Source organism: Amblyomma mixtum, chromosome 10 (genome assembly GCF_055824585.1).
Source record: "Amblyomma mixtum isolate Tamu chromosome 10, ASM5582458v1, whole genome shotgun sequence".
In the NCBI taxonomy this organism is placed as follows: domain Eukaryota; kingdom Metazoa; phylum Arthropoda; class Arachnida; order Ixodida; family Ixodidae; genus Amblyomma; species Amblyomma mixtum.
The window spans coordinates 109,608,335-109,680,423 of NC_143021.1; the positions used below are offsets into that span (position 1 = coordinate 109,608,335).

The 72,089-nt window shown below is 46.2% G+C and overlaps 2 protein-coding genes and 1 long non-coding RNA gene across 3 annotated transcripts in view; 2 read left to right on the forward strand and 1 right to left on the reverse strand.

Moving 5' to 3' along the window:
- Window positions 1-11,380: 11,380 nt before the first annotated feature.
- On the reverse strand, window positions 11,381-35,869 carry LOC149326650 (uncharacterized). Its single transcript, XM_089564641.1, has 2 exons — window positions 33,824-35,869; window positions 11,381-11,425 (listed from the first exon to the last, which is right to left on the reverse strand). Exons 1-2 carry the CDS (start codon window positions 35,723-35,725, stop codon window positions 11,381-11,383), a joined length of 1,947 nt encoding a protein of 648 aa, XP_089420767.1. The 5' UTR covers window positions 35,726-35,869.
- An 18,088-nt stretch (window positions 35,870-53,957) lies between these two features.
- LOC149326651 (uncharacterized) lies at window positions 53,958-57,159 on the forward strand. The gene is made up of 3 exons (XM_089565115.1): window positions 53,958-54,777; window positions 55,530-55,646; window positions 56,264-57,159. The coding sequence occupies exons 2-3, from the start codon at window positions 55,629-55,631 to the stop codon at window positions 56,717-56,719; spliced, it is 474 nt and encodes a 157-aa protein (XP_089421241.1). The 5' UTR covers window positions 53,958-54,777; window positions 55,530-55,628; the 3' UTR covers window positions 56,720-57,159.
- A 5,820-nt stretch (window positions 57,160-62,979) lies between these two features.
- Window positions 62,980-72,089, forward strand: part of LOC149326652 (uncharacterized) — an 11,089-nt gene continuing 1,979 nt past the window's right edge. Inside the window, exons 1-3 of the long non-coding RNA XR_016286604.1 lie at window positions 62,980-63,239; window positions 66,804-66,956; window positions 71,107-71,229. This is a non-coding gene — a long non-coding RNA (uncharacterized LOC149326652). The remainder of the gene's footprint in view (window positions 63,240-66,803; window positions 66,957-71,106; window positions 71,230-72,089) is intronic.

Here is a 72,089-nt window from a genome sequence, read left to right on the forward strand (position 1 = left end):
CCTCATGTAATACCCCAACTGGGGCATTTGAGGTATAATAAATAAATAAATAAATTGTAAGGCTTCACCACTGTTTTGGTACCAAGTTTCAGTCACCATTATTACGTTAAAATGGAAGTTAAGTGCAGAAAGAAAATATTCGAACTCGGCACCTTTGTTGCGCAGGGACTGTGCGTTCACGTGAAAAAGGACATGCTGCTCCTCTTCTGAGCAGGCGCAGTGTTTAGAACAGATGGCAGGAAGAACTGAGGTTTTGTTCGGAGTGCTTTTGAGTGTGAGAAGCCTCGTACAGACTCAAAAGAATTTGTTACGTTTGCGATTGCCAACACATTCACATCGGATACCGAAATTAAATTCGCAGTTCAAATTTCTGTATTACATTCTCGCTGGGAGATTTGTGAGGCAGGATCAATTCTTAAAATTATCGTCATCTGCGTCACACTAGCCGCCATCTGCTAAAGGGCACAAGTGAAAGAATCCTTCCTGAAAGAAGCAGTTCTTCTATATGCTGACGTTATGGGCTGTAGCTAGAGAAGTTACCAATCGGTGACTCAAAGGGACGGGCGTCGGGACATCGAGGCACCGTCGCCGAGTTCCATGTGGCAACAACTACTGCCGTCTGCAATCGAAACGTAATCGCATGTGGAAAAATGGCGTCACGCCCTGGACTAGAAGGCGCACCCCTTCACGGCCGAGCGGGCGCGAGGCATCCCCGGTTGCGAACTGGAGGCTTCTTCCGAGCCGCGTGGGTTCAGCGGCAGCCGCTGTTTACGATTCGATTCGGACGACTCCCGGCGGCCGGGAGGCGCGTGGCGCTCTAATGAATAGCGTCGGCCGCTGCTGGCTGGGTGGCGTCGGTGCGCGAAGAACGACCCTCCTGGCAGGAGAGCGAAAAAGGAAGAAGATCGCCCGAGTGAGAGGTGGAGTGGCCACAGCCAGTGTTCGCATTTTGCACACGAGGAAAAAGTCGTCAATACCCGTGCGAGTAGAGCTTGCGAGCTTCGACCACCGCCCGAACGCGTGTTCGTTTTGTGCCGTACTGAACAAGCATGTTGTACTGTGACAGACGAGGGCTCATGCACCGGCCAGTCTTCACTCGACTTGCATGAAGTGATTTATACAGCGCCTTGCTGCTTCTTAAGCGCCTGCATTCCTTTGCATCTTTTCATTTTTCCGGCAGAAGCGCCACACCAACACTTATGCCTGGCAAAGGTTTCTGTACGTCATACAAGACATGAACACCTTAATACTCAACTTCAGTTCGACTCAAAACGTTCGTTGTTCATCAGATATTGCAGAAGGCTCCGGCAGAAAAAGGTATTAAAAATGTAGCTTCAGGCACAGAGATCTGTACATCGGAACATACAGAATCTGGCACGCATGAATAAAAAAAAATAATAATCATAAAAAGTAAAGAGCGTAAAGCGACTAACAGTTGTAGATTACCGAAGAGGCAAATGCAGATGAGGTTAGCAAATAAAACAAATGTTCGTATGAAACAATAAATAAAGGTAAATGAAGTTCGCTGTTTAAAGGTGCGATGTGTTGAGGACGATACAAAGTATAAGAAACAGGATATTCAAGAGGAATAACTCGCGTGATCCATCATGTGTCACAGATTATTCCGCACAAGACATTCTTTTTAGCGCGAGTATTTTCACCCCACCATTCATTTGAATTTCGTATAATAAAAATAAAGAATATCATCATTCATCTTACTAAGTCACTCAGGACATGAACTGCAAAGCATGATCAATGAATTAGACAGGCAGAGCAAAACGGTGCGGCTAAAAATTAACATGCAGAAAAACAAAGTAATGTTTTTAAATTTTATTTATAGAATACTGCAGACCATAAGATGGGTCCAAGTAGGAGGGGCAAAAATACATTAAAAGAAGCGCGGCAAGTTACATAGCAGAAAATTAACATGAGTAATAGGACATAGTAAAGAACAAGAAAAAACAACTCAGCAATTATCAATGAGCAATTTTGTCAACGGCATCGATGCTGTTTACAACCTCAGGCGGGAGTTTATTCTATTCATTTATTGTGTGAGGAAAAAATGAGTATTTAAAAACACTGATTCTAGCGCTGTACGGTGTTAGGGATTGCGTGTGATGATGTCGTGTTAGTCGCGTTGTGATCGGTTTAAGAAATAAATCAGGGCTCATGGAGAGTTTATTTTTTAGTAGGAAAAACTTCAGTCTGAATTTTTCTTCGTGTTTGCAATGTCTGTGTGTTGTTTTGTGCCGTAAGAGTTGTCGGAGAGTAAGTAGAACGATATTTATCAAAGATGAACAGATTTTCGCTTAATCATTTCCAGTTCCTCGATGTTATGTTTTGTGTAAGGGTCCCAGACGGTGCATGCGTACTCACGTTTCGCTCTGATGATGGATGTGTAGGCTAAAAGCTTTGCACTAGAAGGGTCACCTTTTAATCTATGCCTAAAAAAGCAAAGTTTCCGAAAGGATGACGTACATATGCTGGTTATATGCGTTAAGAGGGTTTCAAATTACGCTAGTTGGTAGTTAACATGGTCACACATAATTGCGCCTTTGAAAAAGACTTCGAACAACACAGGGACGACGCAAACTCTGGTACGGAAACTGTCAACTGAAGTATTTATTGCGATGAGCACACATATATAAGCTTCACATATCATAACAAAATCACCAAAAAACGCAGTTCAGCAGCAATTTGGCAATCATGTCAACAAGCGTCAAAATTTTTTTTTTCACAGCTGATAGGTTAACAATTGTTAATACTGATCCATGAGTTGCATTTCCTGTTTGTAAAGCAAAACTGAGGGGTCACTTACACAAATTCTTTTTTCGGATTCCGCGCAGTAAGCTTCCCACAGCTCCCCGATTGCCTTATCTCTGGATTTCAGCAGAACTGTGGTCTGTTGGAAGTGGGGTTTGCAGCTATCGCACCTGGCGCATACAAGATACCGCTATCTTGCGGCCGAGCATATATGGGCCAGACAGGCAGATGACGGGCAGCGCTGTGTTTGTCCCTACCTTAGTCCTGTCTTTCGTGCGCTGTGCCTTCAGTTTTAACAATGTACCGACTAGCCCAAACAAATACCTTAGTCTAAATAAAAGACTTAGAGAGCATAACCGCAAATGTCTCCAGATTAACTCACCTGAAAATCTGGCGGCACATTACTCCAGGTGCGATAGCTGCAGACCCCGCCTTCAACAGGCCACAGTTCTGCTGATATTCAGAGATAATGCAATCAAGGAGCTGTGGGAAGTTTACTGCATGGAATCGGGAAAAGTAACTTGTGTAGTGACCCCTCAGTTTTGCTTTCCAGACAAGAAATGCAACTCTTGGATCAGTATTAACAAAAGTTATCCAATCAGCTGTGACAAAATATTTTTTTGCCGCTTGTTGCCATAATTGCGAAATAGCCGATTATTTACGTCTTTTGGTGATTTCTGTTATGACATGTGAAGCTTATATATGTGTGCTCATCGCAATAAAAACCTAAGTTGACAGTTTCCGCACCAGAGTTTGTGTCGTCCCTGTGTTGTTCGAAGTCTTTTTCAAAAGCACAAGTATGAGTGACCAGGTTATATGCTTATTCTAGCTAAGATTATTGGCTATAGTAGCACAAATGTATTTGTATTCGTCAACTTCCTCAAGCGGATGATTTGGAAGGGCTTAGGGAAATGAAAGGCTACTTTAATTATTGGTCACTGTCATAAAGACTGTTTCGTCAATGTTAAGCTTCATCATCCATCGACTGCACCATGAGTGAATGTTGTGAAGGTTAGAATTAAGGATGACTTGGTCTTCGTAGGATCTGATTTCATGAAACAAAACAGAATCATCGGGAAAAAGCCTGATTTGCACTGGTTCACTAAATACATCACAATGTCATTCATCATGCAAAATTTTAACGCGAAAAACACGGACAGAAAGAGTAGACGATACGAGCGCTGTCTAACAACTGGAAGTTTATTCGAAAACACGTAGAAATATAAAGCAAGAAGGTGCGATAAAATTTATGGGGAAAAAAAGAAAACTAAACACAACAATCACCGTCAGCCCCTGCTATCAAGGCGCAAAACACTTGTCCAGATATGCTACCTCCTTCTCCCGTATAGCAACAGACGGTTTGGCCACACACGTGTTTTGAGTCTTGGTGATACTGTATGACTCATAAATTTCCCTGCACAACACGTTGTCATGATTGCACACAATCGTAGTGTTGTCAAGGTCCGGCGAGGACATGCAGGTCCCGAGTTCCTTGCACCCACGGCAGTGCAAAACAAGGTTCGAAGAAACCAGTTTCCTACAGTCCAGTGAGTTCTTGTGCTCCTGCCGCCGCACGTTAATGCATCTGCCCGTCTGGCCGTAATCAACCTTCCCGCAGACCAAAGGCACCTTCTACACAACCCCCTTTTTGCAGGCGGTGAATTCGCTTGCATGACTGACAGTGCACTTCCGCGGATCCTGTCGAGGCAGGGGCTTGTCTAGCCTGTTTCGAACTTCCGCGCACACTCTCCCGACCTTGTGATCAGCTGCAAACACCAGCTGCACGTCATGCTTAGCGGCGATCTTCCGTATTCGATGAGGCACCCCGTGTATGTATGGCATACAAGCAACCTTCTGGCGTGGCCGGTCCGCTGGTGCCTGAACCGAGCGGGAAGCTATAGCATGAGTCGCACTCTAAGCAGAGCAAGATGCTTTTGAGGGTATCCAGCTTCCTGCAGTCTGGCTGCTTGCCTCAAAAAATCCTCCTCAAGTCAGTGGGGACACGACTGCCTCTGGGCTGTGGACATACCGGACATGGCTATGCCGTCCTTGACAAGTCTTGAATGCTGGGAGTCGAAATTTAGAATGGGTTTACCCGCCTTTGGAGTATGTACCCAGCAAACATGCTGATTGGTTAGCTTCAGCTCCAGGTCCAAAAACCGGATACATACCTCTCTTAACACTTCAAATGTGAAGTTGAGGCCCTGACCTCTTTCCTTGAAGATCCTGAGAATATCAAGCGTCGTTCGGATATTGTTGGCCCCATTGATAAAAACAAGCTAGTCGTCTACATACCTGAAAATCCGTCTTGTGACGTCCTTAAAATCAGCTTCCAGATTCCTGTCCACCTTCGATAGAAAAATATCGCTGAGAATTGGAGCGACCCGAGAGCCGATGCACACTCCCGAACGTTGAACGTACACTTTGTTTTCCCACATGATGAAGGTCGATTCTAGGTATGCTGAAAGTAGCTCGAGGAAACTCTCCACTGTCATGCTGCAGGCGTTTCTGAAGGCGATTTCATCATTGTCTTTCGATGAAATCTTGGACGCACTTCATGAAGATAACATGGGGAGAAACAACCTCGAAAGCCATATCTGTCTAGTTTTATTGTGATGTAAACATATATTGATTGTATTGATTGTAACATGTATTTATTGTAAGCATATATTAGGTTTCTTGGAAGAGCACAAAGTACTTACCGATTTTCAGCATAGTTTCAGACGTGGGTTTTCAACAAGCACACAGCTAGTTGAAACTGTGCATGACATTGCTCAGTCGATTAACCAGGGGCTCGGCAGCAGTGGGCTCGGCAGCACAACTGCGATGCGGTCGTCTTACAACGGCAATCTTCTCACCTTTGAGGTGCTTTTTCTGGCCCTATCGCCAGCACCGAGCGATACCGGCGGTTTGGGTGTTGCTGCTTCTGCGCCATGGACTGATCGGTGCGCTGCCCGTACGGAAGTCCCTGCCTCGTCATGCAGTCCGTCATTCGAACCATCCAGCGGACAGAGTTCCTTGCACCGCTGCCCCGTGTAGCTCTTGGACACATCGACACCGAGCTTGTCGCCATCCACCTGTCACAACCCGGCCTCCGCATCGAGAGCGACATCACCCAGACCCTTTAAAAACGCCCCCCATTCCATCGCACCCTTCAGTGGGCTCGGCAGCACAACTGCGTTGCGGTCGTCTTACACCGGCAATCTTCTCACCTTTCAGGTAATTAACCAGCACTCTCTGTACGCACGGCGTACCCGCTATTCTGCTTTGTTAGTGCTGCCGAGCCCCTGTTGTTGCATTGATATTGTTCGCGACTGTGCACATGTATTGTTCGAATTGCTAGCACTAGCTGGCGACGTAGAACTGAATCCCGGCCCTAACATACGTACATCCTCAAATGAAGCGTCTGATGACATAATGGCGGCACTCAATCAAATCCGAGAAGGCCAAACCTCTATACTAAACGAAATGAAATCGATGAAAACTAAACTCTCCCGGAACGATGAAGTACTTGACGAAATCAGGCAGAGGCTATCCAAAATTGAAAGCGAGTTTCCTTCAATACCAGCACTAAAATCTCAAGTCGAAAACATCCGGGCGCTCGTTGAGGAGAACGCGCATGAAATATCATCCATAACAAGCAGGCTTGACGATCAGGAGGACAGGACACGTCGTTGTATTCTTTTGTTCTTTGGACTAACCGGTGAAGAACAAGAAACGTGGGCGGAGTCTGAGGACTCAGTCGTAAATTTCTGTAGTACTAAACTGAACATTGAAATTACACCTACGGACATCGAACGGGCGTACCGGCTGGGAAAATTTGATTCTAACAAAACTAGGCCTATTTTAGTAAAATTCGCACGCTTCAAGACTAAAGAACAGATGCTTTCTAACGCAAACAAGCTGAAGAACACGGACTACCGCATAAGCCAGGACTACTCACTGAAAACCCGTTCCGCACGGAAACATCTCGTCGAATATGGAAAGGCACAACCGAAAACATTTAAGCTGCGTCATAACAAACTCATTATCAACAACAAAGCGTACATATTTAACCATACTATGCAGAAAGTCGTCCCATCGTCCCAATAACCCCGTAGCTAGACCGCAACACCAGCACGATTCATAATACGAATGCCGTATCATTTCTGTACACTAACATAAGAAGTTTACTACCCAAGCTTTACACACTTCGTAGCCTAATCGGCACGACGGAAAGCAAGCTTATCATATTAACTGAAACATGGTTAAGCTCAACCATCCACGACACAGAAATTCTTTCATTTCTTCCTGAATTCAATATCTCCCGGCGTGATCGCGAAAATAGGCGCGGCGGTGGTGTACTCATAGCTACCCACCACTCCCTCCCCTGCACTCTAATTAACATCACTTCTTCTTTAGAAGCCGTGTTTGTAATATGCAACATCTCATACCCACCCATTATTATCGGAACCTTCTATCGAGCCCCAGACGCAGATCCCTCGTTTTCTGAACACTTCTACAACGCCGTTCACTTTTTAACATCGTCATACCGCCAAGCCTAAATTTCCTGTTTGGTGATTTTAACTTTCCTGCCATCACATGGTCTGACGTCACATTAACAACAGCTAAAAATAACGCCGAAAGCGATTTCGTCAATGCATGCCTTACATTCGGGTTATCCCAGCTTGTTTCCATCCCTACTAGAGAAGATAACCATTCCGCGAACATACCAGACTTAGTGCTCACTTCCCACCCCGACAACATATCTTCCCTTACGTATCTACGTGGCATTAGTGATCACAAAATAATACAAGCCTCGATCTACTGCCAGCTACCTCATACCAAAAAAGCTAAGAAGAAACTAACACTTTATCATCAAGGGGATTACGCAAAATTAAATGATAAGTTATCTGAGTTTAGCACGTCGTATCTAGCAGATTTCACCACTCGTTTCATTGAAACCAACTGGTCGCTTTTCAAGCGCAAAATGCACGAACTCATCGATGCACATGTTCCCACTATAACCGTAACCGAAAGATCAATGTCCCCCTGGTTCAACACTACATTAAAGCGCCTAAGCAACAAAAAGAAAAGACAATATCGAACAGCTAAACGCTTAAACACCCCTTCCGCTGGGGAAAAATACTACACCACTGACAAAACGCTTCAATCACTAATCACTAGAACTAAGCGCGCCTTCTATTCAAATACATTGCCTAATATGCTACTCACAAATCCTAGACAATTATGGAAAATTATTAACTCAACCCAATCCAATCCCTTATCTCTTCTCGACGAACACAAAAATCCTATTCCTGATCCGGCAGTGCCTCAAGCTCTAAATTCCGTATTTTCATCCGTAGTTACTATTGAGCCTGATGACAACCTCCCAGATTTCCCGCAATACAATCACCCAGTCATGCTTGCCGTTACCTTTGACACTATTGGCATCGAGAACTTAATAGACAACCTTAAGGTCTCATCCTCAGCCGGTGTCGACGGGATCAACTCCAAACTACTCAAGAACACAAAAAATATTACAAGCCTAATACTCTCGTACATATTTCAGCAGTCATTATCATCTGGAGTGGTGCCACAGGACTGGAAGGTAGGCAAGGTGATTCCAGTACCAAAAAAAGGTTTGCCACCTTCATGCAAGAGCTATCGTCCCATATCCCTCACAAGCATTTGTTCGAAGTTAATGGAACATGTAATTTACTCTCACATCGTCAATTTCCTTATATCAGTAAATTTCTTTCATCCGTGTCAGCACGGTATCCGAAAAGGTATGTCACGTGACACTCAACTAGCTCTCTTCATTAATGACGTTAGTACTAACCTAGACCTTAACATACCAGTGGATGCATTATTTTTGGATTTTGAGAAAGCTTTCGACAGTTCCCCATAGACGGCTTTTTCTTAAACTTTCACGACTGAACCTTAACCCTCTCATTCTTGATTAGATACGAAGCTTCCTCACTAACCGTCAATAGTTCGTACATGCTAATGGACACTCCTCCCCCTTGCACCCCGTTGTTTCTGGTGTGCCACAAGGCACAGTACTCGGCCCTTTGCTTTTCTTAATCTACATTAATGACTTGCCTACTCGTATCACTTCTAACATGCGATTGTTTGCCGATGACTGCGTAATCTACCGGCCTATCACTAAGAGCAGCGATCCCGAAATATTGCAAGCAGACCTGGACTACATCGAATATTGGTGCAGCAAATGGCTCATGTCTTTAAACACTAATAAAACATCGTTAATTACATTTCATCGCAGGCAGTCCTTTGCTTCACCAAATTACTATATCTCTGGCTCGGTAATTTCCGCTGTTGAATCTTGTAAATACCTTGGTGTCACCATTTCTAATTCCCTGAACTGGGCGTCCCACATTTATAACATTACTGCCCCGCCGCGGTGGCTCAGTGGCTACGGCGCTCGGCTGCTGGCCCGAAAGACGTGGGTTCGATCCCGGCCGCGGCGGCTGAATTTCTTGAAGGCGAAATTCTAGAGGCCCGTGTGCTGTGCGATGTCAGTGCACGTTAAAGAACCCCAGGTGGTCGAAATTTCCGGAGCCCTCCACTACGGCGTCTCTCATAGCCTCAGCCGCTTTGGGACGTTAAACCCCAATAAACCAAACCATTTCTAACATTACTAAAGACGCCAACCGCGGGCTCGGTTTTTTACGTCGTAACCTGCGTCTAGCACCTCCGTCTATAAAACAGCTTTACCTACATCACACTCGTCCGTCCCAAATTGGAGTACGCATGTGCAGTTTGGGACCCTCATCAGTCAAATCTTTCTCTCGCCCTCGAATCCATTCAAAATCGTGCAGCAAGATTAATTCATTCGAACTACTCCTATCATTCGAGTGTCACTAATATGAAGTTGCAATCTAATCTTCCATCCCTCGATTCGCGACGCAAAATAGCCAAACTATGCCTTTTTCACAAGTTTTACGACTCATCACTTGGAAGCACTGTCATCGTCCCTGCGCATCGAGCCTCTCACCGCCTTAACCACGGCAAAGCAGTCTACCCGCCATCAGCACATACCACTGCGCATCTGAACGCTTTTTTCGTTCATACAGCAAAGGACTAGAATCACCTTCCTGCCGAAGCAGTTCGCCACATTCATTCAGACCGCTTCAAGTTATTCATCGAAAGAATAACATAACGCCTGTAATAAGCCCACCCCTCATGTAGTACCCCAACTGGGGCACTTGAGGTATAATAAATAAATAAATAAAATGAAAGCAAACAGACGCAATATTCATGGATTTCCGCAAAGCATTTGATAAGGTGTCAGATAACAAACTGATTCATAAATTAAGTTATTAAATAAAAACGACAGGATACTGGCATGGATTACAGCTTACCTCTCGAACAGGTGTCAATTCGTCACTCTAGACAATATTTATTCTAACAGCGTCCGGGTTATGTCTGGCGTGCCCCAGTGATCTGTTTTGGGACCGCTCTTATTTCTTTTATTTATTGATGACATTGTGGCAGATCTTTCAGTCTGCGTGAAGCTGTACGCGGATGACTGTATCCTGTATCAAGTTGTGTCTTCAGTTGACGACCAGGTGCGTCTAAATAATGGCCTAGCGAATGTGGTTGCGTGGTGCAACAAATGGCAGATGTGCATTAATTTTGAAAAAACCGCCTTCATGAAAATTACACACAAGAAAATGCCTCCTCATTTTATGCACGGTACTAACAGCACATCATTATTAGAGGTGACTGAGTATAAATATTTAGGCCTATGAATTACTAACAGCCTTTCGTGGTCAAAACACATAGACGCTGTAGTAGCAAACTCAATGCGGAGACTCTTTTTTCTGAGGCGCTCACTAAAGGCATCCCCACCTAGTGTTCGTCTATTGGCGTACAATTCCCTCATCCGTCCGTTACTAGAATATGCCGTAATCATTTGGGACCCTTTCACGTTAACAAACATTCAGAAATTAGAGCGAATGGAGCATAAAGTAGCTACATTTGTTTTTAACTCATATGGCCGTGCATCTGTAAGTGAGCTCGTGAGGCGAAGTGGGTTACCCCCCGTCGTTGGGCGCAGTCGTGTTTGTCGATTAAAGTTTTTCTTCCAGCTTATAAAAGGACATTATAAAGTTGATGAGGATTGCTGGTCACTGGCCAAAGTCAATTGACTTTGGCCAGTGACCAGCAATCCTCATCACCATGATTCCTGACCAGACGGTATGCCGTCAAACCCTCGACTACACATTATAAAGTTGATCCTTGTAATTATTTTTCTTACCCCTCAGGTTAGAACACAAGACAAAGGCATGCACTAACAATAACCCCTTTGAACGCGCGAAATAACTGCTTTCAATATTCTTTTTTTTCTGAGGACAATTACTGATTGGAATAAACTTAATAGCGAGATTGTTAATAAAAATTCTTTACTGCTGTTTGAAAAGTGCCTGTAAATGTTATGAATTTTTGTGTGTTTATATGCTTGTATTTTGTTTTGTCCCACCCTGCTATGATCTGTACAAGATCGCAGTATCTATAAATGAATAAATAAATAAATTATGTCATGATGTACAGGAACGGGGCAACAGGGCGTCGCTGATGAGGACGAAGGCGCCGAGCATGCATCAATCTTTGGTCAATCTTGATGCGATGGCGTTCCGGCAAAGCCAACTACAAAAACCTGCATGAAGCACAGGAAGCGCGTGTTAGGTCAAATGCTTGTTCTTGCCCCGCCATACGTGCTACAACAGTCTAGCAGTTCGCAACTGGTGGCGAGATGCTGCAAGTAGTAAGATAATATGTTTATTAAGTACAGGTAATGACAGCTGATCGAGATCATGAGAGGGAAATAACTAGAAGAATAAGAATGGGGTGGAGCGCATATGGCAGGTTATCTCAGATCATGAATGGCAGTTTACGAATATCCCTCTAGAGAAAAGTACGAAACAGCTGTATTTAAGCGGCAGAAACGTTGAGGTTAATACAGAGGGTTAAGCTTAAGTTAAGGACAACGCAGCGAGCTATGGAAAGAAGAATGATAGGTGTAACGTTAAGAGATCGGAAGAGGGCGGAGTGGGTGAGAGAACAAACGCGCGTTAATGACAACCTATAGTTTAAATCAAGAGGAAGAAGTGGGCTTGGACAGGGCATGTAATGTGACGGCAAGATAACCGCTGGTCCTTAAGGGTAGCGGCGTGGATTCCAAGATAAGGCAAGCGTAGCAGGGGGCGGCAGAAAGTTAGGTGGGCGGATGAGATTAAGAAATTTGCGGGAATACGGTGGCCGGAACTGGCGAAGGACAGGGTTAATTGGAGAGATATGGCAGAGCTCTTTGCCCTGCAGTGGGCATAGTCGGGCTGATGATGATGATGATTGGTTTATGGTTTATGGGGTTTAACGTCTCAAAGCGACTGAGGCTATGAGAGACGCCGTAGTGAAGGGCTCCGGAAATTTCGACCACCTGGGGTTCTTTAACGTGCACTGACATCGCACAGTACACGGGCCTCTAGAATTTCTCCTCCAAAGAAATTCCAGCCGCCGCGGCCGGGATCGAACCCGCGTCTTTTGGGACAGCAGCCGAGCCATTCATCTTCCATAACTGAGCCATTCATCTTCCATAAATGATACCAGGCTGAGTCACTGTCTTTTTTTTCACATGTTTATTTAGATTAGTACTAGTGGGTGGGTACCACATATGCAATAACGCGGCTGTTGAAAGACGAAGCTCAGTGCAGAAAACTTGACCTCAAAGTAACGCAAAGGCTGCACGAAACGGAAGTTGGTTATTGGTACCGCATCGCTCAGAAGAGGTGGCCATACGAGAGAAATTTTAAACAATAACGCACACGGATAATTCACAGCAAAGAAAGTAGAGTACAAAGAAACAATGTGAGAAATAAAACGTAGTTGCATCTAGGAATTTAGCCAGCGGGGAAGCACAACAGGGAAGCACAAAGTGAGCTCTGGCGCATCAATTCATTTTAAAGGCGTTAGCTCTTACTCATGACGTTTGGAGATTTTGTGGGGTCTACTACCACCCTGAGATCACAGCGCCATCTGTGGCAGCAACTAGAAAACAGCACATCTCGCATTGAGACTTGTAGCGCCATCTACAATAGCACTGTAGAGACAATCACCTGCAGCGTGCCGATGATGCCGTCACGGATTATTATGGTGGATAGAGTTGGAACTATGTGAGTATGACGTCAGGGAAAATAAACCAACCAATTTGTATTTCCATTGCTGTACCTCCCTTTAATCTCATTCATATCAATTCTAGTAAACCAAACAGCTAACGCTTGTTAAACAGCTAACAACGTCCTCGTGACGGTGGCGGCCTTTTTTTTCAGTTGGTTCTACTGGAATTAATAAATCGCACTATATCAAAAGTAGGTTGACGCTGTTTTAAAATTAAACAGCTGTGGTAGCTCAGTGGTTATGGTGCTCGGCTGCTGACCTTACATACACAGGTCTGAATGATTGATTGACTGGTTTTTATTTTCAAACACTCATTACAGACACATGATTGCAGTAACATCTGGATCCGTAGCTAAAAAGCTAGTTCAGTTCAGTTCAGTTCAGTGCATTTATTTCAGTCATGTACAATGACTGAGGAGAAAGGAAAAAAAAGCCGCGCACGCGGCTTGACAAAGCTCCCATCTCCCGTAGCGGCTTGGCACGGCGATGACAGACAGCAGTAAAACAATAACAAGAGAATGCATGAAATAACAAATATGTACAATATCTTCATAACAGATCACCAGAATAGTCTCGGTACTGTTACACACACGCAAATGATAGTTTAATCACAGCACATGGACACTTTGTTTATTTTACAGTTGGATATGATTCATTCTTTTGTAAGAACATATTTCTGACAGCGTTATATGAAACGGAAAGAATGGATTGATTAGTGAAAGCGTTACTATTAAGGAAAGATGGCAACACATACCTGAGAGTTTGAAAACCGTAATTTGTGCGTGGACAAGGCACATACCAATATTCGTGGTGTCTTGTGTTGTGAACAGCGGTATTTTCCCGTAGATTCGCAAGGTCAGCAAAAAATGTGGTGTCACTATGTACCTGAGATTTGTACTGCTGAATTACACGGTACTGATGAATAACCCTTGCATCCATAATGCGGTATTTTGCAAATAGAGCACTCGTATGTGCTAAGTATGTGGCACCCGCAATTGCTCTGACTGCATTTTTTTGTAACGTCAAAATCTTCTGAATATTAGTTTGCGTCGTTGTACCCCAGACCAAGTGGCAATATTTAACATGAGGGTCAAAGAGGGCATGGTAAATAACAAGTTTTGTCCTAGTAGGTATCATGCACTTTAACCTTCTGAGTATGCCGACAACGCGAGCTAGCTTAATCTCCATTTGCTCGATGTGGTAGTCCCATAGCATAAATTCATTGAAGTGAACGCCAAGTGTTTTTACAACATTAGTTATTTCTATCATATTACCACCCAATACTAAATCTGTATGTACAGCCCATTTGACATTTTTAGCTCTAAAAAATATCGCCTTTGTTTTCCGTGTGTTTATTAGTAGGGAATTTTTTTCAGACCATGAGTTAAGTTTGCCCAACACCATGTAAAATATTTTCCTTTAATATTCAACTGCAGGCCTTAACAAACATTAATTACATACATATCGAAGCAAGAGGCTATGGAATACAACACAAAATTCAAAACTTTTTTCAGTGAGGCTTCTATGTACGCAGTACATATGCACTTAAATATGCACGTACATATGCACGTAGCGCTCGTCCTGTCTTCTTCTCGTTCGTAAGTCTCGTCCAAGTTCGCGGTTATTCCTCCTCTTCATTATTGCGCTTAAAAGCAACCAACAAGTACCACAAAAACAAATCATTCAGAACACAACTGTCTCAACACAGAAAAGAAAACGCACTCTCATCACTCTGGTTTGTGGTGTTTTTTCAACAATACACGAAAAGTATTGCTCTGCTTTATCGCGTTCGGAAGGTCAGTCCACAGCTTCATTTCCACATGACCCCTGGTCCTTTCTCCGCAGACTTTTCTGACCTCCGGAAGAGTGAAATTTCCATATTCACTTTTACGAGTGTTACTTGACGGCAGCGTGAATCCCGGCCGCGACAGTCACGTTTCGATAGAGGCGAGATGCTTGAGGCCGGGGAACTGTTGGAGGTCAGTGATCGTAAAAGACGGCCAGGTGCTCGAAATTATTCTCAGCCACTACTTGCAGCGTTGTCATAGCCTGAGTCATTTTGGGACGATAAATCACCTAAAACGAAAACCACACTTTTTGAAAACAACCTCACTAAACAACTGAATACACTAATATCAATAATCTCATTAAATTGTAAGCGCTTGACCTACAGCATCGTACATTAAGTTGTAAAAACAAGCCCATTTTGAAGGAAGCATTAAAAGAAAACGCGTTAAACGCGTGGGGCAAATGGTCCAAACAATCTGATAAACAACATCAAACTTGTCTATATTTCAGGATAATTTTTTAACATGGCCTGTAATCTATGATTTCAAATAACCGTACCACTTATTTTAAGTGATAAACGCAGGTAGTTACGCCAATACAGCCATTACTGATAGAGATTAGGTTACATTTCCGCATAGCAGTGGGCACGCAGAGAACATTGATGACACTTTCCTCCTTTATCTACCAATAAAGACGTCAAAGCTGCTCGCAAGAAGACATTTCTTGTGTTTAAATTTTGCAGTAATCATTACCGAAACTAACACTTTATATTTTCTAAACATCTTTATGACTTCTAGAAGTTTATAAAGTATGGCTTCAATAACATGGTACTTTAGAAACACAATAATTCGTAACCTTCTCATAGTCGGCAGTAATTTTTCTTTCAGAATCAAGAGAAAGCTACACAGCAGGAGTGTCTGTAACTCACTCACCCCGCCAACAGTTCAGCCGAATAACGGCCGTCTGGCACGTTGCTCATTCCGGATTTTTTGCGCTGCGTCGCTGATGTAACTGGCGCCATGTGCGGAAGCTTCTTGTAGCCGCATTTTCCTAACCGATTCGTTGTACAGGCACTAGTTTTCGCGTGACTCTCTAACGTTTGGAATGTGCCGTCGTATTGGAAGTACACCATACATAACAAGTATTACCAATGCACTTTAAGGCATTGCGATTTACTATTACCTTTTAAAGGCACTGTGGAATGATATAGATTGTCATAATTTTGTTACGGGGTTGTTACGATGAAGTCTGTATTGACGGCTGCGCTGCGATGGCCAGCACTTAGCTCAGACTCCAAGGGCCCAGCTTCACACTCTCAGCGTCGTCGTCGTCCAGCGCAACGCCACTTCGTCGTTCACGAATCATGCACGAGTCGAGTCCACTGATACCTTAAGTAGTTCACTGGTAACACTATCCCCCTCGGCTGAAGGCAACGTCTCGGTGTTTGTTAGGCGTGCGATGTCGAGGGTGGGTGATAGGACTTGAGGCGAGCCACGTGAACTACTTCGGATGTCAGTGGAGCGGACGGGGACTTTGGGTGGAGCGGCGTGATCTCATAGGTTACATCGGTCACTGCCCGTAATACACGATAAGGACCTGTGCAGCGCGGAAGAAGTTTTTCACATAACCCCACCGACGGGATGGGAGCCAGAGCAAGTCGAGAGATCCGGCAGGGTAGCGCACATCACGGTGCAGACCATTGCCGCGGTGTTTTCGAGCCTCTTGAGAGGCGGAGAGCTTGTGACGAGCAACCTGGCGGGCGGCGTCTGCTCGGGCGATAGCGTCACGCGCATAGGTAGTGACAGGGCCGGCTGTGGGCAGCAAAGTGTCGAACGGCCGTAAGGGGTCTCGTCCAAAGAGAAGGTAGAAGGGAGAACAACCAGTGGTATCATGGCGCGAAGAGTTATACGCGAAGGTGACAAAAGGAAAGCTGATGTCCCAGTTCCGGTGGTCGTCGGATACATACATGGCGAGCATGTCTGTCAACGTGCGGTTGAGACGCTCCGTAAAGGAGTTCGTCTGAGGGTGATAGCCGTGGTGAACTTGTGACGAACGGAGCACGAACGAAGGATTTCGTCAACAACTCGGGAGAGGAAGCAGCAGCCACGGTCGGTAAGGAGTTGACGGGTAGCGCCATGGTGTAATATGACGTCGTGCTGAAGGAAGTCAGCGACGTCAGTGGCGCAGCTGGTTGAAATGGCGCGAGTTATCACGTACCGCGTGGCATAATCAGTGGCGACGGCAATCCACTTGTTGCCTGAGGAGGGCTCCAGGAAGGGCCCAAGTAAATCAAGCCCGACACGAGAAAACGGGTGGGTCGGGATGGGAATCGGCTGCAGGTGCCCAGAAAGCAGAACGGGGGGCTTCTTTCGGCGCTGACAGAGGTCGCAAGCGGCCACGTAGCGTTGGACGGAGCGGTACAGACCAGGCGAGAAGAAACGCCGGCGCACGCGGTCGTACGTACGGGAGACACCAAGATGACCAGCCGTAGGTTCGCCATGCAGTTGTTTGAGGGTAGTGGAGCGTAGGTGTTGGGGAACGACTTGCAAGTTCTCAGAGCGATCAGGTCACATGTTGCGGTGGTAAAGCGTATTCCCGTCCAGCAAGAACCTGGCCAGAGAAGTGTCACGCCGATTACATTCCCTGCACACTGCTTGCTTGTTGGAGGTGATCTTTGTAGCACCGGTAGACAGTAGCGCAAGGTTCCTTCAATGTAGGCTTTTTCATGTAGAACCACTTATCGGCAGTTGCTGCCCCACCATGTTCCCGCCGTGAACCTGAAAACTTGCAATGCTGCACTGATCGTCTCTCGAATTTTTTTTGATCTGAGGTGACGACGAGAGATCACTGCCTATCACCACACCTAGGAATAGCTAAGTTCGTACATAAGGTAGTGACCGTCCTCCTAGGAGGAGCGGATATCGAGTCATCGTTTTTCTTGTGAAAGCTATGGCAACACTATTTTCTGGGAACAGACGAGGGCCTTGGGGAGCTAGGTACAGTCTGTCAGAAGTTTAGAGCCCAGGGGGTTTGCTTCTAAGCCTCGCAGTAGGACTCATATAACATTCGTGGTAATCTTACCAATTGGAGGAGGCAGGACCAGAAATTTTCTTACCTTCAGCAAATTTGGAGCGCTGGAGATGCATTACGAACCAGACAGTGTGCTTCAGAAGCAAACCCCCTGGGCTCCAAACTTTTGACAAAGACTGTACATCGAGATGTGGAGTAATGTTTTCTTAAGACGTTGCTGGGTAGTATAGCGTGAACGTTACGCGCTCCAGATGCCGATATCATCTGCATAAATCGTTATGTGTATTCCTCGCGGAAGGTTTTTTGTTATGTGTATAAGGGCAATATTGAAAAGGAGAGGGCTGAGCACCGCTCCCTGAGGGACGCCCCACTCTATTGCCTGAAAGTTTGTTGGACAAATAAATGGCAGCGCAAGGCGACGAGGACTAGACGAGACAACAAGGACGGCGCTGAACTTCCAGCTTTTATTGCTAAGGAATCGCGCGAACATATATTGGCTCTGAACAATCCGGAGTCATCGTCAGTGCATGCGCAAATATGTCAGCTCTTTATCAGAGAGAGTGATAGAAGCGGAGCTAACACATGCTTCTCCCCGATTATACATCAACTCCGATTCAATGATTTCGCGCGTTACACATTGATTATTCTTTTTTTCTAATGATGGTGCTAGTAAGATCGGGGGAACATTCTTCACACGTAAGGCAGTGGGCGGTCAGAAGGCCTTCAAAATTGGAGTGCTTTGGAGTGCTCATAAAAATTGGTCGTTCGTTTAAATAGTGTGCAATCCATTTGTACAGCTTTTCTCCGAGGCCTAGACTAGCCAAGGTTTCGAGAATTGCATGGTGGAAAACTGAGTCAAAAGCGGACTTGATATAAAGGAAAATGGCTGTTGGCATGCATCCACCATGACAGTACTCTTCGAGTGATGAGACGAAGACTATAACATTATCAGTAGCACGCCTATTTTGGCTGAACACCGCTTATTTCTTGGGGATATTCACTGCACCTTTCTAGGAACCAAATGATCGCTTGCAGATCATTCGATCTATAAGCTTACCTACGCAGCTCAGTTGGGCGATGGCCCAGAATGAAGTGTAGAATGTTGGCTGCTTCCAAGGTTTCAAAACAGGCACAATTTTTGCGAGCTTCCATTCTGCGGGGACCTCACCAGTCATTCAGGAAGAATTGTAATATTCGAGGAGTCGAAGACGTTATTTGTGGGTAAGCTTTCAGATGGCGCCATAGGTGACTTCATAGTGACCAGGAGACGTGCGTCTATTTGATTCCGCAATAACTGTGGATAGCTTTTCCACTGTGAAAGGCAGGTCCAACGCTGGCACTGCCGCCTGTGGGATGCCTGATTGACCATCTGCGGAGAGTGTTGAAGGCCCTGTCCCCACTGACAGCTGTTTGCAGTATTCTTCTGGGGCTTCTTTTAGTAAGGCATGTTGACGGGCTGGTTGGTTTTGCGTCTTGAAACTTGGAAATAACCACCTCGGCGAAAATAATTTTACAAGGACAAAAAGAGACAAGGAGACAATGGACAGGTGCCATGTCTCCTCGTCTCTTTTTGTCCTTGTGAAATTATTTGCGCCTAGGTGGTTTTTTCCATGCTTAAAGACTTCTTTTAGGAATTTTCATTCATGCAGAGAGAAGGCAAGTAAGGGGTGAAGCTGTTGCAGTGGAGTGCGCATACCTCTAACGATCCGCCAAATTTTGTTTACTGTTTGTCGCATATCCGGCGTAAAAAAAATTCACGTAATCTTTGCCGACTTAGTTTACACAGTTAGCGCCGAATATGGCGTTGTGCTCGTCGGCAGACATGCAGGTATTCAAGGTTTTTTGTCCGCAGAGCTTTTCTTTCAGCTTGCCTGCGAATAGCGCACATCTTTGGAAATTCCTCATTATTTTAAGGCTGCCTATCATTATTAGTTGTAATTCGTGTACTTTCTCTCAGGCAATGAGCCGTTGTTGGTACTAATTCCTCATTTGGGGTCACGGCAGTGATTCCTCTGCTCGAAGCGTTCTTGTATGCGTCAGGTCAGAAGATTTTATATAGATTTTCTTTGGAGCCGTCTGCGCACGGACAGCTGATATGAGGACTGGGTAGTGATCACGTCATACCAGGGTGACAGATGGGCTACCAAGTCGAGTCGTCGCGCAGCGGTGGCCGGTAGCCCCGCGTGACATTTAGAATGACCTATCACATCATGCCATACCTAGTGACGTCATAGCGTGTCGTCATACCAGGATGAGAAATGGGCTACCAAGTCGAGTCGTCGCGCTACGGCAGCCAGTAGCCACGCGTGACCTGTAGACGCGGCACACTGCGTTCCTTCTTTAGACGCGGCGCGCCACGTTCCTTCCGTTAGAGGCGCTGCGCTTGCTTTCGCAACCTGCCAGACTTAACCAAAGACAAGCCCCCGCCAATTTTTAAGCATGAAATGCTTTTAGCCCCCGTTGTCGGCAGTGTGGTGACGTCACGCCGAGACCTAGAGCCATCATCCGGGCACTGAAATCCACTCATCCGGGCACTGAAATCCACTCATCCGGGCACTGAATTCCCGTCATCCGGACACTGAATTCCCGTCATCCGGGCACTGAAATCCACTCATCCGGGCACTGAAATCCACTCATCCGGGCACTGAAATCCACTCATCCGGGCACTGAATTCCAGTCATCCGGGCTCTGAGACGAGAACATCCGGGCACCGTACGAGACTTAACGAGATTTAACGAGACTCTCTAAGCCCTCCTACGCGACCGGCATGCAAGCACCGGTTGGTCTCCAAACGAGACAAAAAATAACTGCTGCCAGTGCCTTCTCAATGTTTATCAAGATATCAGTGGAGCTGTGGGTTTGATAATGCACGGAATTATAATTTCCGATTTCTAATAAGCGTGCAAAAAGCACATAAATGCCACGTTACACTTCGTTGTCATACGTGATCCGGGGGAGAAGCGCTGCGTTCAAAGGGCAAGGCATCGCGCCGAACGGGTGGTGGCGTTCCTCCCTTCCTTTACGGTGCGGTTCGGGTGTCCACCGAGATGGCAGAGAATTACTGCGCCATTTCCTTTCCTCAAAAAACTTTGCGTTCAAATGGCAAGGCATCGCGCTGAACGGGTGGTGGCGTTCCTCCCTTCCTGTACGGTGCGGTTCGGGTGTCCACCGAGATGACATTAGGCCCGTAAACATTTCATGCTTACTCTACTCTCGTTTACGGGAGAGGCAGAGATTTTTTTTCAAAAGAACAGGTGGCCACGGCTTTTGGGGTCAGGCACGTTTTAGGTGGAGTGACTGCTTAGGGTAAAGAGGTGCCTGGCGCGGCACATCTCTTCGCGTTTACCGGCGCGTTTGGCGGCTGCGTCTGCCTCCGTCGTCGTGGTGGAACTCGCTGCATGTACTGTGCTGCGTTTTTGCGTCCTGCTTTTAAAAGGGCCAGTCGGATTGAATTCTCTCAGTGTGCATCATAACACGCAGCACGTTTGGTCGTGCGGGGACCCTGGGGCGTGCCCCGAATTCCTCTTTAAATAAAGTTTTTTTTTCTCTCTCTCTCTCTCTTTGGTTGTCAGACTGCATACGTCAGCACTGGCACCGATGCCTTCATCTCGGCCTCCTTTTAAGGCGAAAGCCTTTAATGCCTCATCGTTGGCGACAGAAGGTCGTGAGAAGAAGTGTCACGCTTTTCTAGTCAGACCAAAAAAAAAGACTTGTGCAATTGGATTCGAACCACCATCCTTCCGCACCGCAGCCGAGCGTGCCAGTGGCTACGTATACTTCCTTATGCAAAAAACAGCGCGAACGAACGGGGACGAAATGAAGAATACATAGGAACAAGCGCTTGTTCCTGTGTATTCTTCTTTTCGTCCCCGTTTGTCCACGCTGTTTTTTGCATAATGCATCACCAACTCGCCCGCTTAGCTATCGTGTTGTATACTTCCTGCCAACGCATATGTAGTTCTTCACGCCTAGGACGCTGGAGAGTGTTTGCAGAAAGGCGTCGTACCAGACGGGTGCCTCCCAAACGCCCTCCCGCGTCACCAGCATTTAAGATTCACAAACAATTGTGTACTTAATTAGCATCTTAACCACACATCAGTTACACAAGAGCAACACTGCGCAAAAGATTTTCACCTCACCGCACTTCAGGTCAACAAAGTGCCCCCTGAATGTTTTTTTTTTTCAGACTGCGTTTTCACACCCGGCCCTGCATACAAAACTGGACAGCTTGAGAATAACGTCATCCTTCAGTGCAACATCTCTCACTATCTGTTGATTTTGAATAATTTAGAGGCAAGGGCTGGCGAGGGGAATATATTATTGCACCCTTTGGACTACTGCACTATAGGCGCGATCACAGAAGAAGGTGGCAGCTGTCCGGGGTTCCCGCCAATTATGGCGCCTTCTCGTTTTCGAAGAAAAGTGGATTGAAGGGCGATTGACGCATCGACCTCTTTGCTACCTCCCTTTTGTATGGAGAGCAAGCGGTTCGAAGCTCAGCTTGGGAGCGAGAGTATTTGTAGGAAAAACTGGTTCTGTAAGTCTGCATTCCAGCAATTCCAGGTTGTAACGTCACGTTCTACCGATGACATCTGAGAGAAGAGGCACCCCGACAGCGTTTTATTGCTTCATTTTTTATTTTTTTCCGAGGGTATGGGGCGGCTACCTAAGCTGTGCACATTTTCGAGATCTCTCTCTCTCTTTTTTCTGTCACGCGCTCGGGCAGGCACAGTCGGGAAGTTGTGGTCGCTGCTCAGAGTTGGGCAAGGTAAGCCAGGTCCGTAGTTTGGACGCGGCATCCCTTGTCTCCACGCTAAAAAGCCGCCGCGGTTAGTTGCGTCCACATTCTTTTGTAAGTCGGTGTGCAAATTGTTTTCCTTAAGAGAGAGTTGTTGCCTCGCTAGATGGTCAGACTGTTGTCAGGGTGGAACCAGCGGAACACAGACGCAGGACAAGAAAAAGGAGGTACACACACCACACCGCTGGACTTGCAACTGATTTATTTCGAAGCAAACCACCACATTTAAATGCTTCCCTGCGCAAGCGCACACTCTGGACGATGGGATCGAGTGTATTAAGATAAAATAAAGTTATATTCCTTATCCGTGATAAAAATCGCTGACACACATTTGCTTGTTTTTCGTGATTAAGAACGCTTCCAGAATTTCACGCTCGCGTCTTGGTCTCCCCCGACCGATAATTCTAGTGTGGTGAAGCAAAGGAGAACATCCTTTGCATACCTTAACATGCAAGGCTAAATTGCTTCCAGTGCCTGAATTGAACGTTGTTCAGTGCTGCGTCAGGCGTTCATTGATGCACACTCCGGTTTGCCCGATGTAGGTTTTCCCGCAGGACAATGGGATGCAGTACACCACCCCTACTTCACACGAAGTGAACCTCGTCTGGTGCTTGGTTTTACAGGTGCTCTTTTTCTGCGGACCACCAGAAATATTGGCGCACAAACCAGACAGTTTCGGGGGGCAGTAAAAACTATAGTGACACCGAATTTTTGTGGCACTTTTTGCAGACCATGCGATTTCTTGTGTCAGTAAGGAAGCACTTCAATCTTCTTCCTGTTCTCTTGCGATCTACTTGCAGACTTAGCCGACAGTTTCTTCATCTTATTCCCCAGTGATTCACCCACCGCAAGCAAAACCGACGGGGGAAACCCAGAATCCGACAACCGCGCAACCCGCTCGGCCAGACTTTGTTGCATGACATGTGGGCAGCATTTCTTGAGAGCGTTCGAAAAACACAAATTTGCGATGCTGCGTTTCACCAGCTTTGAATGAGCTGATTCATATGGCAATAGCGACTTTTTAGTCCTGGGCGCATATTTCCAACACGCGTGCCCGTCGAGTAAAGAAGTCAATTCTAAATCAAGGGACCTTGTCAGAAGGTCTTGTCAGAAGGAATCTCTTTGGTAGAAGCCAAGTTCTTACAGCATGCGCTAAAAACATTTAAAAGCTGGTCTGCCACAAGAGTGAGCTGGTCAGTTTCATTTAATTTTAAAATGACTAGAAAATCGTCCACATATCTGAAAACCCTAATAACACGCGTGTCTTGAATGGAATCCTATAGAATCGAGTCAATTTTCGCTAAAAAAATGTCACAGAGAACAGGCGCTACACACGAGCCAATGCAGATACCTCGGTTTTGCACCACGTACTTGCTGTCATATTCAACAATTGTCGAATTTAAATACACCTTAAACAGCTCAAGGAAAGATTCCAGAGAGATGCCACACTTATTCTGGAAGGAAACTGTCCCGGTTCTTTCAATTAATTCGCGTACAGCACAAAAGAGTTCATCATGCGGAACAGAGTAAAACAAGTCCACAATGTCCAAAGAGAAGGCTGCATTGGCACCGGGAAAACCGGAACAGAGGCACTCCACCAGGCTCATTGAGCTCTTCACCCTAAAGGGATCCGTCGGCACCAGACCCTCGAAGGAAACCTTGAGGTAGGTGGAGACCACTTTTTGCCAAGAGCCTTCTTCTGTGACGACTGCCCTAAACGGATAACCAGAGTCTTAGCGGTGAAGAACACCCGCAGGACGTCTTGATCACTTTTCCGAACTTCTTCTTCCGGGCGACGCAAATTCGGCCGATTTAACAGCCCCAATGCCAGTGCTTTAGCCTTTCGTGGTTTTAAGTCTGAATTCCTGAAGTTCTTCTCGATAGCCTCGGTGGCTTTTGTCTTAAAAAGGGAAGAAGGCAAAACCACGAACCAGCCTTCCTTATCTGCTTGCAGAAGGCTGAGGCCCTTCTGCTGGAAATGATTGACCAAGGGGCGAAGATCCTTGCTTCTTTTATGTCGGCTAGGCCAGGTCCGTACAAGACAACCGACTCCCTCCGAGACGCAGTGACTCTTCTCCTCAGGTGGTGCCTTTCCAGCAATACTGTGCACAGCTGCCAGAAATTCATGCTTTGGAACCTGTGGCTCCAGGGCGTACATAGGGCCAAGCTTCAGTAGGTTGTCGAACTCCGACGGAAGGGAGGCTCCTTATAGGTACGTCACAGCTGTCCTTGTTTTAGTCTGTCTCTTTTTCTTGGGCAAATGTCGCCGAAGGTCGTTCCAGTAGGTCTCCGTAAGTAGGGATGCCAGGCAAAGATGTTCACGAAGCCTGCCAGAAGCCGCCCAGGGATTCGCGATCTCAAGGCAGGCATGCCGCAGCCAATCCCGCAGGTGTCTTACCTGCCGATATAGCTCCGACTTGAGTATTGTGCAGACACGCTTCCACTGGCCTGAAGAAGGTGGCAGAGGGCCGAAAACCTGGCACACTTCCAATGGCGGAGCCGCCGCTGTGGCTCAGTGGTTATGGTGCTCGGCTGCTGACCCAAAAGACGTGGGTTCGATCCCGGCCGCTGTGGCTGCAATTTCTTTGGAGGAGAAATTCTAGAGGCCCGTGTACTGTGCGATGTCAGTGCACGTTAAAGAACCCCTGGTGGTCGAAATTTCCGGAGCCCTCCACTACGGCTTCTCTCATAGCCTTAGTTGCTTTGGGACGTTCAACCCCATAAACCAACCATACACCAAACCATCCAATGGCGGAAATCCGCTTTTTAGACAATGCGACAACACACGGGCACGTGTGTTGGAAATATGCGCCCAGGACTAAAAAGTAGCTTCTGCCATATGAATCCACTCATTCAAAGCTGGTGAAACGACGCACCGCAAATTTGTGTTTTTCGAACGCTGTCAAGAAAAGTTGCCCACATGTCATGCAGCAAAGTCTGGCCGAGCAGGTTGCGCGGTTGTCGGATTCTGGGTTTCCTCCGTCGGTTTTGCTTGCGGTGGGTGAATCACTGGGGAATAAGATGAAGAAACTGTCGGCTAAGTCTGCAAGTCTATCGCAAGATAACAGGAAGAAGATTGAAGTGCTTCCTTACTGCCACAAGACATCGCGTGGTCTGAAAAAAGTGGCACAAAAATTCGGTGTCACTATGGTTTTTTCTGCTCCCCGGGCACGAAAATCTGGTTTGTGCGCCGATATTTCTGGTGGTCCGTAGAAAAAGGGGACCTGTAAAACCAAGCACCAGACGAGGTTCACTTCGTGTGAGGTAGAGGTGGTGTACTGCATCCCATTGTTCTGCGGGAAAACCTACATCGGGCAAACCGGAGGGTGCATCAATGAACGTCTGAGGCAGCACCGAACAACGTTCAATTCAGGCACTGGAAGCAATTTAGCCTTGCATGTTAAGGTATGCAAAGGATGTTCTCCTTTGCTTCACCGCACGAGCATTATCGGTCGGGGGAGAACAAGACCGGAACGTGAAATTCTGGAAGCGTTTTTAATCACGAAAAACAAGCAGATGTGTGTCAGCGATTTTTATCACGGATAAGGAATATAACTTTATTTTATCTTAATACACTCGATCCCATCGTCCAGAGTGTGCGCTTGCGCAGGAAAGCATTTAAATGTGGTGGTTTGCTTCGAAATAAATCAGTTGCAAGTCCAGCGGTGTGGTGTGTGTACCTCCTTTTTCTTGTCCTGCGTCTGTGTTCCGCTGGTTCCGCCCTGACAACATTATGAACCAACTAGCCCAGAAATTTACGCTCATGGTCAGACTGTTCATTCGCCGTTAGTTTTTCGCACAATACGACGACACGTAGACAAGACGATAGCACCAGCGCAAAAGTATTTGTCGTCACAACACTATACAGTGTCGAGGTCCTGTTTAGAGCCAGCGCATCAAGCAATTGACAGCCACCGACTGTCACGATTTTGCTCGGATGTTGCAAGAAAGCCCCAGGAAGAGTCAGCGATGGGCGACCGGGCTGTGCCCTCTCAAAGCGGCGCCGCGCGTGTCCTCATGAATGGAGATCGCGGAGGGAGCCGGCGCCTTTGTCACGCAACAGCGGGCTTGTGCGCTCCGTCCGGCTCCAGTTCGGGCGCAACTGGGGACGCCCCGCTTCAGGCAGGCTGCCCTTTACCCCGCCACCCACACAAACGGGCCAGAAAAGGGAAAAAGAGAAAAACGTATGCTGCCCTATAGAGAGACTGTACGGAAGAGGGTCCTGAAAGATTCCATCTTCGTTCAACTTCTCAAAGCAACAGGTCAACGTCAACAGTGCGCTCGGTGTCACGAGTAAGAATACAGCCAATACAGTTTAGCGCTCGTCGTTGTGGTTCTTCGGCTGTTCGTTGGTTTTGCGCTCTATTTTCTACCATGCAAACTGGATGGGTTCGCAGTTGTACTCTCACGCTTGGAAAGGAAATATAACGTGCATATAGCAGATGCTGGGAGCAGAAAGAGGTAGGAGCACCTAAAAACGAAAAATGGGATTTCTCTTATGTGGTCTCCTTTCGGGAGGGTAGTTATACCGGGTGTCCCAGCTAAATGTAACCAAACTTTTAAAAAAGGCGAAGTGTCCTAGTCCAGTGAAACCAATTCAGGGTTGTTCATAGTCGCGTGGCCTAGTCTTGAGTATTTTTTTTCGCTCTTCAAAGTTAATTAATTCGTTAAGTTTAATTAGCTAACTTTTTAACTACTAACTTCAGGAAGAAAGTGTCAATGCCAAAGTTTTAGATCACCTCGAAAAACCGCTAGTAGTACTGTTTCCGTGAAGTTATGATTTACGTAGCTTCATTTATTGGCCTTAAAAGAAACTTGTCACGTGACCAGCTGATCGCTCACTTCTCTGCCCCAATGTGCACCCAAAGTCTCATCGAGGAGAGGACTTCAGAAAAAATGGATTTTATTCTTTAAGGCGCGTCTTGGGACGTTGAGGTGGCGCAGTTGTCATGTCGAAGCTTTTTCTTATTGTGCAGGTTATGGTTAAAGGCCGGTAAAAAAACTACTTTACGTAAATATTGTCACGAATATTACACAGCACACAGAGACACAAGAACTGCTCCAGTCTGCCGAGCGGTCACCAGCAAGAAGACGAACCACTTCTTCTTCCTCGTCACAAGCGAGATGGCGAAGCCACTCCTTTCCTCCTTTCTCGAGCAGCTACTCCTTTCTCGAGCAGCAGGGGTACGTGGCTATCAGCGACACCTTCGTAGTCGTGGAATAAATCATTCCTCACGAGAACTAGCACACTGGACCGGGGTAGCACCATTACGTCGTCGTCAACAAGTCGCAGAGCAGTGAAGCGTGAATCGTCTGTGTCAGTGCGTGCCACGGCCCGTTTCGTCGAGAACGTGACCCGTGATTCGTGGAGGTCAATGACAGCACCGTTCGTGTGGAGAAAGTCAAGACCGAGGATAAAGTCCCTCGAACACTCACGGAGGACTACAAACTCGCCGACGTACACAAAACCACGGATATCGACACGGGCTGTGCACCTGCCGGCAGGGATAATCAGGTGACCCCCAGCAGTGCGAATGCTAGGCCCCGACCACCCCGTCAATACTTTCTTCAGTTGTACGGCAAGGGCCAAGCACATGACAGAATAGTCGGCACCAGTATCCAGCAAAGCGGTCACGTCGATTCCGTCAATTTTGACGCACAAATCGGAGGTAGCGCGTCGGATGCTGTCGCTACTCGCTCCCGGAGAAACATCGTCGCGTGGTAGTGGCGCAGGAGGATCTTCACAAGTCCCGGCATCAGCGGCCTTGCCTCCAGAGGCCGCTGGAATCAGTTTTCCCGGCGTGGACTGGGAGAACGGCGTCCGGAGTAGCCTGCGGCTTGACGGGGGCTTGGAGAACGGTAGCGTCGCGGCGACGGTGATCGAGCCTCCTGGTGGCCTGACGTGGTGTGGTTCTGGCGCGACGACAGATGGAATGCTATCTCCTGCGGTCGTTCCCCGTTCTGAGGGCACGGGTCGTCCGGCGCGAAACCACGCAGGCCCACGCGGCGGTATGGGCACGCCCTGTAGAGGTGACCCGCCTCGCCACAGTGATAGCAGAGGGGCCGACGATCCGGGGCACGCCACACTTCACTCTTTCGCGGCCGCTGATAGGCTGGCGGAGCGTCACCACGAGGGGAGCTCGACGAGAGCACTGCTGGAGTCGCGGCAGTGACGTCGTACCCAGGGGCCTGGCGCAGGACGGACGCATACGTGGGCCTTGCATCAGGCTGGCGAGGAACCTCGGAAATCTGGTGCTGTTGTGCTGCCAGGCGCACCTCGTCCCGGATGACTTCGCTCAGTGGCGTGAAAGATGGCGTCTCGGACGGCGTACGGAAGGCCTGCAGTTCCTCTCTGACGACGGATCGGACCAGCTCGCGTAGAAAGGCCGCGTCGATACCGGGAGGCATGGAGATGGGATCAGGCCCGAAGGTGTTGACGTCGCGATTGTACTGGCGGGCTCGCTGTTCCAGCGTCTTCTCCATAGTTGCCGCCTCGGTGAGGAACTCTGCCACAGTGCTTGGTGGGCTGCGCACGAGTCCTGCGAAGAGCTCTTGCTTGACACCCCGCATGAGGTGGCGAAGCTTCTTGTCTTCTGTCATGTTGGGATCCGCGCGCTTAAAAAGGCGAGTCATGTCCTCATAGTACATGCGTACACTCTCGTTGTGGCGCTGGTTGCGCGAGTGTAACGCAGCTTCTGCTCGCTCTCGACGGTCTGCATTTGGAAAAGTGGCTTTAAGATTGCGGCAGAAAGCTTCCCAGGACGTAAACGAAGCTTCATGATTTTCGAACCATGTCCGAGCCGACTCTTCAAGTGCAAAATAGACATTGTGGAGCTTACGGTTGTCACTCCAGCCGTTGTAACGGGCAACCCGTTCGAATATCTCGAGCCAATCCTCGGCGTCCTCGAACACGTCGCCATGAAACGACGGGGGTGTTCGTGGCTGATGACAGAGGATGTGCGCCGGGAGCGTGGTCTCAGTTGCCATGGCAGCTGGTGCCTCCGAAGGCCGGGGTTGCGTCGCCCTGGTTGCAGCCGGAAGGAGTCCAAATTCAGGGGACGCTCCACGGAGGCGGCGGCCGCGGCGCTGGTGAACTGGGGTGAACATTATGTACAGCGCGAAAAACTAAGACAGGGGAAGAAACACGCAAACAAACAAGTGCGTGTTTCTTCCCCTGTCTTAGTTTTTCGCGCTGTACATAATGTTGAACCTTCACCAACTCGCCCAGTTTTCTGTTCTACTTAAACTGGGGTGAGATCCGTATTGGTCGGTAGCCTACGCGGGTCTGGAAGCCTACCCCGCACCTCCACCAGATTTGTCACGAATATTACACAGCACACAGAGACACAAGAACTGCTCCAGTCTGCCGAGTGGTCACCAGCAAGAAGACGAACCACTTCTTCCTCGTCACAAGCGAGATGGCGAAGCACTTCTTCTTCGTCCACTTCTGAGCTGTATCAATATTACTTTGCTGCAAATGTCCCAGTAAGCTGTTTCTCAAAGCGGTCTACAACTTTTCCATTGACACTTTGTTCCTCAAGTCAATAATTAAAAAGTTAGTTAATTAAGCTTAACTAATTAGTCAACCTTCAAGATCGAAAAAAATACTGGAGACTAGGACACGCGACTCTAAACTACCCTCATGTGGTTTTAGACGGCTAGAACACCCCGTGTTTTTTAAAAGCTTGGTTACATTTAGCTGGGACACCCTGTATATTTTCTTCTAGCTTTCACTAACTCTACCGACAGCGCTGTCCTAACTGGGAGACCTGCGTTGTGCTTCTAAGGAAACGGCGTTGCGTTGATGGAGTTGCGGATTGTGCAGCGCGAATGTCTCTATAGCTTGCGCTTCGTTTACTCTGAGTGGGGCCCAGGCACCACTTCCTTTGCCGCGGTGTGTCGTGCTCACGGGCGAAACAGCTTCGATCGCCTCAAGACGGAATCCACGAACCATGACACCAGCACCGCATGGGATGAGAGCCACCTCATTCCCCTCCTTCGCTCTGTGTGCTTGGAGGTGCGTGTGGTGCTCCAAGTGCCTCATGTGCCATTCTTATCCATAAGGATTGGACATATGAAAGCCGTGTTTATTGCTCACCATCCCCGAATGAATTAATTTCTCCCTTCAGTGCGTCGTGCACAGAGCACTTGCTGCTGGGATAGTTGGTTTTGGTTCATAATTGAATAGTTTTAAGGCGCAAAAAGCAGACAAGACACATAGGTAGGTGACAGGACGAAGCGCTTCGTCCTGTCACCTACCTATGTGTCTTGCCTGTTTTTGCGCCTTAAAACTAATTTAATTATGAGTCATGTACAGAGTCGTGTACATAGCTGCTACTATTTCTGCCCTGGAAATACTACTAGGTATTGACCACATCGGCGGATCTAATTCCACTTCTGTCTGAATGCACTCCGAATAGAGCGATCATCCGGACACTGCTAATAGCAAGCACCTGATACAATTAATCGGGAAGAAAAGAAATGTTTTTAGTTCATAAAAAGGCACTTGGGACGTCAAGTGGTCGTTGCTGAAAAATGTGTTCAAAGGTAGTTCAAAATTTACGTCTGTCAAAACCCCATCACCCGGCACAATTGAGAGTTTCAGACCGTTGAAATATTTCCGATAGGCTCCCCAGTGCGAACCATGATTACGTTAAATATTTCAAGTAGCGGAGAAGAAAAGACAACTATCGCCGCAGCGCTAGATCTGTCGTTTCTGTTGTAATGTGATATAACCGGCTGAGGTCGTGGCCGGGCGACTGCTTCAGCATATGTCAGCGGTGCAGTGACCAGAGGGGGTGGATTGGCAGGCGGCAGGACCTCAGCTACCTGCTCCTGGATAACACGCTGAATAGAAGGCGACAACGATGGCGTTGGAGCGGGTTGACAGGTAACCAGCGATAATTGACGAGCCACCTCCTCCCGCACAAACTGCTTGATGTGCTGAAGAAGTGTCGGCTGATCGTGGGCAGGACTGCCTGCTGCCAAGCTCGAAATGGTGTCGTCCGAGCAAGTGGTACGGCGGGTGACATGTCGCTGTTTGCGGAGCTCGTCGTAGCTCTGACACAAAGACACCACGTCGGAGACGGTTTGGGGATCTTTAGACAAGAACATTTGAAACGCATCGTCCTCAATCCCTTTCAGAATGTGTCGGATTTTGTCAGCCTCGCTCATAGATGGATTTAGCCGCTTGCACAAATCAACGACGTCCTCGATATAGCTCGTGAAGTTCTCGCCGTTCTGCTGGGCACGACTGCGCAACCGTTGTTCAGCACGAAGTTTTCGGACAGCGGGGCGGCCGAAGACGTCAGACAGGCTGGTTTTTAGAGTCGCCCAGGTAGTAAAATCCGCTTCGTGTTTGCGGAACCACAAATTGGCGACTGTGGTGTTGCATGAACACCCCGGCAAGGCCCGCAACGGGCCGCTGAAGGACACGACTCGGTTCCGAGCGGAACAAAAGCGGGCTTGCGCCCGTTCCCCACGGTTTTATTCACACAGCAAACAAAGTCATTGTTGTTAGACCAGATTTACAAATCAGCTAAGTGAATTGTGTGTCGACCCAAGAGGGCGCCACACAACATCGTCTCCCCCTAGGAAATAATGTTAAGCTATTGCGAAAAATACTGCTCTCTTAACATGTGCCACGAGACAGCAAACATTATACAATGGTCATCAAACAGAAACTATCCGATTTTATGGCTGTGCTATTTCTGTTATGACGTGTTCAAGGCACAAAAATGTCTCATTTCAGCAGTCATTACACATGGCAAAAGAAAGCACACACATTATACAGTGACTATGGGCACGACATACGATCAATCTCACCCAGAAACAACACTAGATTTGTACATCCACCGTAACAGAGAACACACAAGGAGATTCATCATTATACACAACCTATCACAACATCATTGTGCGCTGAATGCGAAAACATGAGGAACTAGTGTTGTTTCTGGGTGAGATTGATCGTATGTCGTGCCCATAGTCACTGTATAATGTGTGTGCTTTCTTTTGCCATGTGTAATGACTGCTGAAATGAGACATTTTTGTGCCTTGAACACGTCATAACAGAAATAGCACAGCCATAAAATCGGATAGTTTCTGTTTGATGACCATTGTATAATGTTTGCTGTCTCGTGGCACATGTTCAGAGAGCAGTATTTTTCGCAATAGCTTAACATTATTTCCTAGGGGGAGACGATGTTGTGTGGCGCCCTCAACTGACAGAGCCTTCTTGTGCAACCAGCCCTTGCTGAGCTGACTGATGACCTTTTGCAGGGTAACGTCAGAAGCTGTTGCATTTTGTACAGTTGCCTTGTCGACTACTGGTGTTACCAGAGAAACGATTTCTTCCTCCTGATTGTCAGAATTTTCTGCGACGGGCAGCCTGGACAAGGCGTCTGCCACATAATTTTGTGTGCCCTTGCAGTACTCTATTTGGAAATTGTAATTCAGCAACCGAGCTGTCCAACGAGAGATGCGTAGTGGTCGGCGACCCGAATCGCCGGCTGAAAGCAAAGCAACCAATGCCTGATGATCGGTTCTGAGTGTAAAACGTCTACCCCACAGATATACATGCCACTTTTCGCAAGCAAACAAACAGGCTAGTGCCTCACGTTCACCAACTGAGTATTTTCTCTCAGCCGGCGACAGAGCGCGTGACGCAAAAGCAATTGTATGAAGGTGCGACCCTTCTTTCTGCTGTAGTACAGCTCCCAAGCCAACGTCTGAGGCGTCAGTGGTGACTACGACAGGTAATTCCGGGTTGAACATTTGCACAACAGGTTTGCATGCCAAACGTGCCTTAACTTGATCAAAACTATTCTGAGCTTCCACCGTCCATTCAAATGATTGACCTTGTCGGAGCATTTTCCGCAACGGTTTCACTAAATCTGCATAATGATGCAGGAACTTGGCGTAGTAGCCAGCTAGACCTAGGAATGATTGCAGCGACTTGACGTTCGTAGGGGAAGGTGCATTAACTATAGCTTTGATTTTCGATTCCATGGGAGAAATACCCTGGGCCGACAGGTTGTGCCCCAAGAATGTCAGTTCCCTTACTGCAAAAACACATTTCTGATTCAATTTCATTCCTGTTGTGGAAATGCGAGACAGCACTTCCTTCAAGTTGCGATCGTGCTCCGCCTTGGTCCGTCCCCACACCAAAATGTCATCCAAATAGCACACTACGCCCGTACAGCCTTTCAACACGTGTGACATAAGCTTTTGAAATGTAGCCGGAGCAGAAGCTAAACCAAAACAGACTCTTTTAAACCTAAATACTCCTTCATGGGATATGAACGTTGTCAACTCACGACTTGTTTCCGTGAGTCCCACTTGATGGTATGCTGAAGCCAAGTCCAGCTTTGAGAACCACGTAGCTCCTGCGAGCAACTGCAAGAGTTCCTCCGTGTGCGGAAGTGGGTAGCCGTCGACGACAATAGCTTTGTTGGGCTCCCGCAAGTCCACACACAGGCGAAGGGAGCCATCCTTCTTTTTCATGACGACCAGCGGAGACACCCACTCCGATGCGTCGACGCGTTCGATGATGTCCTCGCGCTCCAGGCGCGCGAGCTCGTCGGAGACTTGATGTCGCAGTGCTAGCGGAAGGCGTCTCAGCTTCGCACTGACGGGAGGAACATCTGGTCGGCGGTTGATTTGATGGACGTAGTCCTTGACAAAACCGAGCTCACTCGAAAACAAGGCTTCAAATCCTGGCGGTGTGTTCTCCGGAACCTCGAACGAATGACAAGTGGCTTGGAGACAAGTGAGGGTTGACCCCATCACGTTGATGTGCAGTTTCTGAATGGCGTCAAGGCCCAGCAACGAAGATCCTTGTCGAGTGACATGAAAAGTTACCGATGCTTGGGTATCGTTGTACTGTATGTCAGCTTCGAAGGTGCCCAGTGTGGGAATCAACTTGCCGGAGTAGTCCCGGAGAGCCAGGGTTGACGACGACAGAGTGTAGAAGCGTGCAAAATATTTCCGAAATTTAGCATTGTTGACAAGAGAAACGGCAGCCCCAGTGTCGACAAGTATAGGAACTGGGTTTCCTTTAAACGTTACGGTAGCTATTATCTCTTTCTTATTTTGTGGCAATTCTATGCCCAGAATATTCGGAGAATTCAGGATGTGTACTTCCTCCACGGTAGAGGCCGGCGCCTGCGACGCGCGAAGTGTCGCGGACTGATGCTGTGAGCGACAGACTAGAGCGAAGTGTCCAATTTTCCTACAATTGTTGCAACGACGATTGCGGGCTGGACAGTTTCTTGCGTTTGCATTATGTTTCGGAGAGCCACAACGATAGCAATACGGTTGACGATCCCCTTCCTGGCTTTCTCGCTCGAACTCCGGGCGCCTTCTTCCATCTTGGCTGCTTCTACCTCCTTCGTCGGTTCCGGGGACGCCACGGTGGAAACCCGACGCTGTGTAACTGCGCCATCCGCCTTCTTGCTCACGAGCACGAGCGGGCGTTCGAAAACCTGAAGTTGCTTGACGAATGCATCCCTGTTCGATCGTCGGATTTTCCGTTACAGGTTCGTCGACGCGATAAACCGGCGTTCCCTCATAAGCTGCATTTGCTTGCTGTACGGCTTCTAAAGCTTTGCCAATTTCTTCTGCCTTGGCCAGCGTAAGCGTTCGGCCAGCGTTCAGAAAACGTTCGCGCAACGCTGGGTTTGAGACGCCTTCGATGATCTGATCTCGGACGCGCTCGTCGAACGCCGAGCCAAATTCGCACGTCAACGCAAGTTGTTTAACTGCCGCTACATACTGGGTAAATGGCTCACCGGGCAGTTGAAGTCTCTGGAAAAAACGGTGTCTCTCAACGATGAAATTCGTTGTGTCTGCGAACAGAAGGTCCAAGCTCCCGACTAACTGTGTGTATTCGTCTGTGGTCGTGGCAGGCTCAAGCGGCGTCTGCGGAAGTGCTTCAGACGTTATGCCGGCGACTGCGGACGCTTGCCTAGTTTCTTCATTGTTGAAATGCTGGCGCTGTCCCTCTGCTCCGAGCAGCGTGAGAAGGAGTGCCGCTTTCCGCTCCGGTGCCCAGTCGCTACCACCGGCCGACAGGAGGTACGCCTCGAAAAGTTTGAACCAACGCTTCCACGGCACTGCAGGCGAACCGGGCGCAGACAAAAACGGCGCGGGAGCGAGGCCTGACGCCATGCTGACGCAAAGTCTCTAAAGTTGCAGGAGAAGGTGGAGCGGGGCAGCAAAACACAGGGCCAGTCGAAGCAAATGGTACGTCAGTCGGGGCAAGCGTACAAACGTCACTTACTGTGATCCCATCCTCGTCGCCAAAATGTGGTGTTGCATGAATACCCCGGCAAGGCCCGCAACGGGCCGCTGAAGGACACGACTCGGTTCCGAGCGGAACAAAAGCGGGCTTGCGCCCGTTCCCCACGGTTTTATTCACACAGCAAACAAAGTCATTGTTGTTAGACCAGATTTACAAATCAGCTAAGTGAATTGTGTGTCGACCCAAGAGGGCGCCACACAACATCGACATCGGTCAAGTAGAAGATGACATTCGTGAGCTTAACGACGTCATCCCATTTGTTGTAAGCACTCACGCGTTCGTAAGAGGCCAGCCAATCTTCTACATCGGTGTCGTCAGTACCGCTGAAGATCGCAGGGTCGCGCTGACGGACGGTACCAGAACAGATGACAGCGGTGGAGACGGGTTGGGCCGAAGTTTCAGATGTCGTGGTAGAGCCTGGTAGCCTGGGCATCGTGGCGTAGCTCCAGGAGAAGAGCAAGCAGCACCTCCACCAAGTGTAATGTGGGGACTCGCACAGGTAGTGTGGACGGCCACAGTCCTTGTCCCAGCAGTGCTTCTCAGCAGGCCGGCGTTCGCAAGCGCGCACCCGAGCTTCGTCAGCTTCGTCTTCTATCTTCTTCGTCTCCTTCGTCGGCGCTAGCCGCTGGGGCAGCAAACCCCAACTCTCTTTCTTACACTGTATTTTTTCGTCGTCTTGGTTCTAACGCGCTGCTTCATAATTTAGCGTTAAGTAGTGGACATGGCCATACTGAAATTTCCATTATTTCATTATCAACTTCTTCAGCTTAGAAGCTTAGAATCTAAAGCTTTATCTCACTTTTGTCCGCACAGTTCCAGCCCAGCAGTCGATTAAACTGCGACTGCCTTCATGTATTCTACCCATATTTGATGCTAAAACGCGCAAATGGATATTATATTAGCCTGTTGATGCGGCTGAGTACAAAACGCATCCCGAAACGCAATTATGCACCTTGCAACATCAAACGTCTAATGTTAAGACCACAGATGCTCCTGATCCTATCCCATGCGATGTTTTGTAAGCATGCGCTGAAGTTTTCGTTTGGTTAAACAGTATACACAATCGTTAGACTCAGGTTTTCTTGGTGCACAAATCTCATTGTCCCAATCCATAATTGTCCCAATCCTTCAAAACTGAGGTGTCGGGATTTCAGGATTCCAGGATTTATTTTCTTTACCATTGAGGTACGATGAGAGGCTGGGACTAAAGGCGTTTGAGTGCCTGACGGAGGTCCCAGCCCCTCGTGAACAGAATCGACAGCAAACACAGAAAAATACAAAATGATTAAAAGCAAAGTTAAACAACCAATTGTACAAAAAATGCACTGAGGTAGCACTGTCACATATCGAGTAATCATTCATACAAAGAAGAATTCTTATGCAGAATAAGCGGATACCGCTAAAATTGGAAATGTCTGCTCTTAGTATATGCAAATTAGTTAGCATACCTGTGCTCAAAGAAAACAAAGAGAATAATTGTCAGTCGGGAAAGCGTAATGAAACAAAGGAGATCAAGCACTAAGAAAAAAACTTCACAAGAAGGTGGACGGTCTAGTCCTACGAGAGTGATTGCACCAACTAAATAACGTAATTACATCGATATTAAAAAATATATAAAAGATTCGAAAAACGTGTTTCTAATGATGGAAGCGTATATTTCCATTCAGCAATATTTCTTTAACCTCTTTTTTCAACATCTGCTTAGAACAGGCATAGTTAACAATTTCTGCGTATTTATTAAATATATCTACTGATTGGGAAGGAGAGAGTTGTTTTCCATAATTTGTTCTTATTTTAAGCGTGAGTCGTTTGGCTTGTCTCAAATTATATCCACAATCATTTCTACAATCCTGCTGTGCGTAAGTTTTTTCTTTGTGCCCGACTTGAAGAAATTTCATGTATTACATCTCGTCGGCGCGAAACATGGAATATTGTTGAAAAAGTGGACCTGTTCTCAGTTTCAAATCACTGACCAATTTTCCTCACAAGCGGCAACTGCAATTTAGAAGATATTATTCGTAGTGCCGTTAAGAAACATTAAAAAAAAAACTTTGCGCAAGTACACCCCGGTTTCAGCCCTGGTCTTTCTTGTACAAGACAGTTGCTTGAATTTAGCGATGTATTTTTTTCGCACTGTGACCAGAAATTAAGCTGACTGCATATTTTCGGATTTTAATAAAGCAATTTACAGCGTTCCACTGAATCTTTTAGTGCATAAGCTAGTTTCCCCCGGTTATTAGATGGGTCTATGATTACCGCTCTGGTAGATCTCAATACGTCTCAATTAATGATGCTACATCCCACTGTGCCGACGTTCCATCCGTTGTGCCACAGGGGTCTATTTTGTCAAATTTATTGTTTTTAATTCACATTAATAATATATCTAAAAAAATATCATACCAAATCTGCTTGTACACAGACGACTGTATCGTGCACAGCCCGATAACCAGCGAATACGATGTTGGTTTCGTTGGTTCGTGGGGTTCAACGTCCCAAAGCGACTAAGGCTATGAGAGACGCCGTAATGGAGGGCTCCGGAAATTTCGACCACCTGGGGTTCTTTAACGTGCACTGACATCACACAGTAAACGGGCCTCTGGAATTTCTCCTCCAAAGAAATTCGGCCGCCGCGGCCGGGATCGAACCCGCGTCTTTCGGGTCAGCAGCCGAGCACCATAACCACTGAGCCACCGCGGTGGCTGCGAGTACGATGTACGCGCTCAACCCCGCAATCTTGACACCATCCACCAAAGGTGCACCAAGTGGATAATGACAATGTATTAACAAAAATCAACTATGGTTCTTTTACTCGTACACTGTACACAATAAACTCATAACTTCTAATTCTTTCTGAAAGTTTCCGAATTTGAGTACGTCGGTGTCTATTTCAGAAAGAGCTTTACATGGAAAACCCCTTTCTAATATATAATACACAAATTGCTGTACCTAGCAAACATCGCACCCACTCTTCAATATGCCAGTGTGGTGTGGGATATTGCACGCATGATTACATTATCGCATTGTTTAGAACGTGTACGAAAACTCGCAACCCGCTTTGTCACTCGCGACTGCGATTTTCGGCAGAGCGTTTCACAAATATAGGACTCTTTTGGCTGGCACTAATCAGTAGCAGGCACACTGCGCAGCAAAGTGGAATTGCCCTATCGCAACTATTTTAACGAAACCTGATTTGTTATGCCTCTCCAGCTGCCACATTTAATAATTAAGTTTTTCAAGGTGCTAGAAATCATTTGTTGAACTAACGTTTATCGGAGAAGAGTTGAAATCTGGGTTAGTTGGTACATACTTAAGAAAAACCAGCCAAAAAGACGGGGACAAAGTAGAGACGAGGCACACACAACGACTGGACTATCAACTGTGCTTTATTGAAAAACAGCCAGTCTCCCAGGTAACCTAAAAGAGCATGCGCAGCTCAACGGCACCGCAAAACCAGCACAAAAAGACAACGAGCTCGTAAGATAGTCAAGCTGCAGTGTCAACGGGACAAGTGACCTAATTCTCTCTGCATCAACGTGATAGAAGCCGTGCTAACACAGTTATCTCCATGATTTGCTAATGTGAAATGTTTCGAGGATTTCCCGCTCAACCTTACCCTTGCCTCTACCGAGAAAAGTGACATTGGAAAACAACGGGTAGCACCCGCAATCGCGGCAGTGGCGAGGCAAGTTTTCTCCGTCAGCCGGAGTCAGAGAGTTATGGTGCTCTCGTAGCCTTTCATTTATACACCGGCCAGTTTGGCCGATGTAAACTTTTTCGCATGTCAGCGGCATCTTATAAACCACCCGTGTCGCACAAGGAACATAGCAGTTTTGATGCCGCGTCGAACAAACAGGTGGTCTAGCTCTGCCACTCGCGACACGTGAACAAAGGCTTGAAAGTTTGCAAGGAGCAGAAAAGACAACATTGACACCTTGTCTTGCAGCAACTTTTTTCATGTTGTGGGAAGCCCCATGCACATAAGGCATCACCTCAAATTTTTTTCTTTCAGCCCTAGTAGGGTCAGCCACCTTTTCGTCGCGGCTCTTAATTCTTTGCAGCAACGACTCTGCCACAGCATTCAAAAGCGGTTTTGGGAAACCGGCCTCTTGCAAACGCTTAACCTGGTTGTCGAAACTTGAATCCATGCTGTGGTGGCAACTCTTCTGCAGAGCATTACGAAAGCAGCTCATGGCAATCCCTCTCTTGACGACTTTTGAGTGTGCTGACAAGTACGTTAACAAAGCCTTCTTACTCCTAGGTAAAAAACACCAGCATACATGGCCATCGTCACGAAAAGTTGAAGTTCTAAAAAACGAATCGTCTGGTTAGCGGGTATTTAGAAGGTAAAAGAAAGGGAGCTCGAGCAAGCTCTCCTTTGTCCCCGTCTTTTTGGCTGGTTTTTCTTAAGTACGTTTATCGGACCTCTTTCTTTCCGCGCATCCTATCTGCTTGAACAAAGTGCCCAAAAACGTGGTCGAATGCACATCTGTGGAAGCGTTTCGTGCATTTCTTCTGAAATTGGCTCGTCTTATCACTGACTTATTCAAGGTACGCGAGTGTCTGCGCGAGCTTTTGCTGTGTATTATCGGTGTTCCTTGTGTTCTTCAAATGCCGCATCCTCATATTATGCCATCTGTAATATTTTATTTCGTTGTTGGGGGAAATAACATGAAAAGGTGGAGCCCGCTGTTTCAAAAGAAGCTGTTCTAGAGAGTGTTCTCGCACTTCCTTTCGAACTGGTCCGGTGTGGCTGGGAACCACTGACTGGTCGTCCTTGAGCACGTATACCAATCCCAATGAGTTGGCCTTGTCAGCCAAATTACCGCTTGAAGGTTCATTTCACCTTTCTCTTGTGCTGCGGCCGATGTGTCCTTGCCGACAAAAAAAAAGTGTGACCGGACGAGTCACCATGCATAGGTTCATTGTGCTGTATTTAACACTTACGTTTGTGCGCAACAGATTCCTTTACGCTCAATCCCTGATAGGACCATCTAGGCCAAAGCAACAGCTTTCTTCTTTTGATAGAATCCTTTTTCTCCCCAAGTTTGTGTGTGCCTCTTTTCTCGGGTCTTAGCGTCTCTGCGATCAACGCTACCTCAGAGGCATTCCCACCCCTTCCTCCTCGCTGCCATGCATTCAAAGATTGCAGCGACTCTATGGGTTTATGTGCTCCGGGCGGGCCCCTTCTCTCCGAAGGGCTTGCTCTCTTGAAGCGGGCCATTTTATGAGCGCTTTGCCCTTAAAAGTTCCAAATGTTCACATTCGACGGGTTAGGCCTATGCGAGTTTTCCTGTTTCGACGTTGGACCGGGCCATTCCCGTGCGATGTGGCAGCCCCAGTTATAAATCGCCACCACGAACCCCGAGTAGGTATTTCTGTGGGCTCGCACACTGGTCCCTTTCCTCGGCTGCACATTGCACCAAGATTTACGAGACCGCGAGGGCGCTGAGCTAGCATCCGGAGCATTGGTAATGATGGGAAGATGTACCGTACGACCAGAGTTATAATCTTTGGGATTCACTCAGGAAAGCTCAAGGCTGCCGGTTTGGAAACAGGGGCTGAAATGCTGATTCTACTAAGCCTTCAAAACATACGCGTGTGGGTATTTGTCGCCGAGCGCAATTTTTGTTTTGTGTGGTTTTGTCTTAACTGAAACCGGAACTATACGCCCACTTCATGTGCGAGTCAGATTTGAACGACCGGACATTCAATGAATATGGTGAAGAAAAAATGACGTTGCGCGGCTTGGAACAGGCTAGGGTGTTTGTAGGCTGAAAAAAAAAGTCTTTATTTCTCTTCGCACTTCCTTGAAGCTTTCGCTGAGGCGGACAGAGACCTAGTTTGTGTGGGCAGTTGTCCAGATGAGATATTGCAAGAAGTTCATCCACCCACACGCAGCGCTACGTATTATCGTCTCCAGACTAGGTCTGAGTAGAGGCTCAAAAAAGCCAATCCGCCGCGTTCCGACTGCGCGAGGCAGTATGCTGCAATGGAAAGTTAGCAATTTCAATTTCACAGGGCATACGGAACATTTGAAGCGCCTCCAGCATGGTGCTCCAGCGTGCCGTTACTTTTACCAAGGAATATCTTTGAGGATCATGTTTGTTATGAATGGCCCGGTGAGGAAACTACATGTTCGAGCATTGAAAAAAATCCTGCAACCTGTCTGTCAACATTGCACCAATGGGAGATCGGGGAAAGCAACAAGTGTTCTTCGCCAATACGTGTTAACCTTGTGTTATTTTTTCCTGACAAGCTTTGCTCTGCCATACATAAATGCAGCTTGATTTTTTTTTAAATTTATTTACCACATCGTCAGCAGCAATGACAATGCATTGGAGTACATATAGAAAGGACTACACAGATGACAAAGCAGTCTCAGCCACCTAACTAATTCAGCACGACAGCAAGAACCAATAATAGACAAGAATTACTACCCAAGTAACATCAGTGTGCATAGCCCTACCGAAATGTAAAGCGGATATTCCAACATATAAATAAAGGTATTAGATTAGACAATGTGAAGCAGTGTTCGAAAGCAATTCGTTTATTTCCAACAATTTTCTTGGATAAAATGATAGTGTATTTGGAATAGTCATACGTGCGATCTCAAGTATCGCTAACATTCGGTCAACAGAGTCTAAGGTAAATATTCCTGTCAGTAAATATTTCCCTTTCACAATACTGACCGCCTGATGACAAACTACAGAAAAACACTTTCAGTTGCAACTTCGACCGTTTTCCGAGTGCTGCCATGAAGTTTTTGTTTCAAACTGTCCACGCGAACATTGCTGCTGCAAAGCTTCGAGAAAAACGCCGCCGAAAAATTCTACAGACTCTCCAATTTTTCTGTGACGTACCAAAGAAGGCTCCCAAATTTCGCATCCAAATTCAAGAATACTGCTCTTTTGTGACAATTCTTTAAAAAGTACAAAGAAACTTCGGCCTTTTTGCGTCGAAAATTTTGGCATTTCGACGCAAAAGGACCGAAGTTTTCTCGGCTCTCGCGGTGCAGCAAAATACGTGGCACTACCTCGTTCGCATGAAGCAAAGCAAAGACCGAGACATTTGCACTCCCAAACTTCACTTAAAATTAAAAAGTTAAAATTATAGCCACTCATTTGTGGATTCTTGTTTCTTTTAAGTGTGGTACAAACTTTTATTCGTTTTATCTCCTCTGTCAATGTACGTGTCGTTCCCTTTTTCTGCCAAGGTCTTATTGAAGCACGTGCAGATCACCCTCGTCTATTTTTTTTCTTGCATAGTGCGCAATCAACAGCAAACAACCGCATTCGAGACGGGATGTTACTATGTCATATAATTATAACACGATCTCACCAATGCTATTCACCGCCTGTTCACTGGAGTTTTTCTGAGGCCTGCAATGGGAACTGTTGAGCATAATAGTAATGCAGAATAGGTATTCTGCATTACTATTATGCTCTGCGACTGGCTGATGACAGTGCCTTGATAAGTCACTCAGGACATGAACTGCAAAGCATGATCAATGAGTTAGACAGGCAGAGCAGAACGGTAGGTCTAAAGATTAACTTGCAGCAAACCAAAGTAATGTCTAGCAAGGGAACAGCAGTTCGCAATTGGGAGCGAAATGTTGGAAGTAGCAAGGGAATATGCATACTTAGGGCAGGTAGTGACCGCTGATCCGGATCATAAGAGGGAAATGACTAGAAGACTAAGAATAGGCTGGAGCGCATATGGCAGGTTCTGTCAGAATGATGTACCGAGAAATAATCTCTTTTACAGAGAAATAATGTACTTTATGAAAATCCCATAGAACAGTCGCGAAATCGACAACTACGGGAACCAAGCTGCTTTAGCCTCAATGTTTACGCTGGACCTGAACTTATTTTGACTCGCACATATTGGACCTGAACTAAATTTTCTTTCCCCATAAGAAACACACGTTGTGACATGCATTTGCTAAACTGTTTCTATGTTCAGTCGTACCCGGCTGCTTGGACTGTTAACTGATGGGAACGACGTCTTCGCACACTGAAGGAAAAAGCCAGCAGCATTGATATGATGGTTTGATTTGGTTTACTGTGATTTAACGTCCCAAACCAATTGTGGCTATGAGGGACGTCATGCTGGAAGGCTCCGATTTAATTTCGACCCCCTGGGGTTCTTTGATGAGCACTCACACCGCACAGCTTACGGGCCTCTAGCATCGAAATGCGACCGCAGCGGCCGGGATCGGTGCCGCGTCTGTCCGGTCAGCAGCCGAGCCCCATAACCACTGAGCCAACGCGGCAGCACGGGAATGATGGGGGCCTACACTCTGCTGGTTAACTTCCCGGCTTTTATTATTTTCGTCATCCCTCTTTCTCTCCCGAAGAATTATGAAAACCAAATTGTTGGCTCGTGTGTGATTTCTAAGTTCAAATCATTTCTTTTTTGGGATACATATAGATCGCAAGAAATTCGCCGGTCTCTAGTAGATAATTTACACATTTCAACAGGAAAAAGGCAACGCCGGCGAAAGGTTTGAGGGAAAACAAGACGTCGCACCTTCAATATACGGAACTATATACGGAAAGCGTCTGTGCGGATCCCTAAGCCGTATGGAAGCCACAGCGTCTTCTTTTCACCCAAGCCTTTCGTCGGCGTTGGCTTTGTCCTGTTCGAATAAACTTACTACCCATTCACGACATTTCGTCAAACCTTCGGTCGCATTTCTGATCAGTAGAGGGGGTCGTGACGTCATCAGCACTGCCAAACTTCAAAATCTGAGGACGGGAATTTTCGAGCACCGCCCATCGGACTCTTCCGCTTTCTCTCATAGTCTTCAGGTTTAATGCGCCCTCTACTCGCCACTAACCTACCATAATCTAGTTTCTCGGGTGCGTTTACTTGCAAATTATTGCGTATCCTTGGGGAATATTAAGGCCTTGGTTACTTCCAAGTGCTAAAGTATATTCTTCTTTAAGAATGCGGTTAAAAAGGCGCGAATTTTCTCCGGTTTGGTTGCGACAACCGAACTCTGGCTACGAGTGGGTTACACGAGGCGTAATGCCAACTCTTGGTTACGCCCTTTGGTCGTCTGGCCGGTCAGTAAAACGTTTTTTTCCCCATTTTGTACTTTTAATAGGCAAGCAAAACCAATTTGTGGCTCAACTGCCTCTATCGATGTTTCTAGCATCGGTTCGAACCTTGGCTCAAAGAGCGGCGATTGTACTTTGATGTGTTCTTGTTTGAGGGCAGAATCATTTGTCTTCGTAGTTGCACAGCCAATGAGAAGTGTCGGTCGCAAGGTGAACAAGGCGTGGCAAACAGGTCGCCGCAGGATTGAGGCAGAGGACGTGAATTCCGCGGGTCATATATGGTGGTGGTGAAAAACATTTATAACGCAATAAATATTTACAGAGAGGTGATTGGGGTAGGCCCTATTGGCCCTTTCCCCTAACAATACTAGGTGGAGCCCCTATTCCGGGGCCCCATTGGCAAGCAACGCCGCCCGCGTCCGGTGAACCAAGGCCTTTTGGGTCTTTAGGTCCTGACAGCCGAGCAGGGCCCCCTCCCAGTCCTCTCTGGTGGGGTTGGGGTTGGGGGGGATAGATGGGTTTGACTGACACGCCCAAACCATGTGGAAGGTGTCAGCCACCTCCCCACAGAACTGGCACGCGCCATCAAAGGATGTATTGAAATGTTTAAGCACCGCCGGGCACAGTACAGTGTTAGTAAGAATTTTGATGAGGAGGCGCTCGTCAGCGCGATCCAGACCCTTACAAGGGGCCGGGTAGCGCCGGTGCTCCTCCTTGTAGTAATCGGTGATTTGTTTGAATGTAATGGCCAGATTGTCTGATTGGGAGTACCCTTCCAAGGACAGGGAGATAGCCCGGGGAGAGAGTGCGCGGGCGGCCTGATCGGCCTGTTCGTTTCCCTGGAGTCCCTGGTGACCGGGGGCCCAAATCAGGTTGCGTGGAGTTGGATCTTCAGATCGACAGCTATATTCCAGTATGCGCCAGGCAAGCGGGGGAGCCCAACCCAACTCGTAGTTCCGACAGGCCCCTCGCGAGTCGGTGATGATGTGTTTCGACTTGGGAGTAGTGAGAGCAAGAGCAATGGCAATCTCCTCCGCGTGTGTTGCGCTGTAGGCTTTGAAAGTGAGCCCGTTGACTGTGTTTGTGTTGTGTACGACTGCGGCCGTGTACCACACCCCGTGGTGTGGGCCGGCAACGTCCACGTAATACACATGTTGTTGGTTACCATAGTATCGCGCCAACGCTTCCGCGCGCGCCTGGCGACGACCGCTATGGTCTTCTCTGGACATGTTGCGGGGAAGGGGTCGGACCCGGAGGGCGCGTCTCCAGGGTGCTGGCACTCTCTCCCTTTCCTCAATATGGTAGTCATGTTTGATGTGTAGCCGGTCCAAGAGGCGGCGACCGGACGTGGTCTGTGCAAGACGCGTGTATTGGTCATATATATTTGATGCTTCATTCAAACAGCTGGAAATGTACGTTTTCAGTGTCTCATAAAATAAATGCTCACAGGAAGCACTGACGTTACGTAAAGCAACGAAACTCTGCGGCCCGCTTGGACGCAAACTAACACCGGCAGACAGAGTAACTGCCGGCCACAGCTTTCCGAGCTTAGCAGATATTTACAAATAATAGACTCGCTAACAAATACCACTAAAAAGCGTCGGTAGAGGACTTGCCTAGCATCTTGTAAACCATCGCACAAAATCTTCCAGTTGCTGTTTTCTGCTGAGCAGAATAGCCGATGCCTACGGCTGCTTACCTGTCATTCCTAGTCATTCCGGCTGTCTTCATTTATGATGACTTCGTATAGCAGTGGAAGCTAAAACCCGGTGCTTGCAATTCTCACCCCGCCACTCCGCTGTAAGTCGTCGAGACGGCAAAGTAAGCACGCTTAAACGAGCGAAAACGGCAAGAAAGAGAGCAGTCGAGTTTGCAGACAGAAGCAAGCAAGAATGGGACGTTCTTCGAACGGGGACAGTATATGGGAACCAGAATTTTTGGTTGACATTACCATACCTGCCAAATCAACATAGAATAAATGACCGACCTTTTTTGACCGTACCGATCAAGCAATTTATATTCTATTTCCTCAACGCACCTCAGTCTTCCTTTTCTTTTTCTAAGTGACATTGCCGTTTGAGTATTTACTTTCCGTTAGGTTTATTCCACGAGCCCTTGTGAATTGCCAGACTGCCATTCGTAGCTCACTACCTGCCTCGTTTTGATATACTTGCTTCATGAGCGCAAATTTCGCTGTTCTTTACTTCGTCACTTCGTGCTCCGTGAATATGCTTTCCCGTGAGTTTGCAGATTTTCAATCGGTGTGCATTTTTATTTCGGTTGCAGTACAGAGCCTCGGTCACCTCTGAAGCCACTCTCGTAGCTTTCTGTCCGAGGCCCATTTCATGCATTTAACGGGGAAGAATAAACGTTTAATTCAATTGCAATGTCAGTGCTCGCTCTTGGGGACAGACCTCGTGCGACACTGTCGCCTCCGGGGTGCCTCGGTGGGCCAGTGGCGCCGAGGCGCGGGCGTCAGGGCACTCACCGTAGGCGCGTCACCCACGGCATTACTGAAGCGTGTTTACGCGCACTAGAGAGCCTACATGTCCGTCTTTAAAGAGACGGAGGCGCGCAACAGGTAGGCTCCGTAACGCGCACGGATGCGTGGCGCCCTCTGTGCGCAACAGCGAGAATAGTGCATGCGCTATCACGGCCGGTCTCAAAGGGGGCGCGCTCGCTCTTTTTCTTAGCGCTATTTGTAGCGAAATATTGCTGCAGTCTTGGAGGAAGAAAATTTTCCTTCCTCCATGGCTGCAGTCCACTTCCTGTTCTCTCGTTTGCGTTGGAAGAGCCCCAATTTTTAGATAAAAAATGAAGTAGACTTCCTACTATACGCTCACCGTGGCATCGTAGAGGATGTGGATGTCATCGGAAATATCCGTTGTAGCGACCACAGGATGGTAAGGTCTCGTATTTGCTTAGATTTCAAGAAGAGTGGAGGAAACTAGTGAAGGGGAAGCCCAATAACGAGTTAGCGTTAAGAGGGAAAGAGGAGGAATTCAGGATTTCGCTGCAGTACAGATCTTCCGCTTTAACTGAGGAAGACGACTGTAATGTTGAAGCAATGAACACTAATCTCAAAGCTAAAATTACCGCGAGCGCCATACACGCAGGTGGTAGGATGATTCGACATGATACCAGTAAGCCATCTCAGGAGACGAAAGATCTAAGAAGCGCGCCAAAGCATGAGAGTGCCTAGCTCTACAGACAGAATAGAACTAGCTGAGCTATCAAAGCTAATCAATAAGCGCAAGCTAGCCGACATAAGGAAGTTTAATATGGAGAGAATCGAGCATGCTCTAGTAGCCTAAAAGCGGAGAAGAAGATATGTCCAAGCAATGAAGGAGGAAATTCATACGTCTGCTTCTTTCACAGACAGAAATTGTCACGGCAGTAGTCACGGATTTTGGCTTTTGGATTCCTGGTAATATCAGAATTGTCATGGCAAGATAGCAGATGGTTGATAATGTTAAAAAAAGGGGTACCATGAGAAGGCAAGCGCAGCCGGGGCGGCTGAAAGTTAGGTGGGCTGGCGTGATTTAGAAGTTTGTGGGAATACACTGGCCTCAGCTGGCAAAGAACGGGGTCACTCAGACATGGCAGAAGCCTTTGTCCTCAGTGGGCGTAGTCAGGCTGATGATGATTTTGGTGCACTTTCTTCTTACAAATCTTTGGGAACTTTTTGCTAGAGATTGTAGATTTTTAATGGCCATGATTTTCCAACTGCGCATTTTACCAGTAGCTTCTCGTTTGGCCTAATTTACGAAGAGCTGTCGACAAACCTTTCTGCAGTGCCCTAGGCGCACTGCGCTCTGAACCCATCGGGCGGCTTCAGTTTTGTGGTGCGGTTGAGTGTCATAGGTTGTTCCCTAAAAACGGAGATATTTAGCGGGCTGATAGGGTGCTCGCAGGGTCTCTGGCTGTTTTGTTGTATGGATGTCATGGAGCTGCCGTTGGTGATATCGGCTTCAGTGTTGACAAATTCTGCATAGAGAATAAGTGAAGGACACATGTTTGTTGTGAAGGCTTGTTTGGTTTGTTCACTTTGTCGTAGGCTGCTCCTGCTTGCTGACCTCGGGAATTCAGTCGTGGTATGACACTTATGACGTAATGGTTTTTGGGTGCATGTTTGCTCCAAGATGTTAATTATAATCATCATCAGCGTGACTACGTCCCCTGCAGGACGAAGACTTCTCCTCATGCCTCTACAATTAACACTGTCCTTTGGCAGCTGCGGTCACCGGAAACTTTCTGCCGCCCCCAGCTGAGCTTGCCTTCTCTTGGGCTATCTTGCCTTCGCATTACCTGCCCTGCCTGGTCAAGGTATACCTCTCGATCCTTGTGTCATTTAGTCTGTCTAATGTACCAACATTAATTATTAGTTCACGTCTGGCGTTGGAGGAGTGAGCACTCGCGATTTCTTCTCCCGCTCAACTTGGCAGTTATGCGGTCTTTGACTTTCTCGTGCAGCTGTTTTTTCAAGCGCTGACCATTTGAGTCCCCGAGCATCACAGTCTGCAGCGTTCTGATTGGTTGCTGGCTTTTTGTGTCGCCATTTAATAAGAAGATAGTACTGTTTGGCGGCAATCTTTCTGCTCTTTTTTCTGCTGTTTTCCTCATCCCCTTTATTCCGTGGGCCTATTCTCACACTTTGCTCTTCATTCTCTTTTTCGTTTTTTTGGTTTTATTTTTTCGTTGGTTTGTTTCCCATGGGTGTAGAGTAGTGCTTGTCCAGAGGCGCAGCGTTATTTCCTGCGTCTTCACGTGGCGGAAGTTTTGCGTTTCTTTAGTGTTTTCTGTGCGGCTAATCTCTTCGAACTCGACCCGAAGTGCTCTCACCCTCGTTGACAGCCGTTCGAGCAGTTCTCGTTTGCCCTCGATCTCCAATTTTTGCCCCTTTGTTCTCTGTGTTCTGATGCCAAGGCTTCACTCGGCGCTCGCCGATCTTTGTTCATGCGTTATTACAGCTTGTTGCGCAGAAATCCTTGTGCACAACTTGCATGCGAAGGCTCTACCGCGGGTCTTCTGAAGGGAGGGGAGTCCCCCATGTGGAAGCAGCAGTTGCAACTGCCGCACTGGACCAATGTCGGTTCAACGTCCGTGATCTTACAGACGTAGTGTGGCGGGGCCTGGCCCCGCTTTCCTTTTGAAGCGAAAGCTTCACTACGTGACCTCGTGCTCAGTCGTCGGGTGCCTAGTTTGCCCCTTCAAATGACCTTGGGCTGCGGAACCAAAGGAAATGCGCATAACTGCCCTTTTAGAGACAGATGTGCACTGCATGTGTTGGCATTGAAAGCGTTGTGCCAGAAACGCCGCACTGAAGCCATAGGCCGTAGGCGTTCGTTGTGTTCGTCGGCGTTGGCGTTGACAACGTTTTATACTCCGATGATTTTAATGAAAGGAAGTGCGCATAACGGGATCCCTGGGTCAGTGGATGCCAGAATCGGGCTTATTTACGTGGGGTGATGAGAGAGATGTGGGCTGCATGCGTTAGCGCTGCCAACGTTGTGGCAGACACGCGGCACTGGTGCAATAGGCCGCAGCGTTCAGTGGGTGAGCAGGCTCTCGCGACCAACCATTAACTGCCACCTGCCAGGTTCGCAGGGTGGGTGCGCTGCCTATCCAGTGTCTCGAACGCCCTCAATGTTACAGACGCCAAGCAGCTTATAGTTGCCCGACACGCCATAGCCTTCGCTCTTTAACCAGGTTCAGCAGTACACTGCAAAAAAAATCCGTGAATGTTACGTACAAACTCTCTATAACAGAACAAACGCTTGCTCTGTTGCATCTAAAATGGAGGGTCCATCCGTAACACATTCGTGAAGGTGGCTGGCCGTATTATGCATTTTCTGAAACGTATTACACGCCGTAACTGTTGGCCCCCGGACTAGGCACCACATGATGTCCCATTTCCGATCTGTGTGGTTTACTCTTGTTCACAAATGTCCACAAACTAGCATGGCGAAAATGAGATTAACCCCATGTGCAAAGGTGAAGATCCGAGGGGGGGTGATTATCAAATTAGACCCAAGTGATGCATAATGTTGCTTCAACGTTGAGGGATTGCTACAAATTGTGAGCAACATTAAATAACAAAGGACTTACTTTGCAATAACTTTAAAAGAAGGTTGACTTCATAAAAAATATTTTCACCAAGTCGCTAACCACATGACAGGGTAACAATTAATAAATACATTTAATAAATAATTTAGAAACGCAGCATATTGAGGTCAAGAGTTCAAAAAAACATTTAGACACAGACAATGGTTAGACAACTTCTCTAAATTGAAACTGAACACCAGCTGAAAATACATTACAAACATGAAAGTGCACAAGGCGAAAGCCGAATTTCCGTCTGCCGTTTGATAAGGAAACGAACCACTGAGAAAGCCAAAAGCATGGGCAAACAAATTTGTGAATGCAGTGCAATGTAGCAGTCACATCTTTGCTACACAACCATCAATCAAAAACGCTAACTCCTTCACGGATAACAAAAGCACAGGCGCAACAAAATATTGCTCATTGCAATGTTCAATTTATTAGGTACCTATAGCCGGCCATTCATGCCTGGTCTTCCAGCGGATAAATGAAACGCTGCCAAAAAGCAGTGAGCAGCCATAATTGCTGCAGTGACAAGGAGGATGTGCACCGTCGGTGCTGCTCCCTCATCCTGAGTAGGAAATAATAGCTGTTTTTTCTGGAATGTACTCTGGAAGCATGAATTTTCTATCCACCTTTATTTAGCTTGCACTGACATGACCCATCATGAACTCTGCAGCTTTGACAAACATGCGGGCCAGTCGACAGCCGCAGAAGACTACAAAACCCTGCTAACTTGCAAAAAACCAGTGCTCAGAAAGAAAAATTATAAAAAAAATGAGGAGTTCCTTATACGCACTATGTTTTATATGGTACTAAGAATGCGGCTAAGACATGGCATGAATATTGTTTTTTTCTGCTCAGTTACAAACTTTCTCGCGTGTGCTAACATATTACTGCAATGTAAATAATGAAACATGCCAGCATTGCACAACATGCTGTAAGACTTACAAAATACACCCCCTGCAAGGCTACCACATGCCTCTTACATGTGGTAATGCTTATATCTACTAAACTATCAAGACTAAAATGAGACACCAAGCCTCTGACATCTGGAGATGAGTACCTCCCATGCAATTAGAGTGATTGGAGATGCTCCTCCTTGATGGAATTTCAGTTGCTAGGTGTGGAAGGACCGGATATGAAGGTGAACAACTGGACACCCACTTTTTAAGCAACGTCACAATGAGCAATGTGCCTTGGCTTTTCTTCCATCCAAAAAGTTTTATGTTCCATGTTTATGTAACTGCTTGCATGTGCTCATTTTGGCTTGCTGAGAGGTTCTTTTCTTTGTTAAACTAGCTTTAACTCTGGCCTCAGTCTTCTGCACCTTCTTAATTTTTTGCTAGTGTTCACCTTAAGTCATGTGTAAGCTCAAGCAGATCTCTACTTTTCTATGTTTCCAACTGTCACATCTTCTCTGCCTTCGTCATGTCCATCAGTGCATCCGACGCCTTCAAGTATGCTGTGTATAATCACCTTAACTAATCTGCCTATTACACATGTATTTTTGTTGACCACCTACTCCTCTATCTGGCGCCGATAGGCCCTGAGAGTAAATAAATGAATTGTAGTCTAAGCTAAGTCTCAGCAAGCATGCATTATTTCAGTTTATTTTACCATGTTGACCAGTAGAGAGTGGACGGAAAAAAGCTGCTAAGTGGAGCTTGACATGCCTCTCGCCCCTACACTGGAAAGGAGCAGGCAAGGCATACGTAACCCCTAACGACAACGGAACATGCCAAGTGTGAAGTAAATCAGTAATGTTCCTCGCATTTATCACAGGGCATACTCTCTGCTCAGTAATTTATTACCCCCTTAGACATTCTGCAAGGAGTGCATACAATGATGTGTCACCACAATACAATGAGAATCATTAACCCTGTGCCAATACAACAACAAAGAAATTTATGCCCAATAAATGCATTGCTTACATGCAACCAAGGGGCAAGAATGGGCCAACCTGGCACATATATGGAAAATAAGGTCACAATAATAAAGAATGACATTTGAGCAGCCGCTCATTCCCTCACCCTCTCCCACAAAAAAATATGAAAAAGGGTCCTCTTCACAAGGCACGTTTGAAAGATGCGGCTGTAATATTTGCGAAAGTTCAACTACGTGTGAAATTCAGATATAAATAACGCCAACGCATGCGGTTGGAAGCGAGGCGCCGGGGCGCGGGCAAACAGTAATCGTCTTCAGGTATCGACTGAGGGCCGTTGCTCTACGAATACAACTCATGGCCACGTTCACATCCAACAAGCTTGTAATAAACATTAGACAGGTGTTTATCATGACGCAGCAGCAGCTCATCAGTGCTATTGGCCAGTGCTGAATTTTTTAGCTTGATAAACGCAATCATCCACCGAAACGCGTGTCGACTGTTCCTCGCCAGATTCTTGCAGTCCCACGAGGGTGAGCAGCTTTTCCGCCGGCTTCAAGTCTCCTCTTTCGTGCAGGGCAACTGGCATTGTAACGCACATTCTGCACGGTCGTTTTACTATGCATCGATGCCGCATGGGACAGCAAGCGGTTGTACACTCCAATGCGGCGTACGGGCCGCGCGCGCGCGCGCTCGCGCGCACACACACACACACACACACACGCACACGCACACGCACACGCACGCACACGCACACGCACGCACGCACGCACGCGCACGCACGCACACGCGCACACACACACACACACACACACACACGCACACGCACACACACACGCACACGCACACACACGCGCACGCACACGCACACGCACACGCACACACACGCACACGCACGCGCACGCACGCACGCACGCGCACACGCACGCACGCGCGCACGCGCGCACACACACACACCGTAACGACAATACAGCGGGCAGGACGCACGCAGCGAACACGGAAGAACAAAAACCGTTCTAAAGCACCTGTTCTGTAACCTGGGGCCCTATTCTCGATATTCACATTCGCCTGTCGGCGCCATATTGCCTCTCTGATTGGCTGTCAGAAGTGTCAATCGCCGTCAATGGGCGTGTCAATCAGGGTCGGTTACGCGAGCACTTTTCGCGGTGACGTCGATTTGACGTGGCATTGAAAATGCATTTTCGTAGCGCTATTCTTGGTGCCCGGCTGGTACATATATGTGATTGTGAAGGGAAAAGAAGCTACAAGCGGTCCGTGCGAGAGCACTTGCGCTCGACTTGCCAATTCGGAGAAAATAGCTGCACACCGGAAATGGCAACTTCCTAAAATCTGATTGGTTGGAACAATATCACGTAAATCACGTGATAGGCACACATTTTGGAGTGATGTCAGAATGACGTTTCATCACGTTTACGTTGTGCCGCCATTGCAAAAAATGGCTGAAATTCGCCGCCATCATTTCGCCCGGCGAAAGGTACCCGAATCATGCAAATGAGTTAGTGAAATGCTGATTTATACGGCGTTAGGTAGCCGCATTTTAACGGGTATTTATTTCAAGACAAAACTAAGCTTACAAAAGTCTTGTTTTGATTGCACAATGTAATGATATCGCGTTGTAAGAGCTCATCTGAAATAAGCAACCCTCGAGAGCGTTAATAGTGAAGGCTTAAGCGTACAGCCGCATGGGGGCGCTAACTGCTCTCCCGTTGCAAACCCTTCGCTCGCGGTGAGAAATCATCCGTCCGTGCGGTTAGTGAAGCGCGAAAATTGCTCGAATGGCGGTGCCGGCGCTGCGATTTGCTGCTCCTTGCATTCATTCGTCGTTTGTTAAACCCTAGAAGTGGGAAAGGTGAGCGACTTTCGAGGTCACCGCGATGCTTTCGAGTTGTCTCTGACTAGACAGCTCGTCTGTGCAATCATCTGACGAGGCATATGGTGTGGTGGCTATGCAAGGATGCATTGCGGCGAGAAGCAGTGCCGAACTGTCGAGCTCTGAGGGGCGATCGCCAGCTGTGAAACGTCGCTGAACGGATGGGCTTTGCCTCGCGTGATGAGCGGATGACACGAGAGGTGTTCGCGCGGCCGAGCAACAAACTCCAGGAATGTGTCGGGCTTCTCGACGAGACATATCCGTGTGTGTGTGTAGCGTCATTCTCATTCCTTTTGCATGCATGCTGCGAATCCGAAATTTTTATTCGGCATTTCGCGTTGCTTTTTTCATCATACTGTTTTCAGTTTTTGCACACGGCTAAAGTTGAGAAAACAAATTCCAGCATGCTAGTACGTTGGTCGATTTCTTTGTTTTTGGTGTTGATGAATGTGAAAGGCAGCATAGGTGAAATCAGCTGGAAGGCGTCGTTTCCTTAAGTGTGGAAAAAAAAATGCGTGAAACTCTTAAAAGAATACTATACCCTGGCTTAAGCATTATTAGTGAAGCACACAAAAGTGATTTTGCTATTCAAGGTAAAATTTTCATAACAGTGTTACATCATCAGTTACACAGCAATCACGTGGAAATGACCGTAGGAGGGTGAAAAAAATCATCTCTCTTAGAGCGCACGAAAAACAAACATGTATGACTCTTGTACATTTTATTTACAGGTGTGTTGTTCCTGCCGGTGAAGGTTCCAGCTCACACGAAGTCTGTGCGGGATCCATCCATGACCCGTTTGTGTGCAATCTCTCTTATGTGCTGCCCGCATGGAAATCGTCAAACTGGTGAGCACGCGCTTAGTGTGCGTGTAGTGGCAAGCATTAAGGAATAACATGTTTCCCTTTAGTAAGATTGCGTACGGCTAATGATATCTGATTGCATTTATATATAGTTTATTCAGCAAGCAAGAACAGTGTAAATAGAACCACATATGAAAATAATGTAAATTAATCATGTCTGTACTTTTCAGGTGACAGTGGAGATAGGTGTGCGTGACACGCAGTGTTGTTCTGTGGTTTTGAATTTCTCTCAGTGACCACAATGTCAAGGTAGCCCCATTTCGATTGGTGCAAAATGCGAAAGCATGCATATACTAAAAAACTCAAGGTAGTCATAAACAGTTAAACTTGTGCCCTTGCTTGCAGTGCATTCTGTAGCGGTTTTCTTGAGTATAAAAAGACTGTAGTAATTATTTCTGTGCATCAGTTTGGGAAATCTGCCATCAAGTACCTTTAGCTATACAGGAACAGTTTGTTTTGATACTAACGATTGGTTTTGCAGTGAGCGTATTTTACATTTGTACGTAAAACTAGACTATTTTCTAACACAATGTCTAGCTCGTTGGGAGATTTCAGTGCACAGCATTGATTAGTGTGCAGGTGATGGTGTGCATCTTATGCAGATGTGGCAGACCACCCTCACCATGGGGTCTCATGTGCTCTGGAGCCAGGATACCAGATTCATGTTTGGTCACCTCCCAGCTGGTCTGGTTACCCAGCTGGGTGGCCATACCGGGCTCCTGAGGTGTCTGCAAAGGCCATGGTACAGCATGGTCAAGAGTCCTCTGCGAAGGTCACCACAGCTTGCATTGTGCAACCCAACACATTCATCCACACTCAGCTGCAGGACCATGACACCACTGGCAAGTGGTGGTAATAGCAGGAGCACCAACATCTACAACAAGGAGGAGGACACAGCACCATTTGGATTCTGCCTGACAGACCGGAAGTGCATGATCAGCAGCTGCGTGCGGGAATTGCACTCACTGCCACGGTTTTCACGTGTAGCTATGCCACAAGTAATCAGTGTACATTTGCTCTGCTTCAAGTTTGATGGCATACTGCTAGGAGGCCGGTGAAGTCTTCATCATTTTGGTGTTCTTCATTAAGCTGGACCATATTGGTGGTATGCATGACAGTAGAAATCAGTTTTGTCTGGTGCTGCAGTTTTTTGTGAGTCAGGAAGTGTCCCAAGTGTTTTCAACCTACCGTCTGCCAACTTGCTGAGTGCGTGCTTCAACATATGCTTTGGTGATTGTGAAGAAGTGCTTTCCTTCATGTGGTGCCTCCCTATGTGTTCTGCTTGTACACAACGCACATTTTATTTGGTCCTTAAGTTCAGTGAAAGACAGGAAGCCACCAAAATGTTTTCCTTCTAGCACCAGGGTGTTCACTGCACATGCGTTCACCAGTGCTTTTCTGTTTGCTTTGGTGTTTGTTGAGAGCTAGCAGTCCACAACATCCTCAACATACAGCATGGTTGCTGTGTCTCTAGTCATTTGCAACATCTCTTCTTCAGAGTGCAACACGTCTTGTGTAGCACTGTTTGTGTGATAAGATTGCAATATGCTTTGTCTCATGGCATCTGGTTGCCTCTGTGTGCTTGCTTTCGACTGCCTCTTTCACATGCTGCTTCTAGTTATACAGCAGTGAACTATTTTTCCTGAAGGAAAAGTCACGTAATTGTTTCGTGGTCATTTTCTCAGATGAAAATGCAAAGCCTGGCCAGCGCTCTGACACGTGTACCCATTCCCATCTTCTAGCTCAAATTTGTACCTGTGACGAAAACCTAGAAATTGTACATTAATTCAGTTGAAGGTAAATGGAGGCATAAATTATGCAGCTGGACGTAATTTGTGTTTCAATAATAAAGCTCCAAATGGCATTTTGTAGCTGGAACGGTATGATCCGGTTCAATAATTCTACTGGAAATGGATCATAATAGTCGTAGTAGTAGTAGTAGTAAACTTTGTTGATCTTTCTGGGTTACTCAGGCGGTCTTCCCAGGTTTGGGATTTTTTTCTCTTTCCAGGATTTGCGGTCTGTGTTGTTTTTCTGCATGCATTGGAAGATCACTGCCCACCTGTCCTCCCAGTGAAACTCTGTTAGATCCCATTTTCATTGACATGTTCCCTTGCGTTTTGCTTCATGCAAATTGGGGATGCTGTTTGGTCATTTTATGAAAAATCCTAGACAACCTGCTCACCCCCTGAACCCTTAGTGTTACTGGACCATATCAGTGTACGTGCTGCCATTTTTCTGTTTAGCAAAGGCGACTGCTGGCTACTTAAGTTTGCAAACTAGGCAACACTAATGTGCATGTACACCACTGTCAAACGGTTATGAAAGATGAGTCTGTCCCAAAAAAATTCTTATCTTTGTAGACGAGACATATTCGTCAATGTGTATTGTTGCACTAGGTAATGATTCGCAGTTAGGCTGCATAATGAATTCTAGGATGCATGAAGTTCAGTGATGGAAATAAATTATTTTGCCAATAATGGCTTCCACAAACTTTTCACTCTGCATGTAAAAGACACCACTTTTTTTGAGCAAATTGCAACACCTAAGAGGCAATGCAACTTGTCTCGCTCCCCAAAAATGTAGGGGCACACTTAAGCTCAGCATTCATGGGTATCACACAACAGTGTTCATGGCTCCCTGCAGCGGTTTCTCTTCACACACACAGTCACTGTTCTTCATTCATGTTCACACATTTATCAAAGTTGCCTCAGCACAGGTTCCCAATTCTTGTCTTTGAGCTCTTCCACACTGCAGTTCACCTATGTAATGTTATTGTAATTAGTTTCTCACTAATTGGCACATCTCTAGTTCACTGCAGTAATTACATTGCTAGGCTTCAAATTAAGCCAACAGCACCCACACATCACTCCCCCCCCCCCCTTTGTACCTCAGCAAAGTCAATGTGCCTACACGGTCTAGTTGGTAGCGTGCCTGGCTGGCGATCCAGGGGTCATGGGTTTCAAGGCAGAAAGAAATTTATTAATTTTCTGTACGTAAAATCTATTATTTTATAAAGTGAAGTAGTTTCAGACGTGTGCTGACGTTTGATTCAGATTACAAATCCTCTTTTCAGTGACTTTCACTGTGGACATCCACGCGTGAAGCTTGTCTTTTGACGCAATGCCGGCTGGATAACACTGGGTTTTCTGCTGAATGGCAGCCTCTCTCCTTGACAGTGGTGTGTGCAGGCTTTCCGTACCTTTCTTTTCTGGCTGCACATGGCACCCAATAACTTCTTAGCACTAATTGCGATGCCATCACATACCATACAGCACTAATAATATTACCTGGTGGTAGTCGGAAAAAAAAAATTATTCTTATAGTCTGAAAAAAGAATAGCAGCCTGTTTCCACCTGACTTGGTTTGGTTTCATACTTCTGCTAGAACTTTCAGAGAAATTAGCCAGCAAAGCTGTACAAGACGGTAATTTTTCAGGGAGCTTAAATTTTATGCACAGGCACTTGCAATGACTCCAATTTCATCAACATTTTGCAACCTGTTCTATCATTATATTGGTGGTGAATAGCTTCTGTTCATTTATTTAACACTCTCCTCGTGGAAACTCTGAATCAGACTTGCTTACCATTTTTCAAGCTGCCTTAATCATGCTCAAAAAAACAATTTACCCTCCATGTGCACACACCACTAGGCATTTTAAGTGTTCTGTTTTTTTTTTTTTTCATGCAGTGGAGTGTAATACATACATAGAGGGGAGAAATCTCCAACCTGTCACTTATGCTCGAGCACCAGAGCGGATTTTAAACGCTCATATCAGGCTTGCCCAAACAAACCGAAACCTCCTTTCCAAGGGGTGGAATCACAGGAGCGATGGGAGGCTTCTCTGCGCAGCTCACAGGCAGAGCTTCAGCTTTGCATCATGGCCTGGGCCTTGAAGGTTGCTGCAGCCAAACAGTGCCTGGTCACCTAAAGTGGCCTGAGGGCCGTCGCCGACCTCTTCAACACCCCTTCACTAACCGTCACCTGATCCACTGAAGTGGGACTAATAAAGTTACTACCAACCAAGGGCTGTAATAGCCTTCCTGCCAACGCACTTCACCATGGTAATTTTGAACTGCTTCTTTGAACAAATAATCTCTGAGCTGTACACAAGCTTTGTTCTCAGTACAGGTAGGCCCTTTGTTATTGGAATGTGGTAATCTACTGTTGCAGAGCAACTTCGATTAGTCCTCAGTGTCCTTTCAGACATTTGCCGACATTTCAGCACCTACATCTGGTATGGTGCCCTTCACTGAACTGTAGATATCATATTTTGAGTGTACATAGAGGGTTGTCTATTTTAGTTCACAGTAAAGGAAGGTACTTTGAGAGTGAACGCATTTCATTGAGCATTACTCTCCTGCAGTGCGCAATAGTGGCATCACAGGGTCTTTATTGCATCAGTGTATGGTGTAAATGTTGCCTAACGGCATTGTGATCCACCCCTCAAAGAAAACCAACAATGGCCCTGATATGTATGTGGTCAGGAGTGTGCACAGAGGGAAAGTCATGCACTTGCACATCAGGCTAGAAACATGACTGAGGCCTCTTGTAGATTGCTCGTGGCGTGCACAGGGCTTGCCAAAACCAATCCACATCATCCAATGTTATCATGCTGCATTAAGAGACCTTTTGCTAGAATACCACTGCTTGTCTGTGATGCTGCCTCCCTCAAATACTGTGGGTCATGTTAGCCTTGCATTTATTGCCCCCTTCGTGTGTTATCTAGCTGCTGTGCATGCTTGTGCTTTTCTTGTTGTGTTGCTGTTCTTCCTTCTTAACTCACCGTTGTTTTTATTATCCTTCAGCTCCTTGACCTGACCCAGAGCCATGTTCAGGCTTAATATTACATGCGCACTAGATAATACGCATGTATGTGCATGATATGATAATAACTTGCATGCACGTTAAAGAACCCCAGGTGGTCGAAATTTCCGGAGCCCTTCACAACGGCGTCTCTCATAGCCTGAGTCGCTTTGGGACGTTAAACCCCAATAAACCAAACCGATAACTTGCATGAAGCAAATAAAGCAAGTGTCTTGCACACTGCATTAGCTGTTTGTGATGTGGCATCACACTCCACCTTCATTATCCCCCTCTATATTCGTCCCGTTCCCCAATGTTGAGTAGCATATGTGAAGATATCTTTTTCCAGCCGACTTCACCTTTCTTGACATCACACATTTCCCTCTTACAAGGAATCTTGCTGCATTGAAAGGAGCTGCCTGGTGCTGCTGTGGATGCATTACTGTTGTCCTACAGCAAAGGAATTGTAGGGATGGGCATGACAAATTTTGTTTCACCTCTCACATTTTGGTGCGTACTTGCATCACACGAGTGGTGTACCTGCCTATATGCCCTTGGTAAGTGCTGTGTGCTCATTGTTAGACAGAATTAACGAGATTGAGGGCCTTTTCAAACATTGAAATCAAATAGCATTATTGAAAGCCTTTTTTTATTTGAATGAAATTATGTACCTGCCACTCTATGCCATGCATTCGTGAGGTGCTTTTATATAAAGTCCGTGAAGTCTGCTTGCAGGCAGGCTTAGTTAATGTTCACAAAGCAAAAGATGAGTGCCATGTCCTATTGAGATTAAGTGAAACGCCAACACTGTGAAATACATGCTTCTGTTGACAGGGGACTTTTAGCTTTGTCTGTTTTTCTTTAAGTACTGGCGGGAAACAATATATCTCCCTATTTTGCTTTCGCATTTGACGCTTTTGATAATAAGACGTACGCGCTCATAGCGTTGCACTTGACGCGATTCACAGTCGCGTTTCGTGCGCGGCCGCTTGCAAACGTAACCAAGGGTAGTGTTAAGGTCTATGCACGTGACACGGTGAGGTAAAGCTTTCCAACGCCACTGACGCGTTGAGGTTACGATCGAGAGCCAGCCGTTTCTCCGTGACGCTGATCGCATCTCACAAGTACGGAGACGCGACACGCTACGCGATGGCTTCGGGCAATAAGCGTTCGCTTCATGCAGCACAATTACCGCTAAACTCTTATTTCCGTGACGACCGGCCACAGGGTCTTTAGCGTCGCATTCAGCACCATCACTGTGCGGCGAGTACGCCGAGACCGCCGCCGCAACGCAATTCACCGTCCATCTCTACGGCGCTACTTTGCTAACTCCCCTTCGGGCCGCAACTCGGCGGTGTTTTTTGTACTTGGCGCCAAGTAGCAGACGACACCGTTTATTTTTTTGTCATACTTTTTCCTTTATTCTTCAATGTCGTCATTACATTCTGCTGTTACGCATTTTCGGACCGCCCCGATTCACACGTCACGGGTACGCCCCGCTCATGGCGGATTGGCGAATATCGAGAATCGGGCCCCTGTTCACTCAACACCATAGAGTTTCTTACTACTACCTAGAGGGAAAGCTGGCGGCGCTGCACTTCAGCCAACATGGACGCTCAAAGCATCATGGGGCGGTGAGCTACTTGTTGCGGCACAGTCGTAGTTTTTCGGGAACACAGAGTGGCAGTACTAAGGCGTTTCATTCCGAAAACGTAGTTCGTGTGTGCGCAGACGACTTTCGCGCGAACGCAGTGTGCAAAAGCCATAGTAGTGAAGACGCGACGACACACGACGCCAATAAAAGGTTTTACTCTTCCGAAATGCCATTAAAAACTTCTTAAAGTATCTAAACAACAACATTTTTTTTGAAAACATATTTACTTTTAAAAGTGCGCCTGTTAATTACGAAATATTAGTTTTTTTAGTGTTCATCACTTGGCCAATAGGAAAGCTAGTCATGTCTTATTTTAGGCAAACTTTGCACTTAAATGCTTTTCTGCTCGTTTGTCGCAATCATTAGACAAGATATTGAATGTTAGGACGTTTGTAGCTATCAAACAGCTTTATTTTTTTATTATTTTTTGGCCAAAAGTTGCAGTTCCGCAACAAGTAGCTCACCGCCCCATGATGCTTTGAGCGCCCATGGTGGTTGAGGTGGTCACGTGGGGTCTCCATGCAAACTCCCATAGACGGCTTGCCAGCTTTCCCTCTAGGTAATAGTAAGAAACTCTATGCTCAACACCACACTCCGCGCATGGTTCCGACTGCGGGCTTGGCTAGCGCTTCGACTCGTCACGGCCAAGCTGCATGCACTGCGCTCTTGGGGTAACAACACTCATGAAACGAAAAGAAAATTTTAATATGTAAAACCATTCAAGTTGTCAGCTAAAAAAGCTACGGTAAAATTAAATACATCTGATATGTTTTCAAGGTGGTGCGCTTTTGCGGCGTCAGCAACATAAGTATGGACGCGAATACGCGAATGACACTATGAATTTCCCGTGCAGCTCTACTAGCCACCATAGCTACCATAGCTCTGCAAATGGCATCGTGCTCGGCGTTTTGCGCGGCTGACTTGCCCGCATAAATTTTACTTCCTCCGTGCACACATGCTTGGTGAGGTGAACGGTGGTCGGTGCGAACAGTTTGAAGTTTAATCGACTGAAAATTGCTCAAGGAAAGTCAGCGGAATTGCATTTTTATTGTTTCTGTGCATCGCGAGTGACTGGCGGCAGCCACACGGCGTCGTCTCCGGTTTGGTGAACTTGTGAGGTGAGCAATTTCTTCTCAGATTTTGAAAGCGGTTTTTTGTTTCTATTGTAACCCTGTGTCTCGTCGCATGTTATGTTCACGGTAACATCAGCACAACGTGCATGCGCTTTCTGTCTCTATTTGAAGTAACATTGGTCGATCAGCGTAAACTTTTGGATTCAATTGAGCACAGGCTGCCCATGTTGGTAGTGCGTTTCGAATGTGCTTTGAGATCATTCTGCGCTCGAGATGGTCTTGTGATAATTTATTTAATACCAGGTATAGTCTAGAGATTAAGAACCGTTCATCCCACTGCAACAGTGCTGAAAAGCTGTTTTGTGTTCATGCATCTGCTGCCCTTAAACTTTTCGGTAATCATTCGCGTGGTTCCTTTGGATCTGGACAACCGGCTACTGTTGCTAGGGACGCCTCGCAGCAGAGCCCTTGGGGACGCCCAGTGGGTTAGCTGTTTGTCCAGGTGCCAAGTTACCTAAGGTACCATTCCAGACTTTTTTTTTTCTGTCCATCAACCTCATATTCCTTGCAAAAATTACAGTATGTAATTAGGCACTAAAAAAATTGATAACTTATAAATATTTCAGGACAGTTGAGAGAAATGAAATTAAGATTGGTTTTTGAGGAAAGGAAATGGGGCAGTAACTGTCTCTCGGTGAACTCCTGAACCTAAGGGAAGGAATAAACGAGGGAGTCTAGAGAGAAATGCACATGCAGCATCAGTATTCTCTCTGTAGGCTTTTCGAGACCTGGATTCATTCCTTCTAACAGTGCCAAGCAGTAGGTGAACTGCACACAAATTTATTTTCCTCTGGTGCAAAGTAAAGAGTGAAAATGTTATAAGACAAGTCTCTAGTCTGTTTCATTCTCACTGCATTTGCTCAAAGCATAGTATGAAATGCTGTATTGCTTATACCCTGGTTTCCTTTACTTTGAGCAGTAGGTATTGACAATGAACATCAAGGCAACTCCACTCTCATTGCTTCTTGCTACTTTTAGGTTTCCTCCATGATTTTCTGTTTGCTCAGTCCTGGCCTTGACATATTTTCTTCTGCTGCTTAGCTTCGAACTATTGGCTAGGTTACATGGTTCGGCTACTTCTATGTTCACTGTGAGGTTTGAGAGCTTGTTGCTTTGTTCTTTTTTTATAAGCATCTTTGTCTTCTCGAGGCTGATTGGCAGTCCGGAACAGAGACCACATGCATTGTTTATGTTAAGATGATGACATGATAGCCTAACACATCGTATCATTGCCATTTGAGCCCCCTGTATACTTGCTTTGTTGCACTGGGAGCAAAAAAGTTTAGTGGAAGTTGCAATGAGGCGCACTTTTGTTTAGACTAGTGACAAAGGTTTACTGTTGCTTCGCAGTAAAGTGCTCCCACCTGTTGCGCACGAGCATTTAGAAGGCTCTCAAATACTACTATCAAGGATTTAGCCATTGTAATGTCGCAGGTCTGTTGTGTAGGATTTCAGATCATTGTCTTGCATTGTCCCCGAAGCCTGTTGTGTGTCAGTTACGCCACTATGCTGTTGTATTTCTGTCCAGTGTAAAAAATATTTTCTGTGATTATGCTACATGCACAGGTTCATGGGGAAGTAAATATTTTGTGTCGCTTCAACCGTGTAATGCTTCAGAATGAACACATGCAAAAACACATGCTGTTAAAAGCCTTGGCTTGTGCAACCCAAGTGTGAGGAGAATACTATTATGGCAGGGATTCTTGCATTGCAGCCTTTTAAATTCTTTTTTGTAAAAAGAATGACGAGAGGTTTCATGAGTTACAGCTCTCTTTCATTCCTTGCTCAGAGGAAGCTTTTATTGTAGGTAAGCAGTAGTCGCTTTTTTCTATTGTTCAAGCAGCAGCATCAGCATGCCTCATCGTTTTTGTCTTGAATGACTGAAGGTGCTTCCAGAGCATTGCCTTCTTTTTTTCTTGTTGTTTATTCAGCATGCAATATTGTGTCTATAGATTGCTCTTTAGCATTATTTTGCGTTCTCCCAAAAAATTTTAGGCGACCAAATTCAGAAGCACCTTGTATTGGCCTTGCATGCTCGCTATTAATGCAGAAGTAATTATATGCCACACTAAACACCAAATCTACATCCTTCAGAGTGGGTCTAGAAGCTTGTCTCCAGACTCTTGCCTTCAAGGAGTTCTTACAGGTTTCACATATCTGCTTGGTGTTGGAAGTGACAGCCTTGACTGATAATGATATGCATTAGACAGACGTTATGCATTTACAGTCAGGCCGGAACGAAATGCGAACATACATGTGCAGTACTTTTCTACTTCGCAGCGAGCTATACATTTAGAAAGGGTTCATATATGTGTATTAGGTAGATCTCTTAACCAGAAACAGGAATCAGGCTAGCTGCATACTCAAGCTGAAATCACACAGGAGAAATATTTTGTCTTGTTCATAGGCGCTGTTTGCATTTAATTCCAGCCTGATTGTGCACTACTGCTATAGCAGGTACCCTATCTAAACTAGACACTCTCTTGTGGCAAATCATGTGCATATGTTTTAGACACGTGTATGAAGAAATGTGCAGCTACAAACATTGCATACTTGGTTATTCATAATGCTTTTTTTTTCTCATGTGCATAGAACAGTGTTCAGCTACATTGCTTGCTTTGTTGTTACTACTTCTATTTTTCCGCTAATATTAAACTACATATTAATCTCAGAGACCCGATGTTCAACTGAATGATCCTTCTGTGTCCCACTAGGAAGGCAAAAGCATCACGCCTGGGGCTCATTCACCGCCCTTCATCCCTGTTTTGGTTTCAGTCGGTCAGTTATGCTATTAATGAATGTAATCACTTTATAGCACAAGTATATATGAAAATATATTTTGGGCTAAATGAGGTTAACAAGTTATCCACGGTGCACAATGGTATGGTTGGTCTTGTACATCTTTACTTGGGTGTTAATGTTTCTTTTGTGGTTGCTGTCTAAATAACCTTGCCTGCCTATTGTATCCTAAGTCCTTTTATGCCTGTCTTCCTTCCTACTGGCTCTCTCCCTTTTCAGTCATTCCTTTTTCCTTTAAACTGGCGATTGGTCACAAGCCTGCTGCGGGAATGGCAGCTAGCACTAGGCCCCCTTTTTTTTCATTGAACCTGCACTGCTAATATTAACACTAATAGTACTGTATCAGTATTTATGTGATACTGCATTTTTTGTCATGCATAAATAGTTGGCTAAGCCAATGGTAGCAGTGTTGAATATCACAATATATCATGCATATATCTTGCATGCAATATCAGTTTATTAACTTTGGATGAAGGTTATACAAACAGGGTGATAAAAGCATCTGGGCCGTTAGCAAGCTGCTAGTTCGGACCCATGCAATAAGTGCACAAAATAGTGTACCCAGGCGTCAGCATAAGAAAAAAAAGTGTACATTTTATATGAATAGAAGATGTTACACAAAACTATATCAGTATATTCACTATTACACTACCCTCTATTTCTTTCAGCTCGGCGGTTTGGCCATAGATATTTTGTGCTTCTTTCCTAGTTTAGTCCACTCAAACTAAAACTTTGCGTTCTGTGTTGCAGGTAGAATCTACAATGAATGCCGCACTGTGTCTTGTAAGCGGGAGGCAGTGTTAATGGAGCCATGAACTTTTCTTGCGGATGACTGGCGTTGGCCTTATTATGCACTGAACCTCAAGTGTGAAGAGGAAAATGTCGTGTTGGATTTCTGCAGAGGTGAGACATCATGGTGAATATACCAGTGCGAAAGACGAGACAAGAGACAAGACAGTCGCTGAGTCGCGGCCATAGTTTATTGAAGTGAATAAGGAATACATGAAGAAGCCAAGCAACACCACAAACCACACAATTACAGATAAGCATACATGACAACATGAGTCAATGCCCCTGAACATTCCCCTGATCGAGATAGTCCAACTCATTGCGTGTTAGTGCGATAGACAACACACTTGCACATTAGTCACCGAGTCGTAAGGTGTGTCTAGCCTCAATAATGTACCATTTAATCTTCTCTGAATTTACTGCCAAAATGTGTGCTGCCAAAAGGAAAGGGTAGCAGCCTTCACATGCCTTGCAATATACAGAAAAGTTAGAACCCCTACCCTCTTGTGCTCCTGTAATCTTACATTGATACACCTTCCAGTTTGACCTATATAGACCCGACCACAAGATATAGTGTCTGATAACATGTTCATTTTACAAGGTACATATACATTTCACTCCACATGTGTACTTTTCGCTAGCCACATTCACAGAATTATTCTTAACAGTTTTACATATTTTAAACAACTTATTAGGGGCCAAGAAAATCGCTATTCCATCATACCTTCTGGCCGCATTTTTCAATTTGTGCAACAATCTATGTACGTACAGTAACACAACTGGTCTTTTGGCATCTCGCTGGCTGGCCCCGGCCTGATTGCGCCGGTCGCCGTGAAAAGCTTTCGGATTCTTTAACAATTTATTGTATGCTCTTGCAATAACATGGTTAGGAAATCCTGCGTTCATTAACCTAAAATGTGCTCTTGGAAACTAGTCGTCATGCTGTGAAAGCATGACTTCATCAATTCTGAGCCCAGGCTTGACAGTCCAATGCTATCTTTCACTAGCTTGTAATAGCCAACCTGTGTCCAAGTAGCAGCTTAACACTCCTGGGTGAACATCACCAGCACACATGGTGTGTGCAGATCATCAAGGTAAGGTCCAGAAACCGCAGCTCTTTTTGTGGCGACATTTGCTACAAGGTAAACCTAAAACAAAGGCTTTGCTCCTTAAACAGCTTGAGAATATGTTCACGTCCCAAATTATCAGAACCTTTGTAAAAGACCAGAAAATCATCAACATAGCAAAAGATTTTTCCCCCCGTCCATGCAAGTCCTTGACAATCATTCTATCCACCCTACTTAAAATATCTCTTAGCACAAGGCCCATCTTCGAACCACTATATATACCAGATTTTTGAACACATACCGCTCTACAATACTCTACAGCCATGCTCTTAAAATAAATGCTATTCACTAGCATGCTCTTCAGATAAATTTCAGAAAAGGGTTCTTGCAAAATTTTGTCTGGTTATTTGCAAAAGCATTTGTCTACTTCGCAACTTGAAGATCCGTTTCTTGTACTCAATTCGCAGCGTGGTTGAGTATGTGAAGAGTGGCAATCCAGCAGATTCTCTGGTGGTTAGTGTCGATGTAGAACTATTTTATTCCATCCCGTATGAGGACCGTATGAAAAGCTTGTGAATGTGTATATCGGAGCACAATGATGAGGTTGTGTTTAGGAACAGGTGCGTAATAGTCTTTTTTTTGGACTCACCTCCTTTTATTTGAAGAGCATGTTTCTGGAGTATGGATGTGCGGCATATGTTCAAAAGTCTAGTATATGTATCGATTGAATGCCTCTGTGCTAAGTAATATTCTCTTAAGCAGGGTGGATGGAGTGATTGCCAAGAACTTGCATGGGCTGGGGGAAAATCTTTCACTGCGTCTGATTTTCTGGTCTTTTACAAAAAGTTGCGATAGTGTGGGACCTGTGCATATTGTCAAGTTGTTTAAGGAGCAAGGCCTTTCTTTAACTTAGCATTTCTTTAGAGGTAATGTCCCATCAAAAAGAGCTGCGGTTTCTGGGCTTCACCTTGATGTTCTGCACATGCCATGTATGCTGCCGATATTCACCCAGGAGTGTCAAGCAGCTACTTGACTATTGGCCGAACCATTCTAAGCTAGTGAAAGATAGCATTGCGTCATCTAGGCTAGGCTCGGTATTGATGAAGTGATGCTTTCACAGCATGACAAGTGGTCTCCATGAGCAGATTTTGAGGCTTACGAAAGCATTATTCCCCAACCATGCTATTGCAGGAGTGTGTGATAAATTGTTAAAGCTGAGCGTATAAGATTGATCAAGTTGGCCAGACATGCTAAAGGTAAGAATGGCATAGCATCATGTAACGAGGAGAGCAGGAGAGGACACACGCATTAGTGCCAACCTTGGAGCAAATACAGAATCCAAGAGCGTATGCTTGACATTCAGCGTTGGCAGTCAAGGATTAGGCTCAATCAATCTTGAGTGTTCAAATCAGTGTTTTCTCATTTCCTTGACTGTCAGTGCTGATGGTCAAGCACGTGCTCTTGGATTCTGTATCCGCTCCAAGGTTGGCACTTGTGCGTGTGCTTGTTGTCCTGCTGTCCTTATTACTTGATGCTGCGCCATTCTTCCCTTTAGCATGTTAAAGCTAAAACCCCTTCACAGGGATTGGCAGGATACGGCCGGGGCCAGCCATCGAGATGCCAAAAGATTGACTGTGTTACTGTACATACATAGATTGCCGCACAATTTGAAAAATGTGGTCTGAAGGTATGACGCAGAAATGGTGCTCTTGGCCCCTAATAAGTTGTCTACAAACTGTAAAATTGTTAAGAATAATTTTGTGAATTTGGTCCGGGAAAAGCATATGTGCCTTGTAAAATGTATGTGGTGTATCGGATGCTGTTATCTTGGGGTTGGGTTTATGTTTAGGATTAGGCTCATTCAATCTTGAATGTTCAAATCAGTGTTTTCTCATTTCCTTGTCTTTCAGTGCTGATGGTCAAGCACGTGCTCTTGGATTCTGTATCCGCTCCAAGGTTGGCACTTGTGCGTGTGCTTGTTGTCCTGCTGTCCTTATTACTTGATGCTGCGCCATTCTTCCCTTTAGCATGTTAAAGCTAAAACCCCTTCACAGGGATTGGCAGGATACGGCCGGGGCCAGCCATCGAGATGCCAAAAGATTGACTGTGTTACTGTACATACACAGATTGCCGCACAATTTGAAAAATGTGGTCTGAAGGTATGACGCAGAAATGGTGCTCTTGGCCCCTAATTAGTTGTCTACAAACTGTAAAATTGTTAAGAATAATTTTGTGAATTTGGTCCGGGAAAAGCATATGTGCCTTGTAAAATGTATCGGATGCTGTTATCTTGGGGTTGGGTTTATGTTGGTCAAACTCGAAGGTGTGTGAATGTAAGACCACGGGAGCACAAGAGATATTTGGATATTGGTAGGGGTTCTACTTATCTGTACATCGCAAGGAATGTGAAGGCTGCTAGCCATTCCGTTTGGCAACACTCATTTTGGCGATACATTCGGAGCAGATTAACCGGAAAATTATCGAGGCTAGACACATCTTATGACTCGGTGACAAATCTGAGTGTGCTGTCCATCGTGTTAATATGCAACGAGTCGGACTATCTAGATGAAAGGAAAGTTAAGGGCGATCTTTTACTCATGTTGTGGTATAGCTTATCTGTAACTGTGTAGTTTGTGGTGTTGTTTGGCTTTTCTATGTACTCCCTGTTTGCTTCAATAAACTTCAGTTGCGAATCAGCGCCTGCTTTGTCTCCTTTCCAGTCATTGTCTCGTGCTGGTAGGTTCACGTACTTGCGAGTAGATTCACTGAATTGTATACTTGCAGAGGCTTGTGAAGAAACACCAGAGGAATTTTCTTTCTTTTGTCTGGAATGGAAGTTAAAAATTTTTTTCGCATAGCTAGATGTTTGCAGCATGAAATTCATTCTGGAAGGGTAAACCCAATAAATTGTACATTTTGTGTGCGAAGGTACTGATGCTTGCATGAAACTGAAAACATTCGTCCAGGCTATCTGGCTAGCTTCCTTCTTCCTTGTGCCCAGATTTTTTTAAACATTACTTTGTCAGACTTATTTTGACTTATTTTTTACACCACATTTTGTGATCATATGTAACAAAATTCAAAACATGATGCTCACTAGTGTATGGTTTAGTCTGGGGTAGAATGATGAGAAGTACCTACTATATAGTAAAATTTAATATTACTAGTCTAACAAACAAAATTGCTCTTTTTTTTAGTGGAAAATTTTGCTACCAGAGAGTCGAAGCGGCATGGCATGATGAAGACTTGGACAATGTGCATTCCAAAGTACCTGTATTCATGTCAGCACAAGAAGTTGCGCACAGTGCTTCAAACAGTTGGTGAGTACCTTGGTGCTGTGCTTCTGCTTAAATAGATAGGTAGATATTTTATTTTAAATGTGCCTGAACAGCCAATTGGCCTAAATGAGTGCACACTAAGTCAATACAAACACGATGACGTGAACAGACATAATACAGAAAAATGGTCACAAATACGATGATAATAATAGTAAAGAAAAACAAGCATAATGAAGTAAACAATGAAAACAGGAAATTAGGCAAATATTTCTGTGTCATAAAAAGTTGAATTGTATTATTTGCAAACGAGTTATTGGTGAAATGGCATGCATGTCAGGATAAAATCTATCATAGCATTTGGTGGTTTTTCCCTGAGGCACACGAAATCGCAGTGACATCAATAACTGCTCACAGTCAATAGAGCCGAGCACAACTTTATGTAGAAAATGCATGTCACGCGTGAGTCACCTGTCATAAAGAGTAGACATACCAAGGTCTGCTAGAAGAAAGTCGTAGTCTTAGAAACGACAGCGCTTAATATATCTATCACAAAGGATGCATACAATCTTCGGACCATTTTCGATTTCATTGCCAGAGGTAACAGAGGCACTATTCCAAGCTACTGATGCAAACTCGAGACGTGGCATCACGAGAGTACAGTAGACAAATTATGTTTTTAATCTGAATAAGAGTGTGTATCTGAAAATTTGAGGAAAAATTGAGTAGCAGTTAGATATTCTTGCAAGAAATACCGCTGTTAAAATTTGTTATAAATGATATGTCTCACATGCACACTTATCTGCTGAATATAGTAAGCATGGCTTGCGACCTGAGTGCCTCCGATGTACGAAAAAAATGGCCAGGTTACTGCATGACGCGTGGAGCAACCCAGTGTAGCACAT

Bases quoted from the DNA above. Each gene is read 5' to 3' on its own strand.
- LOC149326650 (XM_089564641.1), bottom strand. From the start codon at position 35,725: ATGGCGTCAGGCCTCGCTCCCGCGCCGTTTTTGTCTGCGCCCGGTTCG. The intron at 11,426-33,823 runs GTCTGTTTTGGT...TGCTTCATGCAG, and splicing joins GAGTATTTAGGTTTAAAAGA to GTTTTTGTAGTTGGCTTTGC.